The following is a 72089-nucleotide window of genomic DNA, read 5'->3' as shown; positions in this document are numbered from 1 at the left end:
CCCCTGTCCCTCCCACCACGCTGCTCTCTCTCTCTCTCTGTCTCTCTCTCTCAAATAAATAAATAAATCTTTAAAAAAAAAAAGTAAAGTAAAATAAAATGACCCAGGGTCAAAAATGAATACAGAGACGTCTCCTGGTGTCCACGCTAACCAGTTTGGTCCCCAGCAGCAGGCAGTCTCAGCGCTGCTGGTGTGCGTGCTGCAAACCGTTACATTCCTATGAGATGCCAGGAGCTGCCTTCTTGGGCACACAACACAAGTCACCAGGAGGAATCTGCTCTATGTTAGCATTACCAAGAAAAGACCACAAGCTACAGAGTTTATGCAAATGAAGATTGGTTCCCATGGAAAAGATTCCTGTATTAAAATAATAGCCAAGTTTGTCTAGGAGTGAAATACTTATTTGCATATTGTTTTTCAGATAATATTTTTTTCCTTTAGTTACATTATTTGCTGCATATCTAGAAGACATGTGTCTTAAAGAGAAAAAAATACATAGTAAGACGAGCTTTATTGCAATTAGTGTGGGGCGAAATACTCTATAAAGGAAATAATAGCAAATTCTTTGTAGAGCTTACTATATGTTCAGGCACACGGTAAAGCTTACCTGCTTTTCATGTATTAATAGATTTAATCCTCACAAACAGTGATTGCTGTTGTGTCCAGAAGTTTTATTTTTATTTTAATGGATCATATTTATCAATCTTTTCATCTGTCGTTTAGAAATCAAAAAATCAAAACATTAAGAACAGAAAAAAATCCCCCAGTCATAGAAATATTTCTCCTGTATTTTCTTCTACAAGGTTTAACTATTCAGTGTTGATATTTGAATTTATAATTTATCTGGAATTTATTTTGGATTAAAACACGAGGTGGGAATAGAATATATATTTTTTCCCAACAAATAACCAATCCTCCTAGTTTCACTTATCCCCAATACTACCATCTTTTCCAAACTGATGATGTCGCATTCCTCATATGCTGTGTTTACATATCTTTGTGAGTTGGGCTATGGGCTCTGTTGTCTATTCCTGTCACAACACCACACAACCTTAATTTCTTATAGTTTTACAATAAGTTTACATCTGGTAGAACAATTCCAACACCCTTCCCCACCCATCTTGTCTCTCTTCTTTTTTTTTTTTTTTTGATAGTTACCTCTGCCCTTTCATATCAAGTTTACAATTACCTGATTAAGTTCTAGGAAAAACTCTATTGAGATTTTTGTTGTAATTTCTAAGTTAACTTGGGAGAATTGATATCTGCTTGATAATGAGTCATCACCTCAATGGAGATGGTATCATTTCTCTATTTCTATAGCCTTTCTCCCCTGCCCCTCGCCATTGACAGAAGGAGTCTTTGTCTTATTCCTGATTCTTAAGAAAAATATTTTAACAGTTCCTCCTTAAAAATATTTACTTAGGTCTTTAGTAGACACCCTTCATTAATTAAGCAAGGTTCCTCTATTCCTATTTTGCTAAGAGTTGGCTAAGAGTTTTTAATTGTAAATAGGTATTAAATTTTATCAAATGTTATTGAGACAATTCCACAATTCCATGGTTTTTCTCCTTTAATCTTTTTAATGTCAAATCATCTTTGCATTCCTATGATAAATCCAATTTTTTTTCCTTAATCCCCTTTATCTATTTCACCCATACCCTCACCCACCTCCCCTCTGGCAGCCACCAATTTGCTCTCTGTATTCAAGAGTCTGTTTGTCTCTTCTTTCTTTATTCATTTGTTTTGTTTCTTAAATTCCATATATGAGTGAAATCACATGGTATTTGTCTTTCTCTCACTTATTTTCTTAGCATTATATCTTCTAGGTCCATCTATGTTGTTGTAAATGGCAAGATCTCATTCTTTTTTATGGCTGAGTAATATTCCATCACTCCAATATTTTTATGCCACATCTCTATCCACTTATCTATGGACATGGGTTGCTTCCATATCTTGCCTATTGTAAATAATGCCGCAATAAACATAGGAGTGGATGTATCTTTTTGAATTCGAGTTTTTGTTTTCTTTGGGTAAATACTCAGTGGTAGAATTACTGAATCATATGGTAATTCTATTTTTAACTTTTTGAGGACCTCCATACTAATTTCCACAGTGGCTGCACCTGTTTGCATTCCCACCAACAGTGCAAGAGAATTCCTTTGTCTCCAAATCCTCACCAACACTTGTTTCTTGTCTTTTTAATTTTAGCCATTCTGACTGGTATGAGGTGATATCTCATTGTGGTTTAGATTTGCATTTCTCTGGATGATTAGGGATGTTGAGTATCTAGTATTTTGCTTACTTATACACATATATTTATACACGTGGCTGGTTCATAATCTTTCCTTCTTGTAGTCTCCTTGTATCAGTTGGAAAATGTTCCCTATCTTCTACTCTTTAATAAAATTGGCATTAGCTTGTGATTATCTGTTCCTCGAATGTTTAGCCAAACTCATCTTGTCCTATGGAAGTGCAGGGGGTAAACTATTAACAACTGATCCATTTCTTTAATGATAAAGATTGTACTATTATTTCCATTTCTTCTTGGGGTAGTTTTCATAAGTCACATTTTTCTAAGACATTGATCATTTCTGTCTTTTTAAATCTATTGGCATAACGCTATCTTCTTGTTTATCTTTATTACAATCTGTAGTTATGAATCCTTTTTCATTTCTAATATTGTTTGTGAATGCCGAGTCTTTAAAAAAGAAAAAGTTTTGCTAAATGTTTGTCTATATTATTAGTTTTTTTTTTGTTTTGTTTTTAAAGATTATTTATTTATGTATTTGACAGAGAGATAGCGAGAGCAGGAACACAAGCAGGGGGAGTGGGAGAGGGAGAAGCAGGCCTCCTGCCGAGCAGGGAGCCCGATGCGGGGCTCGATCCCAGGACCCTGGGATCATGACCTGAGCCGAAGGCAGCCGCTCAACCGACTGAGCCACCCAGGCACCCCAGTTTTTTTTTTTTTTTAATCAATTGGAGCGGACACTCTGCTCCACCCAGATTCCCTAGGGTTCGTTTACCCCTCACCAGATTCAGGGTGGTTTTGCTTCCAATGGCCAATACCTAAAACTCTTCTTCAGAGAACGGTCCTCACTCAAGCTACTAGAGCCACTTTGCCCAAGAGAGACCAAAGTGTCTGGAAATTCACATCTGCTCCAGTTAACCCTTAGCCAATAACTGGCAGCTGTGGGAGCATGGAAGCCCCCAAGTGGAACAGCTTCTTGATCCCCAATAATGTATTTTATCTTAAAACCTATTTGTCAGAGTGTATTTGCTTCAGCCAGGTGTTCCAAAGTTATCACTGTCTAGGATATCATTGGCTTGAGGTAACTTTTTATATTGATTGCTGGGGAGGTGTGGCAGGCAGTTCCAGAACTATGCACATAAGATAAGTTCAAATTCCAAACCCATGCTGGAAGAAGCATTTTAACATCGTTTTATTCTCTTTGACCCAAAAGGAGACTTTCACGGTGATATCCTTTCAAAAAAAAAAATGTAACAAATCCAAGGCTAACAATATAAGCAACTCCACTTCCTACTTCATTGTAGGTGATGAACCATCTTGCTTTCTCAGAAATAGCAGAGATACCTCAGTCATCCAACTCCTATTAAACCATCTCCTGCTCCTTGTGCCAAGAAGAATTCTTGCTGGAATTGTTCTTCTCAAAAACAAAATAAAAACAAAAACAAACAGAAAAAATCCACACATACTCAGGAACACAGCTATTTCTAATTAGCCATGGATGGAATGTGTTAGTATCCCTCCCTCCATAATAAATCCTTGTAACTAAATAACAAACACTTGCTATTCTTGTGCATACAGAAGCCAGAAGTTTTTCTCAGCATAGAGAAGTAATAGAGGTGAGAAAGGAGAGGATCGGGATGAACAAGGTGTAGGGTTTTTAGACAAGTGAAGGAGGAAGGCTATGTTTAAGGTGGACACAGCAGGGCTTGTCTGAGGAATCTCATGGATCTTAGGTTTCTGCTCTGTTTGCTGATCAGAGAAAAGGAGGCTGCATGGTTAAGAGCAGAGGCCTCAGTCAGATAGACCTTGGTTTAAGTCCTATCTCTGCAATGCAGTAGCTGTGTGATGCTTGGCAAATTGCCTAGCCTCTCTGAACTACAGTTTGCTCATCAGTAACATGTGAATAATTCTTCCTACACTACAGGGTTTTTGTGAACACTAAATGAGAAACCTGTTAAGCCCTAGTCACAGTACCTAGAACAAAGTAAGTAGCTATAATTAATAACCCAATGCAGTAAGACCTATTGTTATTACTGTTATGGAGAACAGAACTAGTACCATATAATGAGGATATGCAGTTATGTTAAGGGACCAAAACACATTAAAAGCCAGGGTCACATTGGACAAAACCAGCTGCTGAGAGAATCAGACACTGGACAGGTAGGTTTTGGTGAGGAAAAGGGGGAGGGAAGAGGTAGTGAAGGGCCCAAGACACAGGTTGATCCTGCCCGGGGGGAAGCCATGGAGATCAGGTCACCCATCAAATAGGAGCATCAAATAGGAAGGGTAGAATGGTCCTGAAAGGGGCATAGGAGAGGAAGACTGAAGCCAACTCTGCCAGTTTTAAATTTTGCTTTAGGTGAGAACTAAAGAAAAGATAAATATTTTGGAAATTGGAACCATTTCTAAGATTCCTATCCAATGATGTGCTTGTGTGAAAATTCAGGAGTACTCATGAGTCTCTATCCCGCCTTTCGTTGAAGGCTTAAGTCAGGCTGAACATAAGAAAGAAATGCAGGAAATCTTAAGCTCCTGGAATGAAGCAGCGTAAAGGACTTATGGGCAGTGACTGTCCTGCCTTCCCCTGACTCATGCTCTGGCTGGCAGTGCAGCTCTGAGCCTCGCCCCACGTTTATTCCTCAAGCCAGATGTTGAAGACTACCCTGTTGCACGAGGAATTGCCAAAGGTACTGGGAACCCCCAAGGGCTGGGCCTGAACAAATCAGTTACTCAACAATATGTATTATGTCCATATTCTAGTCAAGACAAAGGAATTGCCCCCGTGAGTAAAACCAGGCTAGTGGGCAAAAACCACAGAGAGACAATTGTTGATCCAAAATTAGGAAAGACTTCCTAACAGAGCTGTTCAAGGATAGAATGTAAAATACTAAAATCCCCATCACTAAATGTGTTTCAAGCATAGGATGGCTTGCAGAAATTCAGATATTAAGGAGGAGATTGGACCTGACAAGTTTACAATTCACTTCCATTTTCCAGTCCTATAAAATAGAAGAAATGACCACAAGGTACAATGAATTGACAGTTTAATCAAGAAAACAGAAATTGTGGAAATAATAGCAGATCCAAAGCAACATATAATAAACCAAACTAAAGGTCCAAAAACTCACTACAGAAATACCAAAAATAGCTGTCCTGAGAAAACTCAGGAGAGACCCCAAATTTCTTCATACCAAGGAAGATTCATCCCTTCTCATAAACAATAATTAGATGGAGTTCCTGGTAGTGAAGATAAAGGTGAAGTAGGATGATTCAGAGCCAGAAAAAATTGGTACACAATTCTCATGTAGTCCCCACCAGATTCCTACTTCCATGCAGTAGAGAACACGATGCTTGCCAATAAATAAAAATAATGACCTTAAATAAACAATTGCTTTGCCATATCATGAGAAAAAGCAGATCTGCTTGAATTCTGTTCTCTGCATTTGTGCACACTACAGGTCTTTTCTCAATATTTTGCTTTGCAGTACGTTAGAATTCAAAGTCATGGCTTACCAAACTTAACTGTTAATTCAGAAGATAGAAGCCATGACCTCATGATTTCCTATGGGCTTATTATCATTACTTATTTATTCTTCACTTCTGACGGTGCCTGCAGAATCAGATTAGAGAAGGTATTCTTAATCCTACTAACATGAGTCAGCCTGAAACAGGAAAGGGAGATAAAAATTAATGAGGGCCTTGCTACTCGGTGTGGTCCAAAGACCAGCTGCAATGTTACCACCTAGGAGTTCCACAGCAATGCAGAACCTCAGCTCTTTCCACCCCACTCCCAGATTTGCTAAATCATAATCTGCATTTTAACAAGATTCCACCATGAAACAAAAGCAAAAATGAACTATTGGGACTTCATCAACATAAAAAGCTTTTAGGGGCACCTGGGTGGCTCAGTCAGTTAAACATCCAACTCTTGGTTTCTGCTCAGGTCATGATTTCAGGATCGTGAGATTGAGCCCTGGGTCAGGCTCTGCACTCTGCACAGAATCTGCTTAAGACTCTCTTCCCCTCTCCCCCTGCCCTTTCTCCTCTCTCTCTCTCTCTCAAATAAATAAATCTTAAAAAAAACAAAGCTTCTACATAGCAAAGGAAACAATCAACAAAACTAAAGGGCAATCTACGGAATGGGAGAAGATATTTGCAAATGACATATCTGATAAAAGGATAGTATCCAAAATCTATAAAGAGCTTTTCAAACTCAACAGCCCCCCCAAAAAATAATCCAGTTAAGAAATGGGCAGAAGACATGAATAGACATTTTTCCAAAGAAGGCATCCAGATGGCTAACAGACACATGAAAAGATGCTCAACATCACTCATCATCAGGGAAATACAAATCAAAACCATGATGAGATACTACCTCATACCTGTCAGAATGGCTAAAATTAACAACACAAGAAACAACAGATGTTGGCAAGGATGTGGAGAAAGGGGAACCCTCTTACACTATTGGTGGGAAGCCAACTGGTGCAGCCACTCTGGAAAACAGTACAGAGGTTCCTCAAAAAGTTAAAAATATCTTAAATTAAAAATTCCTCAAAATTCCTCAAAAAAGTTAAAATACTACCCTATGACCCAGCAATTGGACTACTAAGCATTTATCCAGGATACAAAAATACTAATTCAAAAGGGCTTATGCACCCCAATGTTTAGAGCAGCATTATCAGCAATAGCCCAATTATGGAAAGAGCCCAAACATTCATCAACTGATGGATGGATAAAGAAGATGTGGGGTATATATATATATATATATATATATATATATATATGCAATGGAATATTACTCAGCCATCAAAAAGAATGAAATCTTGTCATTTGCAACAACATGACTGGATCTAGAGTGTATTACGCTAAGCAAAGTAAGTCATTCAGAGAAAGACAAATACTATATGATTTCACTCATATGTGGAATTTAAAAACCAAAACAGATGAACCTAGAGAAAGGGGAAAAAAAGAGAGATGGAGGCAAACCATAAGAGACTCTTAACCATAGAGACCTAACTGAGGGCTGCTGGGGGGGAGGTGGGGGATTGGCTAAATGGGTGATGGGTATTAAGGAGGGCACTTGTGATGAGCACTGGATGTTATATGTAAATGATGAATCACTGACTTCTACCCCTGAAACCAATATTACACTGTATGTGAACTAATTAGAATTTAAAACAAAAACTTAAAAAATTAAACAAGATTCCCCCATGATTCATATGTGCCTTAAAATTTGAGAAGTCCTAAACTAGGGAACAATGACTCTGTTGCCCACCTTCTGACCTTCACCCCCTGAAAGCTTTAGGAAGAAACAGCAGCTTCTGGAAAAAAAAAAAAAAAAATAGAGAAAATTACACAGACTTTAATCATTAATGAAATCATTGATCAAGTGTTTGCATCGTTTTAGAAAATTTCCTATTGCTAACATGGTACAGCTATGCTTAAAATGGGCTGGCAGACCCTCTGGCTTGTTCTGACCTGAGTCAGCTGATGAGCCTCGGTTAATCATTAGACGTCAGGGAAAAGGCGAGGAAAGACTTCCACAAGTGCCCGTACATGGAGGGGCAGCTGTTTCTCATAAGCTGCTGTGAACAAGCTTAGCAGGGCCTCATCTTTATAACCTGCAACCTCCTGCCTCTTTGTCCACGGAGGCAAATCCGTTCTGCTGGGGTGACTTCTGAGACACCCATAGGCCCCCAAGAGGGCACGGGTGTAGCAGCGGAGGGAACTTTTTCAGCATCCAGATGTGAGAAATGCATAAAAGAAAAATAAAGTATTTCCTAGAATACTTCCTCAATTGAAAAAGGCCATTGATTACAGGAAACAACCTAGATTTAAAATAGCTTTTCAGGAGGGGTGGTCTACAGTTCTTTAAATAAATCACAGGCGTGAGCCCGTTTTTAAAAAGTAAAATTGAGGAGGGCAGGGTTTGTGAGAGTATATCCTAGAATTAAGAAAATTTGGTACATCTGTGCTTGATAGTCTCATTGGCCAGTTTTGCTAGCAGGTATTAGCAATTAAGTCTTTACAAGTACATGCAAATGCACGTGAAAAAAAATGATGGTAGCTGTTTTCTGCAGTTATCTGTTTCACTGCAGGACTGAAATCCAACCCAGAGGGCAATGAGGAAGAGAAATATCAAGACTCCACCTTTACTAAAGACATTTGTATTGAAAATCAGATAGATACAAGAGTTTTGTGCTCCTACAAAACTGTGCCTGGCATAATGTGGGGCCTAATCTGCTCACCTAATGTCCCCTATTTCATGAAGAAAAACCATCTGACCATGGGTGTATACATATGCATGGGCTACAGGGGATATGGTATTGGTCAGAAGCAGAGAGAGAAACTGAGGTCCTAAAAGGAGACAAAAATTTCTCCAAAACACATTGTGCATCAGCGAGATTCTGAGTCCCTAATGTGCAAGGTTAGTTTCTTTCCCTCTCTGACACCACCTCTTTTAAACTGTTCTGGGTCCTCTGGTGTAACAGCCACACTCTTTTCAATAGGGAAGCTCTAACAGGAGAAAGTGCCATCAGGAAATCCAAAGTAACAGTTCTAACTGCAGGCCAAGGGTAGACAATGGACTTCCCCATCCTGCCTGGGTATGAATATCCTCAAACCACCATTGCCATGTGTCATAGAATTTATAATGAATCGTCTTTGCTGATGGAAAAGTGCTTTCTTCCTACAGCCTTTTGGAAAGTTGTTGTACACCTTTTTTTACCATAGAGAAGCTCAGGAAGAAAAATCTCATAGGGTAATGGGTGGGAAAATCTGTGTCACAAGGAACTGTGGTCATGTTTGGTTTTATAGATCTTTCTCTGAAAAAAAAACAAACAAAGAAAAACCTAAATGGATACTTATAAAATGCAAAAGTTTTTTTAAAGAATTCGTCATAGAGACTTTAAGCTTTCAAGGAGAGACACCACGGGCTTCTCTCTCCCCTGAATCCTAAAGCTCCCTCTAGTGACCGAGAACTTAACACTGCTACAGGTACAGATCATAAACATGTTCTAAGGCCTCTTGTTTTTAGATAGCACCCTTAAGTTTCACATAGCATTTTCACATCGGTCTGATATTCAACACAGAAACCTAAAAAATTAAAGTATCCTTTCTCCCATTTAATGGACAAGAAACCGAGGCTCAAATGGGCAAGGCTCGTAGAGTCACGTGGCTGTAACAAGAGACTGGAACTGGAGGCCTGGTCTCCCATGTCCTGCTGCACTGCCTCATGATCTGTGGCAATTGGGAAAAGTCATCCATGACTATTCTCATAAAAAGCACTCATGGAAGAATTTTTAAGGGATCTACAGAAGTGATTCTTGACTTTCAGGGGGTCCCTTTGAGAATCTGATGAGAGTTGTGGCCCATATGTATACATTTTTCCATATAGCCTCAGGAAATACATGGATCACCCTGAAGGGTGTCTACTAACCCTCTATATCTCCAAGGACCCCACATTAAAAAGTTACTAACATCTATTGGATATAATCTTGAGATATCAAGAACTCAAAGAATATGAACTTTGAAGTTCTTTACTCTTTCCTTTAATTATGATGTTTTCCATGCTTATCCAGTTACCTCTTTACCCCATTGTTTGGAGTATTTACAAGGATTGAACAAATTAGTATATATTTGCTAACATTTAAGGAAAAGCCTGTGAATATTGCCATCAAGGCATTCTAGCTTTCCCACAGGCATGCCTGGGATTAGTGGCAAACTGAGATGTTTCTAGGAAAGTAGTAATTTGAAAGCATTTTTTCAAATGTAACAGCATACCACAGTCTCCCCAGCTGGCTCTGTAGAGAATCTAAAGAAGCAACATAGTGAATATATAGAGGACTTTTTTCAGTGAACAAAAACAAGTATTGCCTCTAAATTCTCAGCTCTTTTCATCCTAGCATTTCCAATGGCTTTGGAAAAGCCCAAATCAACAGTGATGGTTTGCTAGTTCACATAAGTCTCCTCCACATAGGCTCCATGAGGGTAGGGACCATATCTATATGAATCAGCTGTATTTCCAACAACCAACAAAGCCCCCAGCACTATAATACACTCAACAGATATTTGACGAATGACTATGTGAATGGTCATCTTTGAGTGAGCCCCTCTGGGAAACTGCTCATTTCCCTCCCTAATTAACCAGTGGTCTCTGGTAACAACCCACACAGGCAACCTCAGGTTCCAGATCCTTGGCTGCTCTGATGAAAAGTTCTGTCCTCTATTCTGTGACCTACACACACAGTCTACACTGGGTTGTAAACAAACCTAAGCAATGATCACAGCTTCCTGCCTTAGCCCTCCCAGAAAGGATGGCACAGTTTAAAAGGGATGTATTAACCTTCAAGTAAAATGCAGCACTCCAGTGACTAGACCATCCAGCCATTAAGGCTACTAGGAAGGAATGAGGAGGTCTTTCTGGATCATCTCACATAACCTCTACTCATCATGCCCTTCCATCCCTCTGAGCTTTCACAGTGTAACTTCCCTCAGCTTCTCATCAACCCTGCTTAGCTGCTGACATGTCACCCCAAAGATGTCTTCAGCTGTGGTGGTTAACAGCTCTCACCTTTTCCATAGCAGAGTTCAGAACTTTATGACCACTCTAGGTTCCTTAAATTATATGTTGTTGTCCCCTCCTCTTGCATATGCAGCGAGACCAGCAAGAGGGGTAGGAGTTGCTCAATTCAAGAATGGACTACAGGGAGAGGGAGAGGGGAGAGAACTGGAGAGGATGACAGCAGGGGAAGGACTCAGCTGACATTGCTGACTTTGAAGCTGACTTTGAAGATAGAAGGGGCCATGAGCCAAGAAATGCAGGCAACCTCTAGAAGCTGAAAAGGTGAGGAGATGGATTCTCCTGTTGTGCTCCCAGAAAAGACAGCCTGGCCAACACCTTGATCCCAGCCCAGTGAGATCCATGTCAGACTTCTGGCCTCCAGAATTGCAGAATAACACATTTATGTTGTTTTAAGCCAAAAAAAAATTTTTTTTGACTCTTTCACCCTCCAGTTTATCTTGCTTACCTTGATTCTAGCAAATCCAATTTTTTCAGCAGTTACTGACAACATCCCCATGAAAGCACAGGAGCTTCTCAATAAAGAATTACTCTCTGAGACACAGCAAAGCTGTGATTTCACATGCAGGTGGAGTCTCAGCATAGCACTGACTTTTCCCAGGTGCCCTGTTGGGTATCATATTTAAATCAAAGTTTGTCAAAATTTTGAGCACCACCTTTGGGATTTTTGTTATATCAAAGTAGCACCTGAGCTAATATTTACTGAATACCCTTCTCTGAGTTAACTCAACTTTAAAGCAGCATTTTGCTTTATAAGTAACATCCATCAAATATTAGGTGTGGTGTGCTAATTGCTTGTTCCTAATATACATCAAAATAAAAACAAAACTATAAAATGGAAAAACCTTTACATTAAAATAAATTCAAAACTATCAAAATTTAAAAACAACTTTGCCTAATGTGCCCAGGAAAATTGCCTCCAGGTATCATCAGTGATGTGCCTGTTCCACTTTGTGAAATACTTCTCTAACATTTCGCTCTCACCCTCCCCGTGCTTCTACCCAAGCTTACCTTTTCACTCTCAGCAGCCTAGGTGAATACACAACACGTCCCAAAATGGGAACTCACTTGACTTCTCTGTTCTCTGCCCCTGCTTCCTGTCCCACTGAAACCCTATTCCACAATTCTCCTAGGAGAGCTAGTAGGCTTTGCTAGATGTCCTTGGAAGCTGAGTCTGGGTTTTTCTGAGAGAAAAAGTTTCCACCTATTTGTTTACCTCAAAGGGAGTTCTCCCCAGCCATTTTGCCCAATGATGGGGATCTCAGAGTTTGCTATCCAAAGGTCAGGAAGATCAGTTCACTGAAGTGCTAGAACGGAGAGCTCCAATATGTAGTTACTAGTCTCATGTGGTTATTTGAATTTAAATTAACAGAAGTGAAATAAAATGAAAAATTCAGTTCTTCAGAGATATTAGATACATTACAAACACTCATTCACCACATGTGGCTATGGCTGCCATATTGGACAACTCAGATACAGAGCATTTTCATCAATGTTACATTAGGCAATACTGTTCTCAAATAACTAAATATTAATGATATTTTTTAGAAAGAGCCCATCAGACTTTAAAATCCATCAAGCTTTTCGCTGTATCTTCTCACTCCATACTTCTACCTGAAAGTATACCTGTAACCACTCTCAACCTTTTGCTTTCCGCACTGCTCTCAGAATAGGGGTCGCCCTTTTTTCTGTTCAAGACATGTCTGTTCACTTGTGCTCTGAAGCGCACCTGATGCACTGCCTCAAGGATCTTACTCCACGAATTAAGCTCTCTCTAGCTTGTTTCTACCTTAATTACTTTAAGTTGTGAAATTCACCATGCATATAAGAACATATAAGCATATCTGTTTGGGTTAAATAATAATAATACAAGCACGTGTGTACCCATCACCCAGGTTAACAGAGCACTGTTAGTACCTTCAAGTGGGGATACTTTGTATACACCCCCATTGTATCTCCCTCCTACTCAAGAGTAAGCTCTGGCCTTTCATTATAGTTTTAACACCTATGTATGTAGACTTAAGCAACATAGTTTAGTTTTAAATTTCATGTAAATGAAATTATACCGATTATATTTTATGAGTCATTTCTTTTACTCAATATTATGCTTTTGAGATTTACCTATTTTGGTGTATGTAGTGGCAGTTCCTTTATTTTCACTTCTGTTCAGTATTTCATTTCATGACTAATGAACAAGGTTCCTTCACTTTTATTTCTGTACAATATTCTATTACATGACTAATCTACAATTTATTTATCATGTTACTATTGTTGGATATCTGAGCTGTTTTCAGCTTGTTGTTATCATAAGCAATACAATTTAGACATTCTTGTAGTTGTGTCCTAGTACATATTAAGGATTTCTTTAGGGAAATGGCTTTCAAAAATTTTTTAACACAACTCATAACAAGAAATATGTTTTACAACATAACCCAACATTATTAATAGAATACAAAATCTTACTATTAGCAATCCAAAAAATTAACAAAATAATACATAACCTTATCATCAGCAATGTTTCCTGATATTTTCTATCTCTATTCTGTTCTATTTAATTCTATCATATCCTGGTCTACATTTTTTGTTTTCGTTTTTAAGGCTGATTCACCCACCAGTGTGATCTGACCATAATCAATAAAAATTAAAATGGCTTTAGATTATAATCCTAGGAGTAACATTGTTAGGCTGCAAAGCATGTAAAGTTTTAACTGTCCTAGGTAATGATAAACCTTTTTCCAATGGCACTCTCTCAGTTTATACTCCCATCACCATGACATATAAGTTACATTGTTCCATGGCCTTGCTAACTTGGTGACAAATGAACTTTTAAAATTTTTTCTAATTTGTTGATATTACAAGGTAGTTCATTGTACTTGCATTTCCATGGTTACTAATAAGATGGAGCATATTTTCCCGTTTACAGACCATTTGTGTTTCCTCCTCCCTGAAATGCCTGTTTATGTATTTTGGCCATTTTTCTATTAGGATATCTACATCTTATATATTCATAGAAGTCCTTTATATTTTTGAGGTGCTGATCCTTTTTGGAAATGAGTTACAAATATTATCTCCCACTTCATGGCTTGTCTTTTGACTCTGTTCAATGTGGGTTTTGATGAACAGAAGTTATGTGTAATATAGTTGAATTTATAAGTCTTTTCTCCTATGATTTGCATTTTGTTTGTTCTTTAATGTCTTAAAAACTCCTTCTGTATCAGAAGGTTGTATTAAACTACAGAGTCTTTTAAAAGCTTTATGCTTTTGCTTTCACAGTTAAGTCTTTCAACCACCAAAAATTGATTTTTATGTATGGTACAAGGTAGGGAGGCAATTTTGTTTTTTTAATCTACATGAATCTTGCCAGCACCATTTATTACATGGTTGATCTTTTCTCCAGTGATCTGCAATGACTTCATCATGAATCAAGCTTGCATGCATTACTGGGTTTGTTTCTATGCTTTCTCTTCTGATCCATGGATCCAGCTCTCTACCTCTGGATCAATACAATGTCTCATTATAGCTTTATAATAGTCCTAAATCTTGGTAAGGCAATCCCCTCCGCACCTTGTTTTTCGAAAGTTTCTGGTCTACTTTTGAACTTTCCTTGTGTCTTTTTTAAATTTTAAGACACTATTGAAGTATAGTTGAGATTCAATAAACTGTACATATTTAAGATGTAAAATCTGATAAATTTTGACATATGTATACATCTGTGAAACATCACCACAGTCAAAATAATGGACATAGGCATTACCCCCTCCCCCAAATTTTCTCCTAGCTTTTTGTGAATCCTCCCTAAACTTCCTTGCCAATCCCAACACTCCTGTCCTCAAGCAACCACCACTTTTTGTCAGTATAGATTAGCTTGCATTTTCTAGAAATTTACATAAATGAAATTATATAGTATACATTCTTTTTAGTCTAGCTCCTTTTACTAAGTATACAATTACATTGAGGTTCATCCATATTGTATGTCTACAGTACATTATTTATTCAAATTGCTGAATAGTATTCCATTGTGTAATAAAACTATTTATCATAAAATGATGGACATTGAGTTGTTTCCGGGTTTGGGCTATTAAATATCCTTGAGCCTTCTTCTACAGTGCAATTAAGTTACGTGGAAACTATTTGATTCTGTTGGTCTTGCTGTTAAGCCTTGTTATGTGGGAGAATGGAAGCATTTATTCTCACACTAATTTTGTCCCACTACTGAGGCAAAATTCTTCTGAGTACTCTACCAGATGGCTATGATTATGAGGTTTTGGACTCTGGCTGGTAAAAGCAGGACTCTGGCTGGTGGAAGAAGGAACCATCACTATATGGGCCTTGGGAATTGTATCTTGCAATCCTTCTGGGTGTTTCTTTCCCCAGCCTCAGGTAGTTTCCTCACAGGTATGCACTGAATCAGTACTTAGCTGAAAACTTGAGTGGGACTCTGCAGATCTCCAGAGTCCTCTTTTTGTTCAGTTCTACCCTCTCTGGTATGCTTCCCTGCAATGTCTGTCACCTTGGCTTCCCCAGATTTCCAGCTGCATCTCTTTAACTCAGGTCTGGGTTCCATCCCCTTGCACATGAGCAGAAAAGTCTCTCCAGGCAATAAACTAGAGCAATTGTAGGGCTCATCTAGCTTGTTTCCCATCACTTGGAGATCATTGTTCTTCATTGCCTGATTTCCAAAGTCTGAAAAATTGTTGTTTCGTGTATTTTTTTCTTATTTTTTTTTTTTTAGTTATTCCAGGTGGCAGGATATATCTGGTCCCTGTCACTACACTCCCTCTTGGCTGGAAGCAAATGTCTTGAACAGTGTCCTTGTATATTTTGTGACTTTTAACTGTGAGCTGCAAATTTTCCCTAGGACTTTGGGGGTAACTTCAACTTCTTTGAAGCTTGATCTAGAGTTGATTTCCTTGAGAAAGGATTTGTATTTGCTTTTGTCAGTGACTTGAAAACTCTTATCAGTTAAGGACCAGTTAAAATAAAATTCTTTATTTGAGTTGTGCAAACAAGAAATTTTCAAGCGGTATTCCCTGCCTTCACTCAACACCACTGTCGAGACAGGATAGCTTTCCTACTACCTCCTTCTGCATTACAAAGTTCATTTCTTAGTCACCTTTATACAGAGCCTTGGGAGCCCCAACGTTGTTCACGTTTCCTCTATTCAAAATACTAAATGGGCAGGACCTACCTGCTATGTCTTGTCTCCTTCCCTCCATGCAACCAGCAAAAGAAAAGCTCATCCTCTCCACAGTTCGGACATGCTATTCTGCTGTGCTGACAGAATGAGGATTTCATCTGTACCTCTTCTTTTCTACTAACTCCCTCTCAGCAGCCAATAACACATTCAGTATCTATCACCATTAACTACTCACTTGATTATGGATCCTCTCTTGGGTACAGCCTTCTTTCACACCTGCCAAGTTTTTATAAGGTGCTGTCTAAAGTTATCTGTTTTCTAATCTTTAATTCATGCTCTAACCTATTGTAGTCTGTATCTTCCTCTAGGTCTCCAATAAAACTGGTCTTTAGAAAACCAACAATGATGACTTCCTTCTACCAAATCCAATGGACACTTCTTATTCTCTCTCTTACTTAAATAATCTGTAATTTCCGGCACTTTTGATCACTCTTTTCTCTTTGGCTTCTTTTACATCATTCTTTCTAATCCTACTTCTGCCTCCAATTTCTTCTCACTGGATCCTCTTCTTTTGTTCATTTCTCCTCAATGCTCTATAAAGATTTTCCCCTGATTTTCTCTTTGTGGCATTACCTTTCACCAAGTCTCATGAACCATGTACAACCAGTTGCCAAACCTGGAACCATTCATCCTCTATTTCTCCCTCCTTAGTCAAAACCTCATTTTTATTGGCACAAAGCTGCCCAGAATGACTTACTCCCCAGACTTCCTAGCATTTAAATAGAGCCACGTCACTAAGTTATGGCCAGCGATGTAGAAATGTTATATGGGGTTTTCAGGAAGACTACTTAAAGGAAGCTGATTCAGTTGTGAAGGGCCCTTCGCGCTTCTGTCTTTCTTCTATCTTCTGTCCTGCAACGTGGACATAATGATAACTGGAGATCCAGCATCCATCTTGAACAAGAGGTGACTTTGAAGCTGTAAGCTATGCACTCAGATGATAAAGCAGAAAGATAGGAGCATGGTTCTCTACTGACCCCATGGAGCCAGATCAGCCTAAGCCACCTACCTCTGGACTTCTTTTATGGGAGAGAAGTAAACCTCTGTGTTTAAGCCTCTGTTATTCTGGAGGACAGGGGAGGGTTATAAACAGCAAGTCTAGGCTGAAGTAACACATCTGCCAACTCTGGAAACTTAGTCACACTAGATTCTTTGCCTCCCTCATCAAATAAATCCTGATGACTTTGACCCCTAAATATCTCTCAAATCTTCCCTTACCCTCATTTCATGCTACCCAAGCTTACTTCAAGATCTCAATGTTTTTTGTTTAGACTAACACAATGACCACTGAAGCAGGATTTTTTTTTTAAGATTTTATTTATTTACTTGAGAGAGAGCATGAGTCGTGGGGGAGGGAGGGACAGAGGGAAGAAGCAGGCTCCCTGCAGGGACCCCAGGATCATGACCTGAGCCGAAGACAGATGCTTAACCAACTGAGCCATCCAGGTGCCCCTGAAGCAGGTTTTCTAAAACATAAACCTATCATGTCTCTCAACCATTTATTTTTTCATTATGTTAATCACCATACATTACATCATTAGTTTTTGATGTAGTGTTCCATGATTCATTGTTTGTGTATATCACCCAGTGCTCCATGCAGTACGCGCCCTCTTTAATACCCATCACCAGGCTACCCCATCCCCCCACGCCCCTCCCCTCTAGAACCCTCAGTTTGTTTCTCAGAGTCCATAGTCTCTCATGGTTCGTCTCCCCCTCCAATTAAAACCTCTACACACTTGGGGCACCTGGGTGGCTCAGACGGTTAAGCGTCTGCCTTCAGCTCAGGTCATGATCCCGGGGTCCTGGGATCGAGCCCCGCATCGGGCTCCCTGCTGAGCAGGGAGCCTGCTTCTCCCTCTCCCTCTGCCTGCCACTCCCCCTGCTTGTACTCTCTCTCTCTCTAATAAAAAATAAAAAAATCTTAAAAAAAAAAAAAACCTATACACACTCATTACCTACGGAATAAAGTCTAAACCCCTTAGCATTGCTTCCTTGGCCCTTCCCTATCAGATACCTACCTTCTTTTCCTTCTCTTCCATTTCAAATCTTACTGCCAATAACATATGTTAAATGATGGGTTTTTATTTACTAAACATACCAAGTGGTTTCATGCTTCTGTGCCTTTGCACATATTGCCTGTTTTCCACAGATGTCTTTCTCCTTTTGTTCATCTTTTTGTCCTTTAATTTCCTATTCACATATCAGCTCATTAAGCTAGTCTTCTTTCATGCACCCGATACCTCCCCGTTTCTTTCACATGGCCATCTCTATATCTTGCACATATTTGCATCACTGAGTTTATTACACAATAATTTTTGTTTACATTTCTGCCTTCCCTCCTACAGAATGAGCTCTGAGGATGGGAAATACCCCACTGATCTCTGCATGCCCAGCAAATAGTGTAAGTGGAGTTCCTAGCTAATTATATATGTGTAAAACTATGTACTGAATAGTTTTATGAAGATTATGCATAAATTAATAAGTGAGGCATAATAATCATGATGATTTTGAAGAAAGACTGTTTTCTCTAAAAACTGAAGAGTTTTAACAAATCTGAGACGGACCAAAAGTCACCAGAAAAAGGAGTATAACAGTAATAGCCACCCAGTGGTGGTATTGAACAAATTCTGCAAGCTTGTTCTCAGAAAGGCTTAGTTAATAAGGTGCTTGGAACATAGTTCAATCCCCACTAGTCTCAGTTATCATTATTATGATTATTATTAATGTGTAATTGTGTCACAGAGCACCCCCAAAAAAGTTATGGCTGATGTTACAGAAATCCTCATGTGGTAGGAAGACATCCAAACACTTTTAAAGACTGCTGGGAAATTAGTTTCACAAAAGTAAAAAATAAGGGGTTTCCTTGCTAAAAATGAGTTCACTACATAGCTTCCTAAAGTGGTAGTTATTGCTTGGGAGTGGAAGATAGCCATTTATTTGCATGAGACCATTTGGCCACTGAAATTGGAGCCATAAAGCTAGCCATGTGACCCGTCTTTTTTTTAACCTGCATGAAGAGCCAAAACTCTGAATCTCCTTCAAGAACTCAAACCAGATTTCCAAGAAGTTGAGCTTGGGTATTTGCTTGCATTTTATATAAATGTATAAACAAAGCAATGTTTTAGCAGGATCTGGGAGGAGTGTGCGTGGGAATTGAAACAACAGACACATTGTCTAGGTTTTCTCTGGTATAAGAGATTAAAGGAATGATCGTAGCTTCACACATACTGCATGTTTGTGCAGTAATTATGCTTTACAATTGGTTCTGGTTTCTCCATTAATGCCAAAGATTCTTTTTTAGAATGTGAGAAATCTTTTTGGCTCCAGCATACCAGTTACAAACATTCCTTGGTCTTTTTATGCTTAATGATAGTGTTTTAAAAGCTATACTTTGTATAACTCTGTGTGTGTGTGTGTGTGTGTGTGTAAATGTTGGGGCCATGGACAGGGCTGGGATATAGGAGAAAAGAGAAAGTGGGGTTTGTTTTAGAAGTAACTCACATGGCAAGCATTCACAGTCAAAAAAAGACAACAAAATGTCAAAAGAAAAACAGTCCCAAAACATGTTAGAATTCTTACTGACTAAATTCCTTTAGGTGACAACAAAACCTCCTTATACACAAACATGGGATATATATCTAGCTATAATTACCTACTGTTCTTCCTGCTTTGCCTAAGCACATCCACTTGACTGGCCCCAATGATGAAAAAGTAGCAGCATTGCTTTAGTGTATCCCATGCAACAGAGTGGAAATCGAATTTGCTAATAATTCGTTTATTCCTTTTTTATTTCATTCTGAAGCATAGGTTTAGATCACTCTAAACAGGCCCTATGAATCCGGTATTTTTTCTCTTTGTCCTTTTCCAATATTTATTAGTAAAGGTATCATGAAAAAAGGGAAGAATTGCTGTTATTCTGATATTTTTTTAATTTATTTTATTTTTCTTTTAGAGGGAGAGAAGGAGAGCGAGAGAGAGAGAGAGAGGAAAGAGAGGAGGCAGAAGGAGAGGGAGAAAGAATCTTTTTTTTTTAAGATTTTTTTTGTTGTTATTGGAGAGAGACAGAGAGCTGAGCTAAGGGAGAGAGATCACAAGCTGGGGGGAGAGGCAGAGGGAGAGGGAGAAGTAGACTCCCCACTGAGCAGGGAGCCTGACACAGGGCTCGATCTCAGGACCCTGGGATCATGACCTGAGCCAAAGGCAGACAGTTAACCAACTGAACTACCCAGGCGCCCCGGGAGAGAGAGAATCCTAAGCAGGCTCCACACCTGGCACGGGGCTCAGTCTCATGACCCTGAGATCAGGACCTGAACTGAAATCAAGAGTTGGACGCCTAACCAACTGAGCCATCCAGGCACCCCCTCCTTTTCTTTAGGTACCAATAACATAGTTACTATTATCAATGCCTATTATACGTCAGGTGTTATGCTAGGTATTTTGAAACGCAGTTCTATTACTAGCAAATTATCTTCTCTACACTAATATTTTCTTTTTATTTTTTAGTCAAGTATAATTAACATACAGTGCCATATTAGTTTCAGGTGTACAATTCTATATATTTCTCAATGGTCATCAAGATAAGTATACTCTTAGGGGCGCCTGGGTGGCTCAGTCATTAAGCGTCTGCCTTCGGCTCAGGTCATGATCCCAGGGTCCTGGAATCGAGCCCCGTGTCCGGCTCCCTGCTCAGCGGGAAGCCTGCTTCTTCCTCTCCCACTCCCCCTGCTTGTGTTCCCTCTCTCGCTGTCTCTCTCTGTCAAAAAATAAATAAAATCTTTAAAAAAAAAGAGATAACTATACTCTTAATTCCCTTTATTTATTTCACCCCTCCCCCACCCACCTCCCCTCTGGAAACCACCAGTTTTTTCTCTAACTTTAAGAGTCTGGTTTTTTGTTTGTCTCTTTCTTTCTTTCTTTGTTCATTTGTTTCTTAAATTCCACATATGGATGAAAGCATTTGCTATCTGTCTTTCTCTGACTTATTTCACTTAGCATTATACCTCTAGGTCCATCCATGTTGTTGTAAATGGAATGATTTCATTCTTTTTATGGCTGAGTAATATTCCATCATACACACACACATCTGTATTCATCCAACTGTGGATGGATACTTGGGTTGCTTCCATATTTTGGCTATTGTAAATAATGCTTCAAATAAACATAGGGGTGCTTATATCTTTTTGAATTAGTGTTTTGTTTTCTTCCAATACCCAGTAGTAGAATTACTGGATCATATGGTAATTCTATTTTTAAGTTTTTGAGAAACCTCTATAGCATTTTACAGAGTGGCTGCACCAATTTGTATTCCCACCAACAGTACACAAGGGTTCCTTTTCCTCTGCATTCTTGCCAACACTTGTTATTTCTCGTCTTTTTTATTTTAGTCATTCTGGCAGGTGTAAAGTGATATCTCATTATGGTTTTAATTTGCATTTCCCTGATCATTAGTAATGTTGAGCATTGTTTCATTTTTCTCTTGGCTATCAGTATGTCTTCTTTGGAAAAATGTCTATTCAGGTCCTCTGCCAATTTTAATTGGATTATTAGGTTTTTTTGGTGTTGAGTTGTATAAGTTCTTTATATGTTTTGCATATTAACCCCTTTTTGGATACATTATTTGCAAATATCATCTCCCATTCAGTAGGCTGCTTTTTGTTGATGGTTTCCTTCTCTATGCAGAAGCTTTTTATTTTGATGAAGTCCAAGTAGTTTAATTTTGCTTATTTCCCTTGCCAGAGGAGACATCTAGAAAAATGTTTCTATAGCCAATGCCAAAGAAATTAGTATGTTTTCTTCTAAGAATTTTATGATTTCAGGTCTCTCACTTAGGTCTTTAATCTGTTTTGAATTTTTTTTGCATATGGTGTAAGAAAGTGGTCCAGTTTCATTCTTTTGCATGTAGCTATCCAGTTTTCCCTGCACCATTTGTTGAAGAGACTGTCTTTTTCTCATTGCATATTCTTCCTCCTTTGTCATAGATTAATTGACCATAAAATGTGGGTTTGTTTCTGGACTCTCTATTCTGTTCCACTGATCTATTTTTGTGCCAGTACCATACTGTTTTGACTTATATTAATGTTTCCTTGAGAATAAGAATCTATATAATAAAAGTACATACATAATGGAGTTGTAAAAATTAACATAAAGTGCTTAGAATAATAAGCCTGGTCCATAATAAACACTCAGTAAATGTTCAGTATTATTATTATTTACTATTATTTAAATTAATCCTCATAATACTCAATAAATGTTCTGTATTATTAATTCTCATAATACATAATAAACACTCAGTAAATGTTCTGTATTATTTACTATTATTTAAATTAATCCTCAAAAGCACCCTTTGAAACAGATATTATAATCCCATTATGCAGATGAGAACATTGAGGCTCAGAGGCTAAGAAAGTGCTCAAAGTTACCCAGCTAATAAGTGTCACAGCTGGAATTTGGAATTTCTGCATGTCTTTGTAGGCCATGCTCTACATTATGCCTCAGTTTCCTCATCTATAAAATGGAAATAATAATAGTGCCAACTTCCCAGGGTTGTTAGAGTAAGCACTCAAATAAATATTATTATTCTGATGTTTGTCCCAGCAATGATATTTGCTTTCTAAAACTTAGGGTTACCTTGAGACCTCCTATGCAAGTTAAGGAAAAAAATAAAACAAAAAAACCATGACTGGCTACACAGTAAAGTGATGACCAATTTTAACCTCATCTTTCACCCAGTGACATGATTATTATACTAAAGGTCCTTTTAATCTGCTTAACATATTATTCCTGAATTTCTCTTTGAACCTCTCTTGGAAGAACCTTAACATCTTTATGTAAAAATAACAGACTCAAACCACCTGAAATAACAAAAGTAGGGATTTTTTTTAAAGGGGATCTGTTTGTTCTGGAATACCATGAAAGAAGTCTGCTAATTCAGCACATTACTAGCTTCAAAGCAGTTCAACTTGACCAACTTGGAAGCCAAAACAGTCCTCATGGTCAGCACACAAATGTGAATGTAACGACTAGCCTGACAAGTGCATTATAAAAGTTGTACGTTAAGAGAAAAGAATAAAGTAGGGGCCAGGGAAAGAGTGATTCTCCATTGTGATGGGAGCCTAGTTTATGATTGCAAATTTGTTATATCAAAAGCCATAATTAATATTTTATGTTGTCCAATCTGGCTTAAGTTCTCACTCCCAGTTGGACTTTTTTTTTTTCCTTTTCATAAATAGCTAAGTATTTCAAATGACATTCTAAAATCCAGACAACTGAACAGGGCATTCTTCAAAAATAGGGTGTCAAAACTAAAACTAGGAAAAATAAAACTGAACTCCTACAAGGAATTATACATCAAATCTTCCATTAAAGGATTGCTTATCATGTGTGGCATCATCAGCTCTTGATTATACACATAGTGGAGGGGGACCAATGACCCAGATGACCCAAAAATCATTTACATGATTTTGAAATAAATGTGTTTTGGTATTTGCATTTGGTCCTGGGTATATACGGAGTTCTTAGGATTGGAAATGGAAACAACATGAGATTACATTATTTGACTTAAAGAACTAGGTAAAACAATCCAGATTCTTGATCTGGAACTTGTCCCCAGCTCTTTCTGCTTTCAGTTTTACCAGGAGTTAAGACTTCCTTTGCCAGACTACCAGCCTAAGTAGACCTTTCCCTTTTTCAGTCAGCAGTGTTTGTGGCTTATATCTTCCATTAAGTTAGGAAGAAAATTGTGCCTTTCTAGTGTCAACAGGACCACACAATGTATGAAATGAGAAAAAACAGACATTGGATGATCTTAAATAGGTTACTGCACTCTGTCCCCTTATTTTCCTTTCTGCACAAGCTGATTCCAGTGAGGTTAAATGTGATGTGTGACAGAGCATCAGTCTCATCCTTGGTACATACTTAGTTCTGTATAAATGATAGTTCTATTTTATTAGCTTGAGGTTGAAAAAAGCTCTGCTTCTGCCAAGTCACACAGTGAATTATCAATCTACAGAGAGATTTAAATATAATCCCACAACAAAAATATGTTGTTGACATCTTTGCAGAATAAATGAAAAACACCATTGCCCCACTAACCAATCAGGGCCTACAAAAAGTGATAAATTTAAGAAGTGCAAGACGTCAAAAGGTCAAGACAGAGAAAAGCATTATAATGTGGATGAAAAACACAGCCCCCAAACTCTGATTTTTCTAACAAAAAGTCTTCACTCAATTGCCAGCCATTATTCCCTTATATTACCTAAAATATAACAAACATGTTTCATTTCAATTACTTGCTACCAGCAAGCAATGTACTGCGTCACTTTCATTTGGTGACTGTTTCATTATATTGCTGGATTACTTATTAATGCTTTGTTTATTTAACTCCTAGGACACAAAAGTCTGTAATATCTGAATGCAATACCTTAAAAAGCCTCTGCTCAACACATTCCAGAACTTGTTCATAATAGCAATAAATGATGCAGGATTTTAAAAAATCTATAAACACTAACTGTAAGTTGGAGGGTGTCATGTAGTAATTATTTTTCAACTGCATTTGCAGCTTTTGGATGAGAGAGTAGCATTTTGTTATATAATTATGTCCTAGGAGTAACTTAAGTGTGAATCATACACAGTTGTGTTTTTCAATGATTTCATTCTGTTTCACCTCAGCAATTCTCAGGTTAGCTGGGATTTGTTAAATTTCTAGGATTTTAATTCCATGCCATTAAAACTATGCAACATCAATAACATTCATTTGTAAACTCATGTCAAGAAAATTAGCTTCCCAAATATTGAATCAAAATTTTAGATCATTTAAATACGTGATGAGAATTAAGAGTACACTTACTGTGATGAGCACTGAGTAATATATAGAATTGTTCAATCACTATATATGTTTTTTTTTAAAGATTTTATTTCTTTATTTGACAGAGAGAGAGAGAGAGCACAAGCAGGGAGAGGGGCAGGCAGAGGGAGAGGGAGAAGCAGGCTCTCCATTGAAGAAGGAGCCCAATGCGGGGCTTGATCCCAGGACCCTGGGATCATGACCTGAGCCAAAGGCAGACGTTTAATGACTGAGTCACCCAGGCACCCCTTAATCACTATATATTGTACACCGGAAACTAATAAAACACTGTATGTTTAAAAAAAAAAGTGTGTTTTGGCAGACAGACACACACATATGTCAGTGAAACAGAACAGAAAACCCAGAATAGACCCACATAAGCATGGCCAACTGGTTTTTGACAAAGGAGCAAAGGCAATTCAATAGCGAAAGGATTGTCTTCTCAACAAATGGTACAGGATCAATTGGATAACCATAAGCAAAACAAACAAACAAAAAGAACCCTGACCTAAACCTCACACCTACACCAAAATTAACTCAAAATGGATCATAGATATAATTGCAAGTTTATGAAACTTTTGAAAGAAGACATAGGAGAAAACCTTCAGGAGCTAAGTTTGGTGAAGAGTTCTTAGATATATACCAAAAGCAGGATACAGAAAATTAAAAATTGGTAAATGAGACTTTATGAGAACCAAATCTTTTTTTCTGTGAAAGATCCTGTTAAGAGGATGAAAAAACAAACTACAGATAGGGAAAATATTTGCAAACAACATGCCCAAAAAAGGACCTATATCTCATATTGATAAAGAACTCTCAAAACAATACCAATTAGAAAAAGGACAAACTATATGAACAGACATTTCAATGCAGAGCAAATACACATAGCACATAAGCACATGAAAAGATGTTCAACATCACTAGACATTAGGGAAATGCACATTAAAACCAGGCTGAGATGTCACTATACACCTACTTGAACAACTAAAATAAAAAAATAATGACAACACCAAGTGCTGGCAAAGATGTGGAGAAGCTGGGTCTCTCCCACACTGCTGGTGCAAATGTAAAATGTATGGCCACTTTGGTAAAGAGTTTGGCAGTTTCTTAAAAAAAAAAAAAAAAAAATTGACATACCATATGACCCAGCAAATGCACTCCTGGGCATTTACTCCAGGTAGCTATGCTTATCATAATGAGCACTGAGTAATATACAGAACTGTTGAATTGATGTGTTGTACATCTGAAACTAATGTAACACTGTATGTTCATTATACTTCAATTTAAAAAAAAACACACAAAAATGAATTTGAACACGTAAACTTGTTCAACTTAATAATACTGAGTAGTTAGGTATATTTAAAAGCACATTGTTTTTCTTTTTTTGGTTTGGTGAGTCACTAATGCAAGTATTTATTGCACGCCTGTTATACATGCTCGCACTGAAGCATATAAAAAATAAACACAACTAGAGTCTGTTCAGCAGAGCTTTATAATCTAGTTAGGGAGGCAAGACACAATCATAAAGAAGGTAAGTCATATTACTTAGAGTGAATGATTAAATGGCAAATAAGGGCAAATCAGAGGAGGAGCAGATAGGGATCGAAGTGAAAAAGAGGCCCTCCCAGGAGTTCAGTGGCAGGGAGAGGGAGGTAAGACAGACCTTGAGGCCAGGTTAAAGAAAACCAGAGGAGTGACTTTACATTTGAGTGATTATACTCTTAGACTGCCAGAAACACATGACATCTCAGCAATGCATAATTTCCCTCAGAGTTCAGAGATGCCAACTATAATTAAACCCAGATGCATATATAAAGGCACTGCTTACTATAAAAGGGGCAAAGCTCTATCCCCAATTTTAGATCTTCTAAAACTGTCTGATTTTTAATGTGAAAAATAGAGGAAAATAGAACAATCCTTAACCACAATCAATATTTACCAGACAATGATCAAAGCTGAGGAAGAAAAGACAAAGAAATCTAGTGTAGAGGTACATTTAAAAAAAAACAAAAAAACGAAGAAAGGTTTTCATTAATTAGTTCAAGTTCTGGGCTGGAAGAAAGTATGGAAATGGAGGAAATGCATATGCCCGCCCCCATTACATACCAGAAAACAGAAATACAAAAGCCAATGGAAACAGGATGAGAAAGCAAGTAAATAAAGCAGACCAGGGTGGGAGGCAATAGGCAATGTCAAGTGTGACGGAAACAACATTAATATCCATAGAAAATATTAAAAATATGATATTTATTCAAACAAAACCCTGTACACAGATGTTGATGGCAGCACTATGCATAATACTCAAAAGTTAGAAACAACCAATTGTCCACAACCTATGAATGGATAAACAAAATGTGGTATGTACCTAAAACAGTGGAATATTATTCGGCCGTAAAAGGAAAGAAGTACTGGTAAGTGCTCTAACACTGATGAACCTTGAAAACATTATGCCAAATGAAAGAAGTTAGACACGAAAGGTCACATATTACATGAAATATCCAGGACAAGTGAATCCAAAGAGACAGCAGATAGGTGGGTGCCAGGGGCTACCAGGAGCAGGAAATGGGGAGTGACTACTTAATTAGAATGGAGTCTATTTTGGGATGATGAAAAGTTTTGGAACTAGAGGCAATGGTTGCACAACATTGCAAAGATACTAAATATCAATGAATTGTTCACTTTGAAACAGTTAATTTTATGTTATGTGAATTTCGCTTCAATTTTTAAAAATCTATATACAATAACAACAAAGGAAATGTGGCAAACTAGAAAGGGCACACCTTAGAACAGGCATCCATCAGCCAGTGCTTACCAAGGGCCACCATGGCAGAATGGATGCACAGTGTTGTCAGATCTTACTGTTTCAGAGAGAATGAAAACTCAGGTTATGTGAAAACTCATACTGACAAGGGGCGCCTGGGTGGTGCAGTCTGTTAAGAGTCTGACTCTTGGTTTCGGCTCAGGTTGTGATCTCAGAGTCATGAGATTGAGCCCTGGGTCAATCTCAAGAGGGAGTGTGCTTGAGCTACTCTCTCCTTCTCCCTCTGCTCCCCCTACTCATACTCTCACACTCTCTCTCTTCTCTAAGTAAATCTTAATACATACATACATACATACATACTGACAACTAATTAAAAAAATTTAAACTGTGGCAGCCAATGAAAATATACTATACCCAGGGCTAAATGCAGCCCATAGCCCATGGAATTTGCAAATCTGGCATAGCCCATTCCAACTTAAATCAGACTTTTTTTTTATTATGTTATGTTAATCACCATACATCACATCATTAGTTTTTGATGTAGTGTTCCATGATTCATTGTTTGCGTATAACACCCAGTGCTCCATGCAGTACGTGCCCTCTTTAATACCCATCACCAAGCCAACCCATCCCCCCACCCCCCTCCCCTCTAGAACCCTCAGTTTGTTTCTCAGAGTCCATAGTCTCTCATGGTTCGTCTCCCCCTCCGAATCCCCCCACTTCATTCTTCCCTTCCTGCTATCTTCTTCTTCTTTTTTTTAACATATAATGTATTATTTGTTTCAGAGGTACAGATCTGTGATTCATCAGTCTTACACAATTCACAGCACTCACCGTAGCACATACCCTCCGCAATGTCTATCACCCAGCCACCCCATCCCTCCCACCCCCCACCACTCCAGCAACCCTCGGTTTGTTTCCTGAGATTAAGAATTCCTCATATCAGTGAGGTCATATGATACATGTCTTTCTCTGATTGACTTATTTCGCTCAGCATAACATCCTCCAGTTCCATCCACGTCGTTGCAAATGGCAAGATCTCATTCCTTTTGATGGCTGCATAATATTCCATTGTATATATATATACATCTTCTTCATCCATTCATCTGTCGATGGACATCTTGGCTCTTTCCACAGTTTGGCTATTGTGGACACTGCTGCTATAAACATCGGGGTGCACGTACCCCTTCGGATCCCCACATTTGTATCTTTGGGGTAAATACCCAGTAGTGCAATTGCTGGATCGTAAATCAGACTATTTTTTAATAGTCTATAAGCTCACTATATTGTTTCATTATTTCAAATTACTAGAGATAAATCAAAAGAACAATTTGATTTGCTTAAATACATATATATATTATATATACACATTATTAAAATACAGAAGATGCTATGACAAGAAAAAGGCTGTTTCTCTCCCCCAATGACACCATGAAATTACAGTTTCCTTTCATGTATTTAATTCGAAATTATGCATTTTTCTCTGTGAATGATACTCTGTTGAAAATATTCCAAACACAAGTTCTTCTCTCCTCAGCAAAAGTCTTATATTGAATGCAATGTAGCTGTCTGTGCACATTCATAACCTGACTTGCTTTAGTCTTGATCATTATTCACTTTGACTTTATTCTGTTTTTGAGACCTATAATAAAGTGGACTAAAGACCTTACTTTAAATAAATTCCAGGTATTAATAACTACATTTAAATGCTCTTCTACCAAATGACAAGTTATCATGCTAAAAGAGAAAAATAGCAAAATACACAGTATTTATAAAAATAAAATAAAAAGGGCGCCTGGGTGGCTCAGTCATTAAGCGGCTGCCTTCAGCTCAGGTCATGATCCCAGGGTTCTGGTATCAAGCCCCACATCGGGTTCCCTGCTCCGCGGGAAGCCTGCTTCTCCCTCTCCCACTCCCCCTGCTTGTGTTCCCTCTCTTGCTGTCTCTGTCAAAAAATAAATAAAATCTTAAAAAAAAATTAAACAACAAAAAAACAAAAGCTCTGAATTTGTAAATATGATTTCAGGAGGAGCATTTTTTTTAACTTTTTATATTAAAGTAACTTTAGATTTAAAAAAAAATTGAAAAACATAGTATTAAGAGTTTCCATATACCTTTCACTCATCTTTCCCTTAGCTATAACCATGGTATATTTATACAACCATTTATAAACATCGTATAACCATGGTACATATATCAAAACTTAGAAATTAACATTGGTACAATACTATTAACTACACTGTAGAATTTATTCAGATTTCTGTTCCAGGGACCAATCCAGGGTACTTTATTGTATTTAGTTTTTTCTGTAGGTTCAATCTGTGATGGCTTCTCAGCCTTTCCTTGTCTTTTATAACTTTGACTTGAAGAGTAGTGCTTAGGTTTTTTGTACCATGTCTCTCCGTTCAGGTTTGTCTGATGTTTTCTCATGATTAGACTGAGGTTATGGGTTTGAGGGAAAAACCCATAGAGATGAAGTTGCAGTTCCAGTTGCATTGTATCAGGAAGTCTATATATCAACCTGTAATATTAACCTTGATCACTTGGTTCAGGGGCCTGTCTGCCAAATTTCTCTACATTCGCTTCCCTAGAAATGAGACACTCAGTACAGCCCACAGTTAATGGGAAAGGAATTAATTTCCACCTCCTGGATGGGAGAATATCAAAACATTTATAACTATGTGAAAACCACTACACCAGTGAATGATAATTGGAGGTGAGATAGTTTGAACCTACACAAATACTCTATCGTCAAAGCTTCATTGGCTAACTTTGGCATTCATCAAGGGATCTTGCCTGTAGCAGTTACTACCATGGTGTTATAATCGTGATTTCTACTGATTTCTATTTCCCTCATTCCTTGTAGATAAGATTTGTCCCTCCCCATCCTGTACATTTATTTATTTACTTATTTATTCAATCTATTATGGACATGAATCTATGGATATTTATTTTATCTTTTAGATTATAATCCTTTATTTTATTACTCAAATTGTTCCAGCTTTGGCCATTAGCAGCTTCTTTTGGTTGGTCCCTGTGTCCCTCTGACATGCCTTCATCTCCTCTTCCCCCCACCTCTTTACTTTCTGATACTGTAAGACACTCCAGGCTCATTTGTCTCTTTCCTGTCCCAGTCCTAAAAACAATCAGCCATTTGTCCAAGGAATCCTGGCTCCTTTTTTCGAAGACTAGCATTAAGAAAACAAGATCTTGAGTGTGCTTGTCGCTACTGGGTGCCATTGCTTCTCAGCCCTTCCGAGGAACAGAGCTGGGAAATACGTACATTATAGTAGCCACTGCAAACACACATATCAATATTTATATCTGTACTGACCTGTTCATATAGGAAACCCTCGCCCTACCCCACATATTTGTTACCTTTTTTTCTCTGACAATAAAGAACCTGGCACCGGATTCTTATCATCTACAATATATTTACATATTTGTTCAACCCCAGCAAATATGTAAAATGGTGTCAGAATTGCTAAACCATAACTCTGAGAGAAACAAATTTGCCAGTGGTTTTGTACAGTTTTGTACAGTTCTTTTTGCCTTTATCCTTACAGAATCTAGGCAAAACACTGTTTTCCTTAGTTATTTGGGTCAACTCTTTTCTTTCCCATCCCCTTCAGGGAGACTATGCCCTATATTTATAATATAGTTAGGTTCATTTGCACAGTCTGCATTCCATCCTGAATTTCTGACATCCTGGGTGTTTTGTTTTTTTGCAGGCAGTAAAAGCTATTCTTATGGTATACAATTCTAAGAGTTTTGAAAAATGTAGAGTTATGTAATTCAACACCACAGAACCATACAAACCAGGCCCATCACCCTAAAAATCTCATTGTGCAAGGGGCAGCATTTTTAATTACTTATGCAGACTCATGCCCCTTTAAAAATCCAATATACAATTGACTAAAATAATCATTTCTAGACTAATATTTTTCACACTATTTTTACTTTTTTCATCCAAAGTTCATGTTCCACTTTAAGAAATCACTATTATTTATCAAACTCTAAAATTCTCTCTTGAATAGATATCCAGTTCCCATTACTAACAGCAAGCATAGATGAAACAAAGTACATGTAGTATCCCAGGGCAATTTCCCAACATGTCCACTTCCATTCTCCATCTAGTTATTGTGAAAACATTTCTCTCTCTCTTTTTTTTAAGATTTTATTTATTTGAGAGCAGGTGGAGGGGCAGAGGGAGAGGAAGAAGCAGACTCCTCCCTGAGCGGTGAGCCCAATGCGGGGCCTGATCCCAGGACCCTGAGATCATGACCTGAGCCGAAGTCAGATGCTTAACCGACTGAGCCACCCAGGCACCCCTAGTTATTGTGAAAACATTTCTCAGAAAAGCAGAAAAAACAGGTACAGAAATAACTTCCATAATATAAATCACAAATTTAGTATTTTTAAATTGTCCAATGCTTTGAATTTTCCATGTCACTGCAATCCTATTGGGCTGAGATTGGTAAAGGTTGACTGTAACTCTGCTTCCTTTCCCATAAGAATTTAAACAACAATTTTTCCATTTCTGCAAGCCAGAATGTTTTCATTGCCTCTCTAAATTCTTTAATTTGAAAAGGGAATAAATGAGGGTGAGTCATTTAAAAGAAATGGAAGTCAGAAGCCAGCCAGGTGGCAATGAGGTAAGTCATGGTCGCTGGTTAAAATTCAGAAGGAGGCCTTTTCAAAAGCCAAGGTACAGTGGCTAGCAAGCCTAAATGAGTGACATGATTAGTCAACAGACAGGAATCCAGGAAAATGGACAATCTGCAGACTTGGCAGTCTTGGAAGCACCTAGGAATACCTCTACTCAGTCTAGTGCTCCTTAGAAAAGCAAAACAGAATTTCTAAGGCCTCTACAGGTTTAGTTCACCTCAGATTTGAGTAGGGGGACATAGTTCTTGATCCTCAAATATATTACCTGTTCTATCCTCATCACCCAAGTACCCGACAGCAGAACAATGTGTGTTAATGTGGGGTTCCATGGAGAAGCTTGAGTAAGGATAGTCTGGGGTAGGTAACAGAATGAACTATGAGAAATTGTATATAAAATTGTATGTGTATGTGCACTTTTTCTGAGGACAGAGCCAGTAGATTTTATCCAATTGTCAAAAGTCTCTGAGTCCCAAAAAAAGGGTAAGAACTACTTAGGTTTAGATTTTGGCGGAAGAGGTAAATTTGTCCAGTCTGATTTCTTGAAGGTTCATATTCTTCCTCGGTAGATACTGCTTCCTAGGAGCAGGCATCATATCTGAAAGGAACTTTATAGGACCCTTCTATCTGAGCCTCTCAGAGTACTGGCCCCACAGTCACTCCCTGCTTCTTAAAATACTCCTTTCTCTGTTTTTATAACACCAAACTTGTTCTCCTATAAATCTTCTGTCTCCTGAATTGGCATCTCTTAATCACTTCATGTTTTCTGAAGGCAAGTGTTGTCCAATGATGGGTCATCTGTCCTTTGTTTTCTGTCTATACTCTTTCCCTTGGAGGCTTCATCCACCCTTTTCTGATTTCTCCAGCATGTATTATAATTTTGTATTCCCAAAATATGTGGGGATATTTCCATTTGGATAAATAGCATCCTCCTCAAATTTATTAAATGTAAAACAAACAAAACTTTTGTGATTGAACAAAATTACCTTTAAAAGTCCCTTCCAATATTAATATTTTATGATTCTAGCTTCTATTAATCATAATGCCCTGCTCCAAATTATGTGGGTTCAAAATCTCACAGTAAATGAAATAAAAGAATTACAAAAATTGTAATTCTAGAAAAAGAGAAGAGTGAATCTAAATCCCTTAAAACGGCTAATGCCAGTGCAACATTGCAAAATTAATAAAATAAGTACACAGGGTTCTTGATAATGAAAGAAGCGTCCCAACCTGGCTGGAGTAGTGAGTCAGAGAAGGCTTTGCAGAGGTAACCACAGAGTTGAGACTTAATGGTTGCTTTTAAAACTTCAAGTTAGTTTAAAAGGGAAAGCACTGCTGGAGAAGCTAAAGGTGAGGCATTCCAGAAAGAGGGGACAGAAATAATCAAAGGCATAAAAGATGGGAACAACATGGTTTATACCAAGAACTTTCAGAAGTTGGGAACATAAGTACTTATGTACTTACTTATGTACTACTCACCTTAAGTAACAGGTGAAAGATGAGATCAGGGAGATAGGACCAGATCAAAAGGTGGTCTTGTATTCCATATTAAGGTTTAAGCCCCTTAGCAGGAGAGCACACATCAGGAATGGGGAAAGGGGGTAGGGAAGAAAAGGGGTGGTGGAGAAAGTGTTTTTCAAGTTGCCCAGACTATGACTCCTTCTCCAATGTTCAGACACTCCTTCCCGAGGAGGAACATAACATGTCCAAATAGGTTGAAAATCACCATGTATGATACTCACTGAGGACATGTGTTATGCTGGTGGATGCTGTGGAGGCAGGGGGAAGAAAGGGTTGAGAAGCAATGCTTTAGATGTGAGGGGCTGTGGGAGAGCTGGAAACAGAACAGTGAAACAATAAGATGTACATTTCTGGGAGGTCAGTAGGTTTCTGTGGATAGGATACATATGAGGGGGAGAAGATTAGAAGCACAGAGACTAAATAGGAAGCTGGTCAGTCATCCAAGTGAGGAATGACTAAGGCCATGGTACTCGGGATGGAGAGAAGTCAGGTTTGGAAATAAGACATCGGTTTCCAAACTTGTCTGGAATCATTTGGGAAGCTTAAAAAAAAAAAAAAAAAAAAGCTTGTGATTTAATTAATCTGGATGTGGCCTGGCCTTTGGAATTTTTAAAAGATCCCCAGGTGATTCTAAAGTGCAGACACGTGGAAGGAATCACTGGTTTAGGGAGTGAAATCAGCAGAACTCAGTTGCTGACTGGCTGGAGTTGAACATGTGGAAGAGGAATGTTGAGGATGGATGAAGCCCATGTTTCGAGCACTGGACAAATCCATCAGGTGTATCTCAATGCAGCATTACATGTTCATTTTTGATCATTTTGTGACACTAATACTTGAGGAAAACATTAACTAGGTAGGTCATAAAGCTTTGTAACATGGGCTATGGAAGTACATGAAAGTGTGGAGGCCATGGAAATGGGCCTGTCAGACTTACTGTCAGAAGCATAATTGACTAAGGGCCCCAGATGCAGTGCTCTGAATCTATCACTGAGTTCTAACCAAGGCCACTCTTCCCACACATGGCTCCCAGCCCATGACTGAGTAGCAGAGACTCTAAGCCAGATCTGTAACTACAAGATGTGGACTCTCTGATGGGCAACATGGGTTGGGGGCCTCATCAGCCGTGCTGAACTTTTCTTAGAACTTCACTGCAACCTAAGCCTCTTTCTTCCAGCCTTTCTTCTTTCCTTCTGTCCTCCACATGTAGGTCAGACCTACATCATGGTCTGATAGCTCTCCTGGCTCCTCTGGCTCCCTGCCCATTTCTCTTACAGGCTACTCCTCAAACAATCTCTTGAATGACTAATCCTGTCTTGGTGTCTGTTTTTCAGAGGATCCAAACTAACATACAAGGTTTTAACTTTTTTAAAAATTAATTTTCCTATTTGATTCTTATGAAATATGGGAAACAACTCTCCATAATTTCAGCCAAAGATAACTTAAATGAGCTTCCAAGAAGCATATTAGCAAAGCTTCAAATTGAAAGTCAAAATATGCCTAAATTTCCCTCATCAAATTCATATGGAAGATTTCTACACAATCTTAAAGAAACCCTTTACATTAAAAACTCCCATAAAGCATACACCTATCTGAAAACACTACTACTACTTTCAAAGGCCAAATGTTTTATGAAAAAATTACAAATTGGCATCATGACGAAGAAAACATGACAGTAGCATGAGTAAGTAATTCTCAATTGTACAACGTGTTGGAAAATGTGTGTCCTTATTTAATCTACTGTCAGGAAGTAAAAACTACTTCCATTATATAAAAAAAATACACAAAATATTACATAAAGCATCTTCTATGTGTCACACATCATGCTGGCTACCTTACATGGTATATTCATCTTTGCAACCATCTTCTGCAAAAAGTATTATTAAGTCCATTTTTTAGAAGAATAAACCAAGGCTTAGAGAGGTAGAGACTTCTCTAATTCCCACAGCATAGGGAGCAGAGCTCATATTCAAACTCAGGGAGTCTACTACTCCCCTAAGCCAGGCTGCCTCCTGGCAGAACCTGAGCATGGACCAGAGGAAGGCTTCCTCAAGTCAGTCGTGTTCGTCACAATCTAAGAGGGAGATGTTGTTGCCCTCACCATCCTTACTAGGGATAAGCAGTGACCAAGTCCTCATTCTACAAATGCAAAAATGAACCACACAGAATAACAGAAACAGTGCAGAAAGGGGCCTTCATGATCGTCTAGTCTCATGTCTTCATTGGACAGCTAAATAATGGGGTGCCTGCGTGGCTCAGTAGGTTAGGCGTCCGATTCTTGGTCGGATCTTGTCTTGGGGTGATGAGTTCAAGCCCTACACTGGGCTTCACACTGGGCATGGAGCCTACTTAAAAAAAAAGAAAAAATCCAATCTGGACAGCTAAATAAATTGGTGAGAATGTCCTCTATTTTAACATACACCTTTTAAGATTTGCCTTTTAGATTTACCTATGTGGGCACTTTGCATCTCAGCCCACACCAATAGAGGAAAGCTCTGGGCTGAGGGAGTGGGAGTCATAGACAGGTAGGTGCTGTATGGTTGTTTTGGTAAATTTATTCAAACTAAAGTTGAAAACATTCCACTCCCACGCCACCAAAGAGAAACAAAGATTGCTTCCATCTCCCTCTGGGCCTCAGGTGGTTCCCAGGACCATGAAGCTGGTGGGAAGGGAGAGGCTCCTCCTTTTTTTCCAAGTTCATGTGCTAGTTCCATCAGCTTAGAGCAGGTGAATGAGAAAGGGAAAGGAGGAGGCTCTGTGGTTTCTGGGAAAGAAAAAGGCAGTGTTCCTTGCCAACTTTTTTCCCCTGCACATAAGGTACAACTTTCTCCCTATTGACAGATAATTGAGTATTTTCCCTTCTCAAGTGTTCCTCCTACCCCCTTCCAATTTTAAGAGGAAATTCAAGACACTTACTGCCCTTTCTGAAAAATTTTCTCTCAGGCAGACTGCCATTAACAACAGTAGGTAAATATTCACTGCAAAGGAACTTCATGTGTTTTATTTTTTCTCCAGCCCACATACGAATTTAATTTAGAATACTAATGGGCATGGTAAACACCTGAATATTATTTGCTATGTTTCCTTTTTTGAATAAAGAAAAATTAGTCTTTAGTTTAAGTCATAAAGTGCAATTTGTTAGTGTAATGTAAACTACTCTATACCTTGTTCTTCACCTGGGCCCTGGGTATCACACTAAGCAAGTCTGTGAGTCCAACCTCTGAATTGCTAATTAGATCACTAGCAATTCATTTTTTAAATACATAGTCCATCTGAAATACTTCAGACCCTGAAGCCACAGATGGTCTATTTTTAATCATCAAACTTCAAGGTTTACTTTCCCATGGAATATTTAAGATTTTTCTGTAGAAATGGCTAAGATTCTAGAAATTTCCCTCGTAATGTTGTAGAGTGTGTCAATGTATACAATCCATCTTGAAAGGCCCTTTGATTTTCAAAAGCTGTCGTATAACCTATCCTTGTCTTTGAAAGAAAGGTTACATGGGAGGGGTGCCTGGGTGGCTCAGTCAGTTAGGCATCCGCCTTTGGTTCAGGTCATGATCCCTGGGATCCTGGGATCAAGTCCCACATCTCGTTGGGCTCCCTGCTCAGCGGGGAGTCTGCCTCTCCCTCTCCCTCTGCCTGCTGCTCCCCCTTTTCATACTCTTTCTCTGTCTCTCTCTCTCTGCAAAATAAATAAACAAAATCTTAAGGAAAAAAAGAAAGAAAGAAAGGTTACATGTGGAATCATTCCTGTTCTAGGCCATTCCTTCCTCTCCAGGCTCCAAAATAATTAAATGCTAAGTTTCATTTATTCAGGGACTCAAAACTGGGTCCCAGCTTAATCTATAGGGCGGGACAGCTCTATAGAAATTGCACATGGAGACCCCGGGTACCAAGAAGAGCTCATGCCCTAGCTGGGCTGAAACACCCTGAAGTGATAGTTCACATAATGAACGGGGATATGCAGAGCCACCTTCCCAAACTCTACTCAGGAAAGCTGGTAGCTGGCTTATAACCCCCAGGAAAATTAGAAGATTCTTCTCTTAGAAACTGAATAGCCTAAGGAGAAGACTTCCAAGTATTTGGAGGTTTCCTCAACAGCAAATAAAATCCACCATCAACAAGCCTGCCTGTGCCCACACAGCTTCCACACAGCATTTTTAATGCCCTATTCTTAAGTCTGAACAGATTCATAGCATGAACATAAATGTCAGACAGGGATTACATACATCTGAGGATCGAAAAAGAGAAAATGAAGGGAAAAAAGGCACCCGGAGGAAACACAGCCAATTAAGAAGGGGGAAAATGCAATTAATGTCCTCAGAGATGAGAAAAGATATTACATCCATAAAATAAGTATAGGATGCTATGAATAAGGAATAAACAGAAGAAAGAGAGCGTGTTTGGAATTTAAAATGAGGTAGCCATAAAAAACTTACCCAAGAGTTAGAAGATGACATCAAAGAAATCTTGGTCCCTTTCCTGGAGGGGGTGGGGGAGCGGGACAGAGATTCAAGGGAAAAAAAACTTAAAAAAAGATCAGAGAATTGATTCAGGAACACTAACAACTGCCTAAACAAACTGCAGAAAAAAGGAACAGAGAATGTTGTGGGGAGGAAATTATCAAAGAAATAATACAGGTAAATATCCCCCCAGAGAGCAGGACCATGAAGGTAGTGAGAAGTGAGGCAAAACAGTTTTCCATCAAAAACTTTCAGTACTATTAGTTTTTTTTTTGTTTTGTTTTTTTTTTTGAGAAGGGGTGGAGGGGCAGAGGGAGAGAATCTTCAAGCAGACTCCCCGCTAAGTGCGGGACCTGATACAGGGCCGATCCCTCGACCTTGAGATCATGACCTAAATCGAAATCAAGAGTCAGACACTTAACCGACTGAGCCACCCAGGCGCCCCAGTACTATTTAATTTTTAAACCATGTGTGTCTATTACCTTCATTATCAAGTTAGTGGGAAGAAAAAATCCTCCATTTCTTACCCCTACATCTATCCTACTTTTCCATGTTTCCTTTCTCCACTAGCATCAACATCAGTTCGCTCTGAAACAACCCTTTCCAGTTCCACTCTAGAGAGATTTTTCACACATTCCTCCTCTCTATACCTACTGTCCCCATCTGATCCTGTCACCTCTCTGGGGACTGGTTCCACAGTATCATTACTGATGGCTCTGTCTTTGGTCTCTACTCCCTGCCCACCCGGCCCAAACCATCCTGCTATTGTCACACTTTTAAAAGCTTTGCATGCCCGCAGCAGACTGATAATGCTCTCTCTTTACAGCGCTCCCCCTTTCAGGGTACACCTCCAGGCTTGGAGTCAGCGGGTAGGTGTTTTCCCTACCTACCCGGATCCCCACTGCCACTTTCAAACCACTTTATCTCCTAACCCCTTCGAAACTCCCAGCTCTTCTGAATATGTCATCTGACCACACTAGCCAATACTGCTCTTTTTGACTGTCATATGGTTAAGTTACCCTAGTTACTGAAATCCTAGCACCCAGCTCACTATCTTCTCTCTACCATTACTGTCATAATTCCTGGCAATTTGAACATCCATATAAAAAAAGTCTCCCAAAATCCTGGCCTGTTGTTTTCTTAATTTTCTCAATTCCATCAATATACTCCATGTGGGCCACCCACTGCCATGGTCATAGTCAGGATCTTGTCACCACCATCATCTGACTACAAGCTCCTACCTCTCCAGCTTCCCTCAAGAACCTCCAACCCAACATTCTGCAAGAGCACTGGAAACACTCAAGTGAAAACCTCTTCCTCACCATCCACCATCCATGGTTAAATATCATGTTTCGGTGCTATAATCACTCCCTGGAAAACACTCTTTAAATGCTTTGTTCTTTCTCCCTCCATTCTACTTGCCCTACTTGTCCAACCCTAATAAATTCTTACTCTGCTTCTAATCCCAAGTAGCTAAACTTCTCCCTAGAAATGGAGTAAAATAGAGTTCTGCTACCTGGTCCAATTTTGGACCAAAAATATCAAATGGCAAACAACACTGCCCATCAAGTCCCATTAATTTCTCTGGTACACTTGTTCTCCCCTCTGCAAGATGCTCATTCTCTATTACCTCTCCGTTACCTCTCCTACTTGAGGTAACTTCTTGTATCCCTCTACTTGCTTCCCTTTCATACTTGAGAACCCAGACGCTATCAGAGAAGAACTACCTCTCTCACCCTCCTACCACCAATGCATTAATCCAGCTACATATGAACCAATACACTGTGTTTTCTCCGGTCAACAGGGAGGAAAATTCCTTGCTTCCACATAAGCCATTTAAGAACTGCATTCCTAAAACCATCCTTGATCTCTTCTAACTCTTCAAGCCCCCTCTTTTACCCGGATCGTCAACATCAGCACAGAAATGTGTTTAAGATCACCCATCTTAAGCAAAACAATGTCCCTGACCTATGTTCTCTGCCAGCTCCCATCCCATTTCTCTCTCCACAAAACTTCTCTCAAGAGTTGTCTTGACATATAATCTACACATTCTCACTTGCCATTCTCTCAACTTACTTTGATTGTGGTTTCATACTACTTTTTCTTATCATACATATTATATAGGAGGGAAACAGAATATGGTTGTTGGACTTTGACCTCTTGAGTTCCAATCCCTGTTCTGTGACTCACTAGGTAAAAAAGCAGCATAACTTGTCTGTCTCAATTTCCTCAGCTATAAAATGGGGCTAACAAAAGTAACTGTCTCATAGGGTTGTTGTGAGGAATAAAAAAGTTAGCACACATAAAAGCACACCGAATACTGTTAGCAATACAGAAAGTATTCAACATTGAGGTCAATGATGGCCTTCCTTCATCTTACCACAGCCATTTCTAAAGGCTCTTTCCAGCTCTTCCTTATCTCTGAAGCAGCACTGAACAGACTTCGTAACTCCTTGCTTCAAACACTTCCCATGTCGGGCGCCTGGGTGGCTCAGTTGGTTGGGCAACTGCCTTTGGCTCAGGTCATGATCCTGGAGTCCAGGGACGGAGTCTCGCATCGGGCTCCCTGCTCGGCGGGGAGTCTGCTTCTCCCTCTGACCCTCCCCCCATCATGTGCTCTCTCTCTCTCAAATAAATAAATAAAATCTTTAAAAAAAAAAAAAAAACCACTTCCCATGTCTTCTGGGACATCATACCCCACTGGGTTTCCTTCGACTTCACCAAATACTCCTTTACAGGATCCTTGCTGGCTGTTCAATTTCTAAATACTGGGATACTGAGCCCTCTCTTTTTTACTACCTAAACCCTCCCCAGGTAACCTGATCCAGTCCTATGCTTTCAAATACCACCTACGTACTGATGTGGCTTAAATGTGTGTCTCCAATCCTGGCTGCCCCCTGAGCATCAGGCACAAATATCTAACTGCCATCTCCACCAGGTTATTAAGTTGGTACTGTAAACCAGTCAGAATACTTAAGGACTCCTCTCTCATCTCAGCCATGCATCTGCTCCTACCACATCTTCTGATTTCTATAATAGTTATCATCATTCACCCAGTTGATCAGGCCTAAAAACTAGAAGTCATATCTGATTTTTCCTCCTTCCCTCAACCTGACACCCAAATGTTAGCAGTCCTGCTTGTCCCACTGCCAAAATATATCCCAAATCCATCTCTACTTCCTACCATGCTGCTGCTGCCACCTTACTCCAAACTATCATGATTTTTTCCTGGATACTGCAAAATCTTCCCCGAGTTTCCCTGCCTTGATCCTTTGTCCCCAACAAGCTAATTTCCTCACAGCAGCCAGAGTAATCTCCAAGTATAAATCAGATCACATCAATTCCCTCCTTAAAACCTTCCAGATGCTTCTCAATACAATTTGAATAAAATCTGAACTAGTGAACTCAGGATATGTGATCTGACCCTCCAACCATAACTCCTACTATTTTCCCCATCACTTGCTCCACTCCAGGCACACTGGCCTTTTTTCAAACATAGCAAATTCATTTCTTTCTTTTTTTTTTCTTTATAGATTTATTTATTTGAGACAGAGAGAGAACACAAGCGAGGGGGGGGAAGGTATAAGGGGTGGGCAGAGGGAGAAGCAGACTCCCTGCTGAGCAGGGAGCCCATTGTGGGGCCCAATCCCAGGACCCCAAGATCACAACCTGAGCTGAAGGCAGATGTCCAACCGACTAAGCCACCCAGGTACCCCGCAAATTCGTTTCTACTTTAGGGCCTCTCTACTGGCTGTTCCCTCTGACAGGGAATCTCTTTCCCCAGATTTTAGCAAGGCTAAGCTGCATGTTACCACCTCAGAGAAGCCCATCCATCTAAAGTAGCACTTCCTCCTCCACCCAGTTACTATTTAGCCCAATATTCTGTCTTATTTTATTTGGCTCATCCAGAGCCAAATAAAATGCTGTTTGTTTACATGTTTAATATGTTTCCTATCACTGTCACATAAGATCCCATGAGGGTGAAGGGGGCCCTCTTATTCACAGATGAACTCCAGCACCTAGAATACTAACTAGCCCATAGTAGGTATTCAGTAAGTATTAATTGAATCAATCTGAAGAAAACGAAAACAGTATTCACTTTTTACTTTTAGCCTAGGGGTAAATGAGCACTGACAAATACTGACAAGTTAACTTACTGTTGGTATATCCTCAGTCAAGACCGGTACATTAACCGGTTATTATATAAATCGATTATCACTAAAGAAAAAGAATATTGGTACATCTCATCAGAATTATCATACAAAAAAGAAACAAACTTGCATTTTTAGGTACTTCCACTTACTATTTTGTAACCTCATGTTAAGTTTTAAATTAGATAAGGTATTCAACACTGAAAAAAAACGAGGCATCTTCCAGACACGTAGATATACAGCCAGGACTCACAGACAGATCTACAATACCTGTGCTCTTTCTATCAGATCATGATTTTGTTGACATTATAGGCTAGCCAGATATTTCAGAGCACTTCCAATCACAGTGGTAGTAGAAGTCAGAGGTATTTTAAAAACCTCAACAGAAATTTCAAATGTTATAGTTTGTAATGCCTAAAATATCAAGTACCCTGACATCAAGAAAAATGGATTCAGGTTTAAAACACTAATCTCCTGGTAATCAGGTATGTTGATTGAAGTTTTAGATTAATAAAATGGGATTTTAATAATAAATGAGTTTGGTAGTCAAAATCTTTTTATAATGGATCACTGGAGTAGTAAAACAGGACATCACACATCCATAAGATCAAGTCCAAATTCTGCAGCATACACAGAGCCTTTTTATTCTGACCCCCGCTCTCTCCCAGCTACTTCTCTCTGCATGTCCATGACCATGAGTATGGTCAGCCTCCTGACCATTTGGAAAATCCCTGTCTATATTTTACAAGCTCAAATGTCACCTCCTCTTTGTAGACGTTCTTAATCCCTTCATAGCCTGAACTATCTCTCCTCTATGTTCCCAGATGAACTTTGAACTTGATTTTAAGCTTCCCATTACAGTATTTAGTCTGTTACAGGTTTTCCTGGCTAAGCTGTAAATGTTGACTGAATTAAAGAAATATGCCATTTAAATTCCTAAATCAATATGCAAAACATCTGTCACAGAGTAAATGTTCGATTATAGTAGTTCCCCCCCTTATCTGTGGGGATACATTCCAAGACCCCTCTCTGGTGGACGCCTGAAACCACAGATAGTACCAAACCCTACATATACAGTTTTTCCCTATACATACACACCTATGATGAAGTTTAACTTCTAAATTAAGCACAGTAAGAGAATAACAATATAGAACAATTATAATAACATACTGTAATAAGTTATGTGAATGTGGTCTCTCTCTCAAAATACTTATTGTACTGTACTTACCCTTCTTTGGGACTACGGCTGACCACGGGTAACTAAATCCACAGAAATCAAAACCACAGATAAGGGGGGGACTATTGTTAATATTGGTCAAACTAATTATTAACTGAACAAAAAGGCTGATTAGAATTAGGGTTATAGTTAAAAGTTGCCTAAATGACTTAATCTATGTGTAAAATTGAAGGTTTCTTAAATACAAACATATATAAAACCCCCAGGAATTCAGGCCTATGTATGCTTTGTTTTTAACCAAGTTTATCGCTACTCTGGCTAACTGTACATTTTCCCTACACAGGTGAATTTGTTCAAGGGAATGATCACCTGGTAATATCACTGTGTCTAAGAGGTTCTGAGAAGGATGGTCAAGCCTCTAAATCTCACCAATATTCTGACCCAGTGAACCCTACTGACTCCTCCCAAACTGTTCTCTGCTTAGAAGTGAATTTCCCTAGATCTCTGATGACATGAATACCCTTCAAAGATCCTATTGCTGTTTCTTTGCGTTGGTCATCACCAGAAACTTGACAGATGACAAACCTAGCAGAAACATGAAATATGCTCTAAACAGGTATCATTTTTAAATGAACTTACTGAACTTTATATTGCCACAACAAATCTTCATTTCTTGATGTTTCCTAAAAAAGATACAGACTTTTAAAATTCAGTAAAAAGTGCTGAGTGTTATTTTAGTAATCCTTGGAACTACTTTCCTTAATATGTATTTACTAATAAGATCTCAGCTTCAGTAAAATACCACTGAACCTTTAACATTAAAAAATAATGCACTGATAATCTTAATTTCAAAACTAACCACCTAATTATAATTGTACCAAGTTTAGCAAAATATTATTAGTGTCTCAAGATTGCTACATACCAATCTAAGATCTGGAGCATATAACAATGTTTTAAAATTTCCCTTTCAAAAACTCAACCTTCATTTCTTTGTAATAAAACATGCCTCTAGTTAGTTATTTAAAAATATTTACAAAGGAAAAATACACCAAAAGTTATCAACAAAGACTGTTTTTGATTTCTGTAGGAGTCTAACCCATTTAAATTCTTCTAAGAGTTATCTTGAGTATGCAGTTTAGAAAATGCTTGTTTGAACAATTTAAGCTTACTCTTACTACGTTCATAAACAAATAAACACAGAGTATGAAAGAACACAACACAAATTGTTGGTTTTATTGGTATTACAATGTAGTTTTAACACAAGGTAAATATAAACACAATAGTTAGATATTCAGTCACTTATCCTGTGAACCAAAATGCCAAGATCAACCTTGAAGGACTTACGAAAATGAAAATGTATAAAGCATCTTCTTCAATTAGCTCTAAGGACAACATATACGAATGCAAAAATGTGAAAGTGTCAATAATCACATCAAATGTTCAGCTGTTGACTGAGGAGTAAAAAACGATTCTACTTTTAAAATTAAATAGCTTCAGGTAAAAGCATGCAATTTTCCACACCCACTATCTTTGTATTCTGCACAGAGTTCCAAGGCAAAGATTGCTTCTGGCTTTCTGAACCACCAGAGAGGATGATGACCTGCGTGGCTGACTTATCACAGGCCTTTTAGTCTTCTTTCCTGATAGGTCCTTAGCTTCTTTGGAAGGAGGCATATGAATGGGTTTCCATGGAATTGGATTATAAAAGGCTGGTTCTGGGTAAGAATTTCCACTGTAAAAATCTAAAATTATTAAAAAGTCAGAACAAAACAAAACAAGAAAAAACTTTTTGAGACCAAAGAAACTACTTATTTTTAAATTCCTAGAAAAATGTTACAGTATCAAAAGGGTAAAAATATCACTGACAAGCTGATTTAATTCATTTAAAATTTGAACTCTAACATATTTTCAAACAAGTAACATTTTTCAAATACAGTATTGTAGCAAAAATTAAAATATAAATAATTCTATAAGTCCAAAGAGTGTTGTCAAAATCTATATACATAAAAACTCATACAAAATTTTTATTAAGAAATTACTTTTAGAACCCTTAAACTGGGACGCCTGGGTGGCTCAGTCATTAAGCATCTGCCTTCGGCTCAGGTCATGATCTCAGGGTCCTGGGATCAAGCCCCACATCGGGCTCCCTGCTCAACAGGAAGCCCGCTTCTCCCTCTCCCACTAACCCTGCTTGTGTTCCCTCTCTCGCTGTGTCTCTGTCAAATAAGTAAAATCTTAAAAAAAAAAAAGAACCCTTAAACTGATCAAAATCTTCATTTTCTTAACTCAGTCTAGGAAACCACTGATTGTGTACTAGTTTTCCCTAGTCAGACACTGAACTTTAGAGAAAAAAAAGGTATACTGCATTATAGCTAAAGTGAATCAAAACTCTTGTTCAGAATCACTGGAATTCTAAATTATTATCAATCAAATTAATCAATTTCATAATTATCACTATAATTTTGATTAAGAATAGTAAAGCATTTGCAGACAAATGTTTATTAGAACAAAACTCATTAAAAATACAAAAAACTTAATAAAACAATCCATTATTGTAGCAAACAACTTCTAGTCAATATGTATCTTCCCACCTAATGTTTTAACTTTACTAATCAATTGTTTGGTTAAAACAACTGCTTATTCCTCTTTTTTTTCAAACAGAAAAAGAGAAAAGAAAGGAGCAGACCATGCCTAGTGCCTAGTAGCTGTAATGGATGACTTTTGTGACACGTAGGAGAGGCCTAAACCCTGACAGCAGGAATGTCGTTCAGACCCTGGCAACCCACTTTGACTGCATAGATATGTCAACACACACTTCACCAAGATGGTCAAAACAAAGTCTGGAATATGTTCTATTGTGTGAACAGAACAGAATGGGAGTATTTTTAATAATAAATCACTTAAACAAGTGAAGGCAGCTGTCAGCAAGGTATGAGCTTCCAACATGAAGTACAAAGGAAAACATGCACTGCCATTTATAATCAGAGCAAGCCTAAAGGCCAACCGGTTTTTTGTCGGGTTCATGTGCTGCCTAGTATTCCACCCTGCAAAAGGAATGTGCCAAAGACATCGGAAGCTCTGCCTAAGAGACGGTTAGAAGAAGGGGAGGAAAAATGACCTCTTAAATATATCCTCATTAAGGCTTCAAAAACCAAAAATATAAGAAAGTTCTATGTGTTTCTTAATGGCAGAAATCATTACTTTGCAGTTTTGTAACTACTGCCTTTAAAATATATCTGATTTATAGAAGAATGACAAAAAATTTGTAGTATCTCTATAGGAACACAGTGTGTTACAATCTTCCAGAAAATAGTAATTTGAAAGAAAAATGATTTTTACACATTTCTATTTCTGTCAAAAGGAAACATAATGTATAATATTTGCTCTTGCAAGCCATATTTATGTAAGCCACATAACATAAAAACCAACCTGTAAGTTTTCCATTGGCATAACCATAGCTCTTGGCAGCTGGACGAGGTTTATTTTTTGCATTTTCCAACCATTCCTTAAACCTTTTCTCTGCTATTTCCTTTTTTTCCTGTAATTCAGCTTGCCGTTGTTTTTCTTTTTCCTTAAAATGACAAGACCAAAAAATCTCTAGTGATGTTCTATAGCCAAAATTCTATTCTAATTCCACTCTTTTCCCCAATAGCTTCCCACCCCAATGGCTTACTAGTCATAAATACTAAATCATATTTCTATAATTTGATAACAAAATTAAACATGATCAGGGATGTAATCTAAAGGTGGCTGCTTGTAAACAACAAGACATCAAACCCAAGAAGAAAAAAAGCAGTTCACTGTTTATAAAATAGACAGTAATCTACAATGTAATAAGACTTTCATAAAAGTGCATTAAAAAATATTTAAAAGCATAAACCATGAAAAAAAGTTTGAACCTGACTGAAAATATATCAACAGGCTTATAAATATTTCTCAACCTAAGAAAACCACAAATGCATATTCATTTCTGAAACTTCCACATGGTATAAATAAGTAGGGATAGCTTCATGTATTTATTTTATGCTAAGGTGGTGCCAATTTTCTATTAGAAACTTTTTATACAATATAGTTGGCACATATAAACACTAAATCCATATATTCCAACTGGTCACTTTAATAAAAATACCTTTTCTTTCTTCTTCTTTTCACATTCTTCAGCATTTTTCTTCTTTAACCATTCTTGGTATTTTTCTTTTGCCTTTTCTTGCAAATGTTCTTTCTCCAATTCCTTTGCTGCTTTTTCCTCCATTTCCTTATTAATTTTTTGTTCCCTTTCCTTTCTTTTCTTAAATAAAAAATGAAGGAATTTTAATTGGAATATCTGTAATTATGCCCATAAAAGCAAGGAGTATTGCAGCCGTTTTCTATACTTCAGTTATTTCTTAAAAGAGGTGGTAACACAGTGGTTGACACAATGTAACTTATGAAAATATATAACATACCTGCAATTCCCTGGTCAATTTTAGTCTACCAGCTTTGCTGTAAGTTTCACGATGACAGTAACAAAGACCTTGCCCACCAAAGTACACTCAGAGCGTGTGCCTCTGCTAAGTAAACAGTAGGTGCTTGATAAAGATTTGTTGATTAATGAACAGAAATTACAACCTGTTAGATTGTTCTGAATCTTGTATTTTTTAGTAGATGTTTACCTTCACTCTAAAATAGGAGCCATACATTTCCTGACAGTTTGCCAATACAAATACTTAGATACAATCTTTGCCATCTGTGAGCTACAGAGGACCAAAAAAAATAACATTTTGGACCATTAAATACTGTTATAAGGGCACATACAGACAAATCTCTAGTTCTAATTCTTGTAAATCCTACATAGACCAGAGGTTGGCAAATTATGGTCCCCAGACTAAATATGGTCCTGTATTTGTAAATAAAGTTTTATTGAAACATGGCCAAACCCATTTACACATTTGTTGTCTATGGCTGTTTTTGCACCACAACAGCAAAGTTGAAGAGCTACAACAGAGACTGTATGGCCTAGAAAGCCTAAACTATTTATCTGGCCCTTTACAGAAAAAAATTTGTCTATGATTCAATGTTTTTTTCCTTTTCATTCAGAAGATAATTTACCAACCCAGCTACATTTTTTTTTTTAAAGATTTTATTTATTTATTTGACAGAGAGAGAGACAGCGAGAGAGGGAACACAAGCAGGGGGAGTGGGAGAGGGAGAAGCAGACTCTCTGCGGAGCAGGGAGCCCGATGTAGGACTCGATCCCAGGACCCTGGGATCATGACCTGAGCCGAAGGCAGACACTTGACTGAGCCACCCAGGCGTCCCCAACCCAGCTACATTCTAAATAAACCAATAACATGGCTTACTCTCCTTATCAAAGGTTTAGAAAACAATGTGCAAGGCATAAGTGTAAGCAGTACAAATGCCAGATGCGTTACCTTTCCTGGAGCAAAAGAAATATGACCGAAGAAAAAAATTCTTCCCCTGAAAGCATCTTGTAGAATACTTTAATATAAGCAATTCAAGTAACACCCAAGTAATAAACATCAGTTACATACAATATACATCAGATGCTATGCAGGAAACACAGGTCTTAAAATTCAAAGCCTGGAGCGCCTGGGTGGCTCAGTCATTTGAGCAACCAACTCTTAGTTTCGGCTCAGGTCATGATCTCAGGGTCGTGAGATCGAGCCGCTCCACTGCTTCTCTCCCTCTCCCTCTGCCCCACCCCCTGCTCTCTCTCTTGCGTGCACTCTCTCTCTCAAATAAATAAATCTTTAAAAAAAAAATCAAGGCCAAGTCAGTCCGCAAGATGCTATGTGTATTTCTGTCTTGCTGGGCAGCCAACAGCTGCAAAAAGGAATCCTTTCTTGCTGAGAACCCAATTTCCATTAAAACAGTACTGGACTTTACTTCATACTGTCAGAAAAGCTACAAGATTAAAAAGGATCTTGTAGTATATCTTGCTCACTGTCTGACTCATGAGACTCCTTCACAACCTCATCAACAAGGAGTCATCCAGTCCCTACATTGTCTTTAATTATAACAGCTAACATTTATTGAGTGTTGACTCTTCCTGTTACTTCTGTACATACTTTATACATATGTACCAAGTCAATTCTTATAACCACAATATGAGGTAGGCACTATTATAATCTCAATTTACAAATGAGGAAATGAGGCACAAAGAAGTTAAGTCATTTGCCTAAAGTCAAACAGATTTGGTAAGTGGCAGATCACAGATCATACAGACACTGAAATAAATGTTAAAAATAATTTTATGTCAGGGCACCTGGGTGGCTCAGTCGTTAAGCAGCTGCCTTTGGCTCAGGGCATGATCTCAGGGTCCTGGGATCGAGCCCTGTATCGGGCTCCCTGCTCAGTGGGAAGCCTGCTTCTCCCTCTACCACTCCCCCTGCTTGTGTTCCCTCTCTCGCTGTCTCTCTCTGTCAAATAAATAAAATCTTTAAAAAAAAATTTATGTCAATTAATTCAATTTAAATGAAATTAAATTAATAAAATTCCTTAAAATATATCATTTTCCAAAACTGATTCAAAAAAGAAAATAGAGTATCTGAATAACCCTCTACTTGCAAAAATAATTCAGAAATTAAAACTTTCCCACAAAGAAAACCCCAGGCTCTAATAGCTTCACTGCCAGATTCCATCACTTATTTAAGAAATAATACCAATTACTACACAAAGAATTTCAGAAAATACAGAAAAAAGGAACACATCCAAACTCATTTTAAGAGCCCAGTATTATTCTGATATCGAAACCAGGCATGGAAGTCATAATATACTAACAGGAATAACGCAAGATAACTGTTCTTATCATCAAAAACAGGAAATTCTTAGGGATACATTTAACAAAAGATGTATAATACCACTGTACCTTGAAAACTAAAAAACATTACTGAGAGAAATTAAACATCACCTAAATAAATAGAAAGAAAAATCATGTTTATAGATTTAAAATTTGATATTACTAAGATAGCAATTTTCTCCAAAATGATCTATATATTTAATGAAATCACAATAGTGTCAGGCATTATTAAAGCAAACATAATCAGAGAAATTCATAAGCTGATTCTAAATTGTATATGGAAAGACACAGAGTAACTAAAAAAAATTCTGAAAGAGAGGCAAAAAGATGGAAGATTTACACTATCTAATTAGAAGAATTATAAATTCAATAATTATAAAGCTATAGTAACAGGTCAGTGTGGTACTGGCACAGGACTAGATCAAAAGGAGAGAAAAGAGTCCAGAAATAGACCCATACTTATATGGACAACTGATTTTAAACAAAAGTGCCAAGGTAATTAAAAAGGGAAAAAAGATTATCTTTTCAACAAACAGTGTTAGAACAATTGGACATCCATATGCCAAAAAAAAAAAAAAAAATGAACCCTGACCCTTAACTCGTACCACACATTAAAATTAACTCAAAATACACATATAGGTAAAAACTAAAGTTCTACAACTTCCCGAAAAAAAGAATGGAGAATATTTTTACATATGTGGTATAGGCAAGTGTTTCTTAAATAGGACACAAAACCCACAAGGTACAAAAAAAATTTTTAAATATGGAACTTTATCAAAATTTAAAACTTCTCTTTTAAAAAATTACCATTAAGGAAAATTAAATGGGAAGAAATACTTGCAATACATACATGTGATAGGACTTAAAGGAATATATAAAGAAATCGTACAACTTATGAATAAGACATACAATTCTTCCACAAAATGGGCAAAAATTTAAGCATAAAACAAAACAGGAATGAGATGTAGAAATGGTTGATAGCGTTATAGACTGAATCGTGTTGCCCAAAATTCTTATGTTGAAGCCTTAACCCTCAAAGTGACTATGTTTGGAGACAGGACCTTTAAAGAGGTAATGAAGGTGATTAAAATCATAAGGGTAGGGCCCTAATCCCATAGGACTGGTGTCCTTAAGAAGAGACATCGGGGATATTCATGCAGAGAGAAGGGCATATGAGGGTATGGAAAGAAGGCATCCATCTTGCAAGCCAACGAGAGAGGCCTCAGGAGAAATCTTCGCTGATAACCAGCATTTTAGACTTCCGGCCTTCAGAACTATAAGAAAATAAATTTCTGTTGTTTAAGCCACCCATTCTGTGGTATTTTGTTGTGGCAGCCCTAGTAGATTAATACAACAAGCTTATGAAAAGATGCTAAGTTTCATTAGATCTCAGGGAAATGAAAATTAAAACAGCAATGACATACCACCACATAGTCACTAGAATGACTTAAACTGAAAAAGGCTTGAAAATATCAAGTTTGGCAAGGATGTGGTGCAACTGGAACTTTCATACAATAGTGGTGAAAATGTAAAATGATACAAGCACATTAAAAAACAGTTTGGCAGTTTCTTTTAAACACATACTTACCATACAACCTGGCAATTCAGTTCCTAAGCATTTATCCAAGAAATGAAAACAAAGGTCCACAGCACGACTTGTACATCAGTGGTCATAAAATTTTATTCGTAATACCCCAAAACTGAAAACAACCATTTTTCCATCAACTGGTAAATGGATATACAATTTGTGGCACTGCACAGAATAGAATACTACTCAACAATAAAAAGGTACAATCTCAATACTAGGAAATTTTAAAAACAAAAGAGGCCCAACTCAAAAGAATATATATTGTACGATTCCATTTATATGAAATTCTAGAAAAGGTAAATCTAATCCACAGAAACAGAAAGCAGACTAATGGTTTCCTTGGAGCTGGGACTACCTGGGGGTAGGGCGCAGGGGTTGAATGCCAAGGGACACAGAAAGTTTTTGGAGTGACAGAAATATTCTATATCTTGACTGTGTTGCTGTTTATTACATAGGTACATAACTTTGTCAAACCTCATCCAAATTAAGATAGGTTTATTTTATTGTATGTAAATTAGAGCTCAATGAAGCTTCTTTTAAAACATCCAAAAGACTTTCTGTAAACTTAAGCTGGAGAAGAGAGAACGGAATGCCCTTAGTTAGCACAAGGAGGCGAGCGCAGGCCCTGAGAGGAATGCACTAGGACAGAGCGGCCAGCTACTAAGTGGCTTCAGATTTTCTGGCACTCCAGGCCTACACCACACAGAGCACAACAATCAATCTTCCCTTTTGTAAGATGCAGCCCTCAGAGAACCTTTGTTTCTTGCAACTGAAGGAAACTAACAAAATAACTGGCTACTTAAAGTTTCTGAACTTCTGTTTTGGTTCCTTCAGTAGCATCTGGAACATAGTAGAAGTGCTGACTGCATGAATGATGCATTGGGTAACACTGTTATCATATGCTTTATCAATCTGAATTAATTTTTTACATTGAAAAATCAGTTCCATGTTTTGAGAATTAAAAGTGATTTTATTTTTAACTATTTTTTAAAACAATGAAGGTAAATAAGGCCCTTTCACAACAAATGTGATAACACACTGTAAAAAAAAAAAAAATGAATTAGTATGGCCACACAAATGTAAGAGTACCAGATGAGATAAGCCATTTATTTGAAAAGGATTTAACAATTTAGTGTCAGAAGAAACCTACTTTGCTAATGGATACATAAATTCTTTTTGTCTGATTTTTTGATAGAACACAGCGAAAATGACTTAGAGAAAATTATGTGCCAGATATAGCTAAAATGTGAATGAAGCTAGAGGCAGCAGAGACCACACACCATGAAATGTAAACAGAGATGCCAGACGGGAAGAGAAGAACCAGGAGAGCAGTCTTTACATAGAGAGGTAAATCTAACTGAGACTGAAAGAGGAAATCTGATAGGTTTGAAAGAAAAAAAAACATACAGTAATCAATTATTCCTTAACTTGTACAAGAGTTCTACAGAATAAATAAATTTAATTTCTCAGAGCTTATTTTTGAACCATTCTCATACTTATGGAATCTTGCTTTCAATAATTGGTGATTTATGTCAGGACAAATCATTTCCATCCAAAAGAAAAAAAAATTTTTTTCTCAAATAACTGGATTAGATCTACTGACACTAATTAAAATAGAGACTATATCATCTCTCAGCAGTATCTTACATTCTTAGACAAATAACAATTATGTTTGGCATGGTAAAATGAGCTTAATGGAGTTAGAAGATAAGAGAAGCTTTTAGAGGAGAGAGCATACTATTCTGTACATGTAAAACTGTTTTGTTTTATAGCTATAAACTACACAAAGTATCACACAGACCTTGCAAATAGTCACACAGACTTATTCTGATTTGGGCACTGATTCACAAAGAACTTTCTTATTGTATTATGGAATGAAGCAAACTTAAAAATAATGATTTACTTCTGAAATAAAGAACAAATACATTTATGGTTATAACACACATATGTCCAGCCAATTTTCTTCTTACAATACCTGGATGACAGAAGCTACATCATCTTCAACTTACTGAAATTATTGACCAGGTACTCTTACTAATGCCACTGAACATCAAATTCAATAATAGTTAAGGACAATTAGAATTAAAAATTTAAAACTCTGTCTTATAATCTAAACATCTGACTAAACTCATAAAATTGGATCAAATAATAAAAGCAATATCATTCTAAATATGTGAAAATTACAATAGAAAACAGATAAAAAGGTATTTTCAAAATTTCTAATTTGTGATCCAATAAAAGAATGTATTAAAACTGGAAGATAACAGATTTATTCATTCATTCCAATAACAAATGCTTACTGATCTTATAATAGAGAAAAAGTCATAAAAAAATAATTCTTACCCTTAACTGTCTTAAAATTAAAAGGAAGTAAAGACATACGCATAATCCAAAATAGCAACGAAACATATACAAAATGCAAAGAGATATAAATTGAACCAGGATTCAGAGAAGGAAAGAGTTTCTATTTCTAGGATGTGATCAGTGAATGATTCATGTAGGAAATACTTTGAGTTGGATAATAAGGGAAAGGTACGGTGGAGGATATAATGAGATTCCATGCTAATGAAGTATAATATAAAAAAATAAGGAAGTGAGAAACAGAATGGAAATGTTCTCAAAGTTTCTCATGAATACATACCCCCGGGGAGTGGGGAGCACAGTCTATTGCTTGAGATTTCTCTGAAATCTACTGTGTATCTTAAAAATAATGTAAAATTTATATTCTATCCCCATTAAATATCTATGCTTGCTTTAACATGAAAATTACATTTTTCCTCCCAAAAATTTTCAGTAAAACTAATACTCTAAGAAGATGGACCATGATTATCCTATGTGTGCTCCCAAAAGAATGCCAGTAAGAAGCAACAGCGTAAGATGAAGAGAACCACAGGTGGAAGAAGACATGGCTCAGAGAGCAGACTAGTAGATCTTTAACCAGTCAGGCTAGAATTGTTAAAACATTATTTAGAGGACAGCAGGGAATCATAAAAAATATATTTTGAATTGGGGAATGACATTCAACTTTTTCACCAACATCAGTCTGGCAAAGGCACAGAGGATGGATCATTCACTCAACAAATATTTTTGGGCATCTACTATGTGTCAGGCACTAACCCAGCTGCTGGAGAACTGAATAAAAGAGACAAAAGTCTCTGGTCTTATAGAGCTTACATCCAGTATGGGGAAATGAACAGTAAATAAGTTGAAAGATGTAATGAGACCAGACAGGAAGAGACTGCAAACAGGAGAGTGGTGACAATAGAGGAAAGGTGATGTCAGGGGAAGTCACAAACAACAGAATAACTCTGATTATGCCTAGGTGACTGAGATGACAGTAGTACTGATAACAGAAATCAAAGGAGAATGGGCAAAAATGGGTTGTTATAGATTTGCAGGCTCAGAGGTGCCTGCCAACCTAAGAGATGGAAGTCCAAGACCCCAGGAAGTCAGACCGAGATCCAGACTCCGTGACTACCTGCAGCAAGATACAAGGAAGCCACGTGAGGGAAAAGGGAGAGAAGCAGAGAACAAAGGGTAGAAGACTGAGACTTGATAAATGTCCGTGAAGGCAGGGGGAAAAAAAAATCAGGTCAAAGAATGAATCTAAGAGAAAATAACAAAAACCTAGGTTATGAGGAGTAGATGAAAAGAAGACTTTGCAAAAGAGCTGTCAGTATGTGGGTGCAGATTTTTTTTCCTCCTTACCTGTTCATTCTTTTTCTGAACCCATTCCTTGTGCTTTTCTTCAGCAATTACCTTTCTTTTTTCACGTTCTTCCATTTCTTTTCTTTTTTCTAGCTGTTGATTTAATTCCTATGGATTTTTATTCAAACAAAGGCAGCATTTAATAGAAGTACTCAAATCACATATTAAAAACAAGGCTGACATTAACCAAATTAAACAAGAATATAATTTCCTTTATAGAAAATACACCATTAGTGACAATAACTTACTTACTTAAGTAACTAGTCCATGATGAAAAGAAAGCATTGGTAAAAACTATAAGTCATTTTTTAGAAATGCAAATAATTGCTTGGCAGCAAAACACTAGTTTCTTAGACTAAACTTCAGCTAAATTACCCTCATTGAAATCAACTTTCCCACACATAAATTTTGGCATCACTGTATGCTATTGGCAGAAGCTCAAGAGAATTGCAACTTTTTTTAGTTATAAAAAGCTTCTAGATTCTTAATGCAGATAAAGGATAGGAGTTAAATAATCCCTAAATTAAAATTTTGATTTACAGTTAACCAAAGAAGAAATGTAAAGAAACGATTCAATTTTCTTAAAGGAAAAAAAAAATCCTGATTTTTCTTCACTGATTTTATAGCTGCTGGAGTGTAAAACAAAACCACATTCATATCCCAGATTATTTAACTGCCTTGCTGTCACTCGAATCTACACGTTTGGGCATTTCCTCAAGAGAAAGAATGTAGAAGGTATGGCCAAATAAAACTTCGAACTGAATGCCACCACTCTGTCACTCATCAGTTAAATTACTGCATTAGTTGAGAATGCTGTTCAAACTAGACTCCTAGGACTCTACTGCCATAATTACTGGTTATTTTTCTACTCTCTCCTTAGATACTAATAATCAGATACTTTTATATATCTTTCATTGGACCTCACTCCTCCTCCCCATCCCTCCCTTTCCCGAAGACCTACCTACTTGAGCGTGGGTACTAGTGGAAAAGCCAATTTTTCAACTCTCAGATAATTCCAGTGTTAAGTGAAATGAAGATAAAACTTGACACCAAGAACATATCTTTTGGACTTTAGAACAACTGGTCACAGGATGACCTCTCATGTCTTCCATGACCTCTCATCCTAAAATTCTGCTGCACAGAAAACAGCTGCCCTCACTCATTCAGAAAGTCTTCCAACTTTTAAACACTATACACCCCTCAACCCCTCACAAAGTAAAATATCCATCTGGTTTTTAAAGGGATTTATTCATGACCTCTGCAGAGGCTATGCCTTGATTATTCACTTAATGCTTTTTTGATGCAGTGTCTACTGCAAAGATAGCAAGAACTAGATACAGATGAAAATCCAGACGTCTCCAATCTAATGTGATTCTACATACACAAAAGAATTAAAGCACTGCATTGCGAAGAGTTGTGTATAACAGTTCCAAAAAGGGAAGGGAAGGGAAGATGAGATGAGAAACAGTGTGGACCAGGGCAGTCAGAAATGAGTACCACAGAGAGACAGTGAGGAGATTGCTTGACTAGATGAGGGAGTGGAGGGGGACAACTAGAAAATTAGAGTGTAGTACTAATCAGATGGGAAAAGGTCTTTGGAGACAGGCAGAGTAAATTGAACACTATGAAGCAGGAATACATGGCAAAGGCAATGATTCTGAACCTTTAAAGGCTGCAGACTGCATTTGAAGGAAGGAGAACGTCTCTGAGGGAGCTGACTAGGAGGTTTCCACAGTGCAGGAGTTGTGAGGGGAAGAAGGTCTGAGGAGGAGTGTGTGTATGACAGGCTAGATACAGATCTGACAACCACATATCCAAAATTTTCTAAAACAGTCTTATTTTATTTTCAAGGGAAGTAATTAAACATACAACTAAAAATATGATTGATTATATTTATGTACCCTTTTAAGATTCGTCACATAATTAAATTCAAAAATCAGGGAAAAAAAGGAGACTGTGTTCACAAATTTTAGTTCATGTAAGAATTAAAGGTGAAGAGTCAAAACTACCTAGAAAATGCAAACCTGACCCAAACTATGCTCTACTCTCAGGATGTCTGGTCAAGTAATTTGCTACCCCAGAATACACAACCCCCACCCCCAAACACACACACAAGGCAGCCCCTCTCAGAATTCCCAGCCTGAATGCCTCCACCTGTTTACCACCAGGGTACACCTCTTCTGAACAGAGCCAGTGTCTTCTCCCACAAGGCCCCTAGGATGTCTTCTGGGAGACCCCTGAGTTTCAACAGGATTATTGCTATTTTCCCAAACAGTGAATACTTGATTATGGGAAACCAAAATCCAAAGAGGATCCTAAACATACATTTTTATTTCAATAACTTTTGCTGACTTTCAAAGAACTTTTTACCACTGAGGGTAACAATCAGGAAAAGTGACAGTTTTGAGTTTCACCAACTCTAAACCCTGCCCTATTTCTTTGTTAAGGGCTGAAATGGCCACAGGCAGGATGGGGGAAAAAAAGAAAAAAGCACCTGGATTATTCACAACCTACATCATTTTTTATAATTTAGAACAGATTGTATTAAAATGTTGCAGTAATGTTAAAAATTAGAATTAACCAAAGATTATAGAGAATTTACAGCAGTCTGCTAGAGAATTTTTTTAAATAATAGAAATTTAAATATAAAATGTATATGATCTACAAAACCAATATGCTAGTTTTTATAATATTAATGTTCAACATTTACTATATCATTCAACATTAGTTACAGATGTAAAAAATTTTGTAAGCAGGTAATTTTGATGGATTAAAATAATTAAAAAAAAATTTTTTTTTAATTTTCTAAAACAGGGGCACCTGGGTGGCTCATTCGTTAAGCGTCTGCCTTCAGCTCAGGTCATGATCTCAGGGTCCTGGGATCGAGCCCCGCATCGGGCTCCCTGCTTGGCAGGAAGCCTGCTTCTCCCTCTCCCACTCCCCCCTTGCTAGTGTTCCCTCTCTCACTGTCTCTCTCTGTCAAAAAATAAAATCTTTAAAAAATAAAAATAAAAATAAAGAATGAAGGGGGGAAATTGGAGGGGGAGATGAACCATGACAGACTATGGAATCTGAGAAACAAACTGAGGGCTCTAGAGGGGAGGGGGTGGGGGGATGGGTTAGCCTGGTGATGGGTATTAAAGAGGGCATGTACTGCATGGAGCACTCACTGGGTGTTATACGCAAACAATGAATCATGGAACACTACATCAAAAACTAATGATGTAATGTATGGTGATTAACATAACAAGAAAAAAATAACATGAAAACTGAAAAAAAAATAAAAAATAAATTTTTTAAAATACTTTTTTAACTAAATCTTAGAGATGTCTGAAACAAATGTCTAAATGTCTGTTGCTGAAATAAAATTTATGAGAAGAGATGATCTTTTTAAGGACCCAATTATCCTTTACATTTTCTTTTAAGTTTTCAAGGAAGAAAATAAGACCACAGGGGTAAGTTCAAAATTAAATACTAAGTCTGACCCATTTATTTCTACAATACATCTTGATATTATGGAAAAAACATTTATTACATTGGAAGCTGAAAGAACCAGGACCCAGTCCCAGCTTTGCCATGAAATGCAATGTTGGCAAAGTTACTTTCTGGCCCTCAATAGGAATCTGAGATGAATTGTTCTTTATGGTTAATAATCTATGCTTTTAATGATATGATTTATAAACAAATTAGAGAATGCAGTAAATTAGGACAGAAGAATAAGAAAAGCATCACTTAGAAAATAAAATAAGGAAAAGGCATGAAAAAAATGTGAATACCACAACAGCACAAAATAAACTTATAAAGTGAGTAGTTGGCCTATATGTTAAGACATCCCTGGCATGACTGATATGCTAAGATTTATGCTAAAATATTTTAATTGCTTTAGAATTAAGTAATGATGTAGCCATAAGAAATTTCACACTACTAAATACGTGAAGAGATTTTCATCTTTCAACTAACTATACTCTGCTATATGCTTAATCATTGTGGTAGGGACTTTATAGTCATTATTTTAATCTGTTCTCAAAATATATCTTTAGTAGTTATTATTTCCATCTGCTTTAACACGTAACAATGAACTTTCATTGAATGTTTCCTATATACTAGGCTGTATCCTTATGTTCACTTAGCCCTCATTAACAACACTATGAAGTGAATATTATTCTTCCCCCTTTCATTGATAAAGAAATTGAGGCACAGCGAGGTTAAGGATATGCCCAAGATCCAAGTTTTGAATCCAGGAAGTACAGCTCAAGAATTTCTGCTTTTAGCCCTCTAGGATTGCGTCTCTAACATTTGGTTTATAAAGAGACTGGGGGCTCAGAGAAGTTGGGTAACTTTCCCAAGGTCACAGAATGGCAAGGCTAAAATTTCAGCCTTGTTCTGTGTGACTCCAAAGCCCAGGCTCCCTTACAAATTTTTTTGTAATTTAATTAACTTCTTTTATTGTATGCTGACTCTAAAAATGACGTGAAGTGGTCCTCCTTTCCTTAACATAACAAGTGAATTCTAGGGCACCTGGGTGGCTCAGTTGGTTAAGCGACTGCCTTCGGCTCAGGTCATGATCCTGGAGTCCCAGGATCGAATCCCACATCGGGCTACCTGCTCAGCAGGGAGTCTGCTTCTCCCTCTGACCCTCTTCCCTCTCGTGCTGTCTATCTCTCATTCTCTCTCTCTCAAATAAATAAATAAAATCTTAAAAAAAAAAAGTGAATTCTAGTGAGGTTAGAGATAAAGTTAAATACCATAAACTGAACTCCACTTTACCAATGGCTCACTAGATCAGTGTTTTCCAAACTTTTGAGTCCAAAACCAATTTAGTGGGTTATGAGTGGCCTTTAAAAACAAAACAAAACCAAACAAAAAAAAACAAAAAGAAAGAGAGAATAGCATACCAGGTTTTGCACAAAATTAAGATAGCATTTCAGATATGTACATGTATGGATTTGTGTGTGACATGAAGCAAAGTAGATTTCTCACCATGAACAAAATATTTTGAAAGCCACTGCACTAAATAATGGAATTAGTAATGTTAAAACTTGAGGCTGAGATAAGAGTCTGGGGTCTCAATAATACACACTCATTCTGAAAATAAATGAAAAACCTTTAAGAAGGCTATGAATAGCAATGATGTCAGTAACAACACTAATAAAATACCACCAGTCACATTTTGTCTCATTTAAACCTCACAAAAGTCCTGTGACATAGTTATTATTTTTATTCTTACTGTACAGACAGGAAATTGAAGCAAAAAAGTTTAAACAAGCCCGCCTGGCATCAAATCTTAAGGTCTTTCTCAAGCCCTCTGCCCTTGTAAGAGGAAACAAGTAGTACTGTGTACTTTTCCAGGAATAAATTTATTTTTTAGAATACAAATATCATGCAATAGGGAAACAGAATGCACTGGTTCCTAAAGTCATTTGAATCATGCCAAGCCTCCTGAATATGTGACTGCCTGTCTGGTTCAAAATCCATCACAGAAATAATTAGTTTCAAAACTGATATGGAAAATCTATTCCAAGGAAGATCATGGAAGGCAATGCTTTAGATCCAAGGATTTTTATGGCAACATAGTTATAATAGATTAAACTTAAATATATGACAACAGTGAACCAATTAACTATATTCTAATATACATCCAATACTTATTTTAAAGATTTTATTTATTTATTTGAGAGAGCACGCATGCACATGTGCACATGAGGGGAGGGGCAGGCAGAGAGGGAGAGAGAATCTTAAGCAGACTCCACTCCCAGCGCACAGCACATGGGACTTGATCTCACAACCCTGAGATTCTGATCTGAGCCAAAATCAAGAGTAGGACACTTAACCGATCAAGCCACCCAGGCACCCTATGTCTAATACATTTAAAATATATTTTAATAATCTTAGCCAGCCATTTAGAAATGATGTTGTAAAAATATTTAATGATACAGAAATATATTAACAGTGTAACAGGCAGAAAAAAGGTTACAAAAAAGTTTGATCCTGTTTCTTTAGAAACAAGACATACCCTTCCCCATTCAAATCTAATTGGTTTCTGTGATCAGATAGGGAGAGTTCAGATAGTGAGTCTGGATACTACGGGATGCCAAATCATCCAAATCACTTTAGTTGCTAGTTTCTCAACAGCAAATAGTAAGAGTTAAAAAAATGAAGGATTCATGTGAAAATGTATCTCACACTACTTTCTGAGTTTGGAGAGTGAGAGTTTAGAGACAATCACAAACACAGAGATGTCCATCAGCGAGGCAGGGGAGCACAGAGAACTGAAAAACCCCAAAAGCCCAGCAAATTCCCATCTCCCCACACGCACTCACTCTAGGGCACATGCTCTGAGTAATATGGGGGTAGATTCTGGTCTCTATTTCAATTTTGGTTTCTCTTTCTTAAAAATTTTACCAAGTAAATGCAGTTCCATTTACTTTAGCTAAATGTATATACAGTGAAGCTCCATTGTATGTGTCTTCATTTACACATTTCTAGATTATTTTTTTTAATATACACACAAGAAAATCTGGAAGGCTATATGCAATAATATTAACCATGGTTACCTTCAGGTGGTGAAATTAGAAATTCTAATGTTCTTAATTATGCTTAGCTGTATTTTCCAAATGTTCTTACAGTGAACATGTATTATTTTTACAATAAGAGTTATTAAAATGGATATAGCAAACATACAAATGGAAAATTTTGTTTTGAGGGATAACAACATAAACATTTTAATTTTGACAGCAGCTCTAATTTGTGAACTCACAGATTAAGCAAAGAGGATACTGTCTAGTTTTACCTCCAGAGCTTTCTGTTGCAAACGGTCACGTTCTTCTTTTTCTTTGCCAACAAACCACACTTCCCATGGTGTCAGGCGGCTTTCTGGTAGGTGCACCTGTTTCTGTTCTTCTTGGTTATCTTCTGATTCAGCCACACTATTCCAAAAGAGAGAACACGTAGCATTTGTACTCAAAACTCTTTGGCTTCACATTCAAAATCACTTAACTATACAGCAAAAGCAGAATTTAATAATATATTTACAATACTGTGATTTTTATAAATGCATAAATATGAATTAATTATATATAAATATACACTTGAAAATCATGAACAGAAAGTCCAATATTTGAATTGGTTTACCTATCAAACTGCCTTGGAATTCCTTCATCTTCTAAAATCACACTATTTAAAAACCCATTGGGATAACTCACACGCAGTCTATTTGCCTCAATGACAACAATTTTTTATTCTTAAAAATCTCTTCTCTGGACAATTAACTACAAGACATGATCCTAATCATATCCTAGAGCAGACTTTTCCCTTTTCATCCCTTAAATAGTTCAGGGGAAAAAAAGAACATGTATATATATGCAGAGAGAAAGATAACGCAAATGTGTTAACAATTAAGGATTCTGGGTGAAAGGTGAACAGAAATTCTTTTTTTCCTTAAGATTTTTTTTTTTTTAAGATTTTATTTATTTATTTGACAGAGAGAGAAACACAGCGAGAGAGGGAACACAAACAGGGGCAGAGGGAGAGGGAGAAGCAGGCTCCCTGCTGAGCAGGGAGCCCAACGCGGGGCTCGATCCCAGGACACTGGGATCATGACCTGAGCCAAAGGCAGATGCTTAATGACTGAACCACCCAGGCGCCCCAAGATTTTATTTTTAAGTAATCTCTACATCCAACATGGGGCTTGAACTTACAGCCCCGAGATTAAGAATTCCATGCTCATGTCCACAACAGCCAAACTGTGGAAAGAGCCAAGATGTCCATCGACAGATGAATGGATAAAGAAGAGGTGGTATATATACACAATGGAATATTATGCAGCCATCAAAAGGAATGAGATCTTGCCATTTGCAATGACGTGGATGGAACTGGAGGGTGTTATGCTGAGTGAAATAAGTCAATCAGAGAAAGACACGTATCATATGACCTCACTGATATGAGGAATTCTTAATCTCAGGAAACAAACCGAGGGTTGCTGGAGTGGTGGGGGGTGGGAGGGATTGGGTGGCTGGGTGATAGACATTGGGGAGGGTATGTGCTATGGTGAGCACTGTGAATTGTACAAGACTAATGAATCACAGATCTGTACCTCTGAAACAAATAATGCAATATATGTTAAGAAAAAAAGAAAAAAGAAGAAGATAGTTGGGGGGAAGAATGAAGAGGGGGAAATCGGAGGGGGAGACAAACCATGAGAGACGATGGACTCTGAAAAACAAACTGAGGGTTCTAGAGGGGAGGGGGGTGGGGGGATGGGTTAGCCTGGTGATGGGTATTAAAGAGGGCACATTCTGCCTGGAGAGCTGGGTGTTGTGCACAAGCATTGAATCATGGAACACTGCATCAAAAACTAATGATGTAATGTATGGTGATTAACATAACAATAAAAATTATTAAAAAAAAAAAGAATTCCATGCTCTACTGACTGCGCCAACCAGGTGCCCCAGAAATTCTCAATTTTTCTGTAAGTTTGAAATTGTCTTGAAATAAAGTTACAAAAAATACATATGGCTCTTGTATTCTTTAATGTTTTAGTTCTACTCCCTTTTATCAATTCTTCAGATGGTGTCTACGACTCTCCATTTTGGTTACCGCATCTCCCATATGCACCTCTGTCAGTCTGACTCGTCTAGGTACATGGAAAAGTAACTACTCAAGCTCAAGTGAAGTGGGGTGGGGAAATACTGGGCCTCAGCCAGATACACAAGCCTCATAAAACTGAGCAAAAGAAGAACCATTAGGACCCAAGTAAAGAAAGGTTGTTCAGGACCCAAGGCAGCTCTAAAGACTAGGTGTTAACTGTTTATCTTTGGGTGGTATCTGGGTGGCAGAACATAAGTAATTCTGTATTTTACACTTTCATATTTTCCAAATTTTCTGCAATGCACACATATGCACTACTTTTGTAAATGGACAGAAATTTTTATAATTCTCAATATAAAATAAAGAGTAAAAGATTTCCAGAAATAAATTTCAATATATTTCTAAAAAAATAAATAAATAAATAAATAAATAAATAAAGACTAGGTGTTTATAGACTCAGCTCCTCTGTCTCTTTAACATTCCTGCTTCAGGCCACCAAATGCCTCTTCCCACCACTCTGCACAACCTTTTCTACCTCATAGCTTCAGCTTACTCATTTTTTTCTGCTGCTTTCTTCATTCATCCATGCCCTCCTGCAATCTGTATTCTGGTGGGAAAGAGACACTGCTGATGTGTTGTTTATTTCTCATATGTATCTTTCCTTCTTCAGACTTTATCTGCTCCCACAGTCTCAACTATCACTAGGTGCTGATGATCAGTCATTCCAGGCTAGATCTTTCTCCTGAGCGCCAGACTTCTTTCCAACCATCTGATAGACAGCTCCACTTAGCTATCAACCAGCAACAACCAAGTCTAATCATCTTTTACCCTCTATCCACTACCCTCTCGACCAAGAAAAATTTTACTCCTCCTTTATAATCCTATGCCAGTGAAGAGTACCAAGAGTACTAAGAGTACTAGTTAGTCATGCCAGCAACCCAGACCTGTGACTCCTCCCATTCCCTCTGTCCAGATTTCCTCCCCCGACCACCCATACCCACATAATTACCTAGTGACGTCTATTCTACTTCTTTCCATTTTCTCAAGCCATTCTCCTCTTCTCCAACCTTACAACCACTGTCTGGACATAACTGGCCTTTCTCCCTGTTTCAAACCATTTTCCACAACTGTTGCCACATTCATCCTTCAAACGCATCCTTCTATCATGTCACTCCCTACCTCAAAGTTCTTCTGTAGCTCCTTTGCCCAAAAGATGAAATCCAAACTCCACAGCCTGACACCCATGAATTAGCTGCTGCCTGTCTTCCCAGATTCTTCTTATGCCAATGGCTGATCTGGACTATTTCGGTTTTGTTGAACTTAAGCAGACTGATGAATGTGCCACGCCCTTGTGCTCTGCAGCTTTGTCTAAAACTGAAATGCTTCCATCTCCCCATGTAGCCATGCAAGAGCTTAGACTTGGGAATAAAACATTTGGGGTGAATCTCTACCTGCTTCCTCCTGGCTAAGTACATTTCTTAACCTATTCAAGCCTCCATTCTTACCTGTAAAATGGAAATAGCGGCAGAGGCTACCTCACAGGCACTACTGAACGAGACAATCTATACTAAAGCACACAGATTCTGTGCACTCAGTAAGCATTTGACACACGTCATTTAGTAGAAGGAGGAGTATGGCTAATTCCCATTCTCCCTTTAAGAGTCAGCTCAGGCATTAATCTTTATTGCCTCACAGTAAAACTCTGCAAAAAATCTGGACTAAGTACCTTGGGCTTTCTGTCACTTGTCCATCTCTGCCATACACTATGAATTCCTTACAAACAGAAAGCATGTGTTAACTCATTTTTTATTTCAAGAGTCTAGCTTAGGGCCTAGGATATAGTAACCTCCTAAGAAATGTTTGTTGAGGGGCACCTGGGTGGCTCAGTCGGTTAAGCGTCTGCCTTCAGCTAGGGTCATGATCCCAGGTCCTGCATCAGGCTCCCTGCTCAGCGGAGAGCCTGCTTCTCTCCCTCTGCTGTTCCCCCTGCTTGTGTGCTCACTCTTTCTGTCAAATAAATAAGTAAAATCTGAAAGAAAAGAAAAGAAAAGAAAAAAAAGAAAAAAAAGAAAAGAAAAGAAAAGGAAAGGAAAGAGAAAGAAAGAAAGAAAAAGAAAAAAGAAGAAAAGAAAGAGAAAAAGAGAAGACAAAGAAGAAATGTTTGTTGGAAGAGCATGGTATTTTTTTTTGTTTTTTATTTTTTTAAATGACATTTTAAGGGCACCTGGGTGGCTCAGTGATAAGTGTCTGCCTTCGGCTCAGGTCATTATCTCGGGGTCCTGGGATCAAGCCCTACATCAGGATCCCTGCTCAGTGGGGAGTCTATTTCTCCCTCCCTCTGCCCCACCCCCCACTCATGCTCTAACAAATAAAATCTTTTAAAAAAATGACATTTTAAATATTAAATTCCTTGTCTTAACATTTTTAACAAATGATAACATATACACTACTAAATGTATAGCATATACACTACAGCGTTACCCATAATCGAGGGTCTCGATAAGCAGCTTTTTATGACTAAGATATGTATTAACGCATGGTTTTCCTAATGGATAGAGTGATACAATAAGCAGGATAGAGCTGGATAAACAGAAGGCCCAAGGCATATCATAAAAGACTCCAGGAAAATACTTGTCATCGTCTTGTCTGAAGTCAACTATGAGCTTCATCTCAGTCCTGTCCAACACATTTGAAGGCCCATGCATCCTCTAAGCATGGATCTATGTACACCTAAAATAACTGGAGCTCATATCACCATGCACACCTGATACCTGAGTCTATCTCTGTGTCTCATGAACAATGGACAAAAGGCATAAAATCCCACACAGCTATGGGTTTACTCCCTGGTCCACGGAGAGAATGCTCACTGCCTGGGACTGGGACTATATACAGCTCAGGCCACCTGCTCTCCTCCCCGCATCACCCCCAAACTGTCCAGGGCACCAACTAAAGGTTAGAGGTATGGAGGGTGACCGATGAAATTCTGTAAACATTTATCTTTCCTGAAAGGAAATGCTAGGTTTTCTGAAGCATTTGAAGACAACCGCCGTATCTATCTGTTCTCTAGGAGTGGGAATTAAGCATTCATCCAGCACACATTTACTGAACACCTAATATGCACCTGACACTTGCCATACACAGGCCCATCAACTCCTGCATTCTTTCCGGGCCACATCCTATCCCTTCGATTCACAGGGAACGACCTGTGATCAGGTCGTGATAAGGAAGCAGCCTTAACCCTGGGATGCCACCAGCTCATTTGGGCTTTGGCTAAAGTGAGACAAAAAACATGTCTGGCTCTTCTCCTGAGCTCTATTTGGTTAGGGCTTTGGCTCTTGGAAGCTAATGCAAGGTCTCAGTAGCCGAGCTGTGGTTTTGACAGCCATCATTCTATAGGTGGCTAAACTGTATCTACATTGCTCAGTCCTGTTGATTAGACCCAAAGGTATTTTCCAAAGCCTTAAAATTATTTTAAAAATCTTTGGGACCAACTCGATCCTGAAGAATGCCTACAAAGACCCACATGAAAATGGACTCCTGAAACTCTATCATCAAGTTCTACTATCAGGTTCATCAGAGGCCTGCAGTTGCTACAACCAGTCTGGACAAGTGGCTTGCTTGGTTACTCTTACTGATCTCCATTCCCATCAATGTACTTACTTTTACTTTTCATTCTTAAGAGACTCACTGCTATAACTGTGTATGCGTCATTTCATATGGTTCCATATTCCATTCATTCACTCTGGGTATGAATGCTTTACACCAAAGGGGCCTCTGTTGCTGCTTACACATGAAGCATAGGTTCTCTGGTCTGTGTTTCTGAGATCTCCTGTACTGTGCTGTACACAGCCTGACAATCAGAAACTTGTAAATGCTTTCTGAAGATGACGTATGAGTCTGTTCCAGAAGGGGCCTACGTTACTAAGTCTGTCTCAGTAAGTTATTCCCACAGGGATAGGCCCTTTGTTCTTATATACCCAATAATAGCCATGTAGCATAAGGAAGAGAGAACATGATCCGTATGCCTCGATACAAAGGCCAGCTCTGCTAATACCTAGGTATATGCCTCCGAATCAGACTTTTTTATTTGTATCCTGAGCCAGTTTTGTTATCTGTAAAATGAGTAGCTTAATTTTGGCTTTAATTTCATGAGCACAGGCCATGTCTATCTTGTTTATGGTCCCCAGTATCTAAACTAGTATATGGCACAAACTAGATGTTTGCTGAGTAACTGTAGAAATAAAAAAATTCAGATGATTTTAATATCTTTGGTTCTAACACTCTCTGATTCAATGATTTCTATTCTACTGTCAATTGAGTACGCAGACCAGATCCCACCTTGTCTGTGGATGCTGAGACTGACGTTGCTAAGCTGGGCTTCAGCTCCTCATTTATGACCCAAAATGTATACATACTGCTTACTACAACCTACTTCACCAGCAACCAGGTTTTTTCAAAACAACTACAGGTACTACTAAGGTGCAGTAAACAAATTTGGTGTTAAGGGTTTGAACAAGAGTTCTGGTGTGCACAATCTGACTTTTGAATATTCACAAAACTCCCGAAATGGTAGCAAAATTCTGTGTCTTTGAGACTACGTACGTTTTTCTGGGGAGTGTGACTGTGGCAATTATATTCTCAGGAAAAAAAGATTAAGAATCATAGAAAATCTGCAGGCATGCGTGAGCAATGGCCCACAACTCTTCATGTGCAAAAAGGAGCAGCACCTCAGGAGGGAGGTGCCCGCAGAGCCTCTGAGGCGAGGCCAGGAGGGGGTTGGGCCACCAGAAGAACGTACTTAGAAGGGTCTGAAGAATCTTGAGAGGGGCTGTATCGGCCGGCGGCCTCGGGTTTACCTGGCGCACCCCTGTAACTCCACTCCTCTCAGGCTCGCCACCTTAGCCTGTGAATCATGAGCACCTTCATCCACGTCTTCCTCATCCTCCCCGTCACCATCGTCGTAGTCAAACGGGAAGCTCTGGTGGCCGAGGGGAGACAGCAGCGACATGGTGGAATTGCTGCAGCTCAGCGGCGGCGACGGCGAGCACACCGTCACCGGCTCCAGCCCCTGCCCCCGGGCGCCCGCCATGAGGACGGAGAAGGAGCCGGAGGAGGGCCGAGACCTGGACCTGCAGCCGGCGGAGGACCGAGCGTCGGAAGGTGGCGAATCAGCCCCCCACCGCCCGGCCGCCCACATTGGGCCCGCCAAGTTCAAACCGGCGGAGGGGCGGCGGGGACGTGCGCTCCCAGCAGGCCCCGCGCGCGCCGGGCCGGCCTATCCGGTCGGGCACGGACCCCGCGCTGCCATGGCGACGCGTGGAGCCCGCGAGGGCTTTGTCCGGGCCTGCCGCGGCTTGCTGCGCCCGGGCCTCTCGGGCGGCCCTCCCCGCTCCCAGCCCGGCCGGCCGCTGCTGCCGGAGAGCTTAACTCCGCATCTGCGCTCACCGGCGAGCTCCCGCTCGCGGCTGACAGCTCGGAGGGCACGCGTCCCTTGTCTGCTGCGGCGCAGCAGCTCTTGTGGTGCCAGAAATGCGCTGTCACTGAGCAAGAGGCGAAGCCAAAAATCCCCCTGTATCCTTAAGGGTCAGGGTTATAAGGATCAGTGGTGATTTCTCTCAGCGCACAGCCATATTTTATTGGGGAGAGGAGAGCGAACTTCAAGTTTCCAAGTGTGTCCAAGAATGCACTTTTAGGACAATCTTCCGTTGTTTGGTAGCACCTTGTTTGCCTGGCATCTTAAGGTAACTAGTTTGTCTATGCGTGTACATTTTGAGGTCTTTTTGAGCCTCTCGTTTACTAGGGCCTGTGCTAAGCACTACAGATAGAGGAGTAAAAGCCCTAACGCCACACGTTCCTCATTCTTTTGTGGTGTAGCATAATACCATTAAAATCTTCTGTGATATACATTTTATTCATAACAAAAATTTTTTGTGGGACCTCGGAAAGAGCACTGACCTCTCAGGGATTGGGAATAGGGATGAAGGTAGCAAGGAAGATGTGATAGATGTGATGGACAATAAAGCTGGATGATTTTATTCCTGCTGACAAAACTGTACACTTGTAAATAAATAGGGCTTTGTCCCCCTCATAATGCATATTACTAGTAGAAATATCAGAGTGAAAACTGACAAAGGCCAAAATAGCACACAAAATTTGTTATTGACCAGAGTGATAGACAATCCTTGGTGAAACTTAGATCTGCAAAAGTTGACGCAGGAGAATTAGATATGGTAGAAATAATAGCAACAAAGGGCAATTCAGAAGGCAGTAGCTACAATTAATAAAATATGACATGGTTAAAACTGTTTTAAGGCAATGCTAATTTTTGTTACTTTTGTTAAAATTTTCAGTAAAAACAAAATGAAAATGGAAGAAAATTGGACCAGTTTAACTGAGTAATAAAATTAATCAAGAAATAAAACTGGCTTAGTGGTTTATATTCTCTACCCCAATTATTCAATTTTGGCACATCTGGTTAAAACCACTTACGAGAACCTCCCTGGAATCAGTAACAGCATCAAAAGGCCTAGGGCCACTTTAGGGCTCCATAGGAGGTACACTTAAGCTATTCCCAACAGACATCATCTGACATACCTGAAGCAAAGTAGGAAAAAGCACAAGTCTTAGTAAAAAAGGAACCTGGATTTGAATCAGTGATTTTTTTCTTACTCACTTGGTTTCCTTAAACAAGCTGTTTGGCTTTTCTAAGTCCTAACTTACTCCTTTGTAACATAGGGAAATAACCTACCTCCCAGTCATATTATCTCATTAGTAATAAAGTTTCTGGCACAGGACCTGACAAAGAAAACAGTAAATGATAAATTGTCATTTAAACTCCCAAACTTTCCTACTTTAACCTTTTGGTATAGGAAGCTAAAATGTCACACACTTCTCTGCCTCCTCAAAATGTTTTATGAAACAAATTATGTCCTTTCCTTGATGCCTCAGAATCCTGATAATTATGACCAACTACTGCATTATGCTGTAGCAACACTGGAAATAATGAAGCAAAGAGATGCATGACACAGGTGCTGCTACGTGAACATAATTGAGTCCCGTGGTCTCCTTTCTTAGTGTCTTGTCACTGCCGAGACTGAGAAGCCATAATCAAGTTTGGTAGAATTTTTTTAAGATTTTTTTTGAGAGAGAGCAGGAGCAGGGGTGGGGAAGGGGGAGAAAGAGAGGGAGAAGCAGACTCCCCACTGAGCAGGGAGCCAGACCATGGGGCTAGATCCCAGGACCCTGAGACCATGACCTGAGCTGAAGGCAGACACTTAACCAACTTAGCCACTCAGGCGCCCCTCAAGTTCAGTAGAAATATATATAAATGTATAAATAAGCTCAAAAGAAGGCCTCTCCCCTTAAGTTTTTGGGTATTAACTTAGTAACTTCTTACTACTCATTTATTTTCACTTTCATGGTATATATTTGAGATAAATTTTATTTTTTGCTGGCTTGGTAACGTTGTTATAAGAGTAACTTTTGCTTAAAAATCCCTGTCATGGTTACAAAAATAACATCACTACCAGTTAGCCTTGTAGCAATATATTAGGCAACTTTAAAAAATTTACCCCTGGACATATTGGAATATTTACAGATGAAACGTCTGAGATTCACTTCAAAATAATCCAAGGGGCAGGTGTCCCTGGGTGGCACAATTGGTCTTGCGTCAGCTCTTGGTTTTGGCTCAGGTGATGGTGTCAAAGTCGTGGGATTGGGCCTGCTTTGGGCTTCATGCTTAGCACGGAGTCTACTTAAAACTCTCTCTCTCTGAAACAAATAAGTAAGTCTTAAATAAATAA

The 72089-nt window shown here is 38.4% G+C and overlaps 1 protein-coding gene across 1 annotated transcript; it reads right to left on the bottom strand.

Moving 5' to 3' along the window:
• Positions 1-44808: 44808 nt before the first annotated feature.
• On the bottom strand, positions 44809-69502 carry CCDC34 (coiled-coil domain containing 34). The gene is made up of 6 exons (XM_028117710.2): positions 69144-69502; positions 62492-62627; positions 55702-55809; positions 47736-47894; positions 47036-47177; positions 44809-45348 (listed from the first exon to the last, which is right to left on the bottom strand). Exons 1-6 carry the CDS (start codon positions 69482-69484, stop codon positions 45131-45133), a joined length of 1104 nt encoding a protein of 367 aa, XP_027973511.1. The 5' UTR covers positions 69485-69502; the 3' UTR covers positions 44809-45130.
• Between the last annotated feature and the right edge of the window lie 2587 nt (positions 69503-72089).

This window comes from Eumetopias jubatus, unplaced genomic scaffold (assembly GCF_037043125.1).
Source record: "Eumetopias jubatus isolate StellerSeaLion01/CBP00866 unplaced genomic scaffold, mEumJub1_p1.0 scaffold_13, whole genome shotgun sequence".
In the NCBI taxonomy this organism is placed as follows: Eukaryota; Metazoa; Chordata; class Mammalia; order Carnivora; family Otariidae; genus Eumetopias; species Eumetopias jubatus.
Note: the sequence above shows the minus strand (reverse complement) of the source record. Positions and strands in the feature narration are given on the sequence as shown.

Bases quoted from the DNA above. Each gene is read 5' to 3' on its own strand.
- CCDC34 (XM_028117710.2), bottom strand. From the start codon at position 69,484: ATGTGGGCGGCCGGGCGGTGGGGGGCTGATTCGCCACCTTCCGACGCT. The intron at 55,810-62,491 runs GTAAAACTAGAC...AAAAATCCATAG, and splicing joins TGCAACAGAAAGCTCTGGAG to GAATTAAATCAACAGCTAGA. The intron at 47,178-47,735 runs GTATTTTTATTA...TGTCATTTTAAG, and splicing joins AAAAGAAGAAGAAAGAAAAG to GAAAAAGAAAAACAACGGCA.